General features: G+C 36.6%; 1 protein-coding gene across 4 annotated transcripts; it reads right to left on the bottom strand.

Moving 5' to 3' along the window:
• Positions 1 to 500: 500 nt before the first annotated feature.
• On the bottom strand, positions 501 to 41,131 carry PNPT1 (polyribonucleotide nucleotidyltransferase 1). Of its 4 annotated transcripts, none has more exons than XM_069583278.1 (28): positions 40,476 to 41,131; positions 36,191 to 36,251; positions 35,507 to 35,581; positions 34,757 to 34,862; positions 33,563 to 33,612; positions 32,515 to 32,578; positions 32,368 to 32,415; positions 31,335 to 31,448; positions 27,644 to 27,830; positions 26,575 to 26,626; positions 26,246 to 26,303; positions 23,717 to 23,813; positions 23,125 to 23,227; positions 18,706 to 18,776; positions 16,721 to 16,757; positions 13,984 to 14,050; positions 13,812 to 13,901; positions 12,585 to 12,638; positions 7,558 to 7,664; positions 7,020 to 7,091; positions 6,871 to 6,934; positions 6,465 to 6,548; positions 6,063 to 6,146; positions 5,173 to 5,279; positions 5,030 to 5,085; positions 3,490 to 3,568; positions 1,954 to 2,001; positions 501 to 770 (listed from the first exon to the last, which is right to left on the bottom strand). In XM_069583278.1, exons 1-28 carry the CDS (start codon positions 40,634 to 40,636, stop codon positions 612 to 614), a joined length of 2,355 nt encoding a protein of 784 aa, XP_069439379.1. In that variant the 5' UTR covers positions 40,637 to 41,131; the 3' UTR covers positions 501 to 611. The 4 variants fall into 4 exon arrangements, with proteins under 4 accessions (XP_069439379.1, XP_069439382.1, XP_069439380.1 ...); XM_069583281.1 differs by having other exon boundaries at positions 32,368 to 32,440; positions 35,507 to 35,577; positions 40,476 to 40,659; XM_069583279.1 differs by having other exon boundaries at positions 35,507 to 35,577; positions 40,476 to 40,659.
• Positions 41,132 to 60,948: the final 19,817 nt, after the last annotated feature.

Genomic DNA, 60,948 nt, shown 5'->3' with positions numbered 1-60,948 from the left:
TATGACCTTGGTTTAAGTGGAAATGGAACCCTTTAGTGGTTTGTAGTTAGTGACCTATATTTTCAGTTTGTGGCACTGATGCTGCTACAGCTAAGTCGCTTCAGTCGTGTCTGACTCTGTGGGACCCCATAGATGGCAACCCACCAGGCTCCTCCGTCCCTGGGATTCTCCAGGCAAGAATACTGGAGTGGGTTGCCATTTTCTTCTCCAAGGCATGCATGCTAAGTGGCTTCTGTTGTGTCTGACTCTGTGCGACCCTACGGACAGCAGCCTACCAGGCTCCTCTGTCCACAGGATTCTCTAGGCAAGAATACTGGAGTGGGTTGCCATTTCCTTCTCCATTTAGGTCTCTAGAGGTTAAGAACTAGTTTTATTTTTCCAAATTATTAGCAATTGGGAGTCTTATATGTATAAATGTTTTAATAATATGTATTGATTTATAATGTAAATAATAATACAGGTAACTCGGAATTTAAAAAATGGAACACCTAAAGTAAGCATTTTCATACAAATCATTAGACTATATTTATATTATATATACATCTACACGTTAGAAGATGCTACTGAAATTTTGCTCTATAGAATATCACTCTAGAATTCTTAAAAAAAAATCACCAGGAAGAATTAGATGATGACTGTGAAACAGATTCTCCCATTACAATACTACTTCTGTCATTTAAAGTTTTGACAACAGTTGTAGCTGGAGACTGGAGCACTTTACGAGAAAGCCTCATTCTTCCATCAGCTGGATCACGTCCAAAGTATTTCACCTGTGTTAAAGAAACAAGTATACTTTAAATATACTGGTGTGCTTCAGTCCATGGGGTTGCAAAGAGTTGGACATGACTGAGTGACTGAACAACAACATACTTTAAAAGTTATAGCACACTGACTGATACCCAAATTAAAAGATACTTGGTCTAAAAAGGCAATGATTAAGGTTTTTACTTGTTCACTGAAAGCATACCTCAGTGCTAATTGGAGGTATATGCTAATAAATACTTGGTTAAGGAGTGATTTTAATCTTCTTTTAGACTTATCTGTGCCTTTTTGTTTGTCCCTATTATGGAAGAACAGTAAAAACTATGGCGAATGAATCTAAACAAGAGCTTCTTGACCCTAACTGTGCTACACTCTATATAGGATTATGCTTGGGTCACTCAGACTAACACTCAAAGGACCATCTATCATGTTGAAGGTTATTTGGCTTGACCTTAGACACTGAAAGTCAGAGGGGGATGTACTAACTTTTAAGTCCCTTCTGATGTAAAAAAAAAAATCTTATACAGAGAGATTATGTTGTAGTTCTTAGCTTTCCCTGGAGGCTTTGTGAATAATGGAATGACAGATTGGGAATAAACTTATGTCTTAGTTTTTACTCAGGTCATAGGTATTAGGTACTACTGGAACAGAATGTAGTGTAGCCAAAAAAAACAAAAGCAAAACACCAGACTGGCAACCACTTCTTTCATCTATTCATAAGGACTATTACAAAGGTCAATTTGGTTATCAAAATTCCAGAACTGACATCATGGCTTTCATCAAACTCAAAAACTTTCAGCCTCAACCAGTATATACCAAAGCAGTTCAAGTCTTAACTCTCAAAGTTACCTATCATGTTCCTCATGTCCTATCTCTGAATCACTGATTATACATATCCATTGCTGAGTTGCTCATGTATTTTTTAAAGCTTTAAAGGGGGTCTGTTGTTCTAACTAACCTGTAAGCTCTTTGAGGGTAAGAACTGTATCTAAATCCCTAATGAGTCTGTTTTAAGGAAGAAGTTAAAAAAGAAGACAGCATATAAATAATAAAAGTTAAAAAAGAAGACAGCATATAAATAATATAAACCACAAATGTAGATTTGAGTCTTTCAGCTTATTTGATTAAACAAATAATTGAAACTTACAGTATAATTTACAACTTCAAGGCTAAAAGGATGAATACAAGTACCTGAATTTCTTGGCCAACTTCTAATCCTAAAGCACTGGGATGTTTAATCTGAAAGACAACATGTTAATCTATTAGTTGTCATGCATAACTACCTACTATCCATGGTAGTACACATTTTTTTCAAAGTAGAAAATAGCTTTATTGGTTTAATCTATGAATCTAGGGAAAGGTATATGAGTATTTGGTCTATTACTTTTTCAACTTTTCTGTAGGTTTAAAAATTTTCAAAATGCTGAGAAAAAATAAATCGCAGTCTTATAATGATTATATATTCATGTCTTCATCTTCTCAGAACAATGTCCTACATGTGATGGGACTTGTACCAAAGGTACCTGTACCTTTACTAGACACTCTCCAAAAAGTTTGCCCCAATTCACATTTCTGTATGTCCATTTTTATCTCTACACTCTGATGCACACTGGGAATTTTCAACTATCTGAAAAGCTGAAAAATGGGAACTTGGCTTTACTGCATTAAAAAAAATTGCTATTGATACTGAATATCTTGGTCAGCTTAAAAAAAAAATTTTCCATGTTCTTTGCTCATTTTTCCTATTGATACTCATCTTTCTTACTGGTATATGAAGTATATACCAGTATATGAAGCCTCTGTCATATGTTAAAGTATTTTTTCCCCTAAATTGCTGCTTGTCTTTCAAACTTACTATAATTTTGTCATAATTTTAAAAAGTGATGGGGTCAAATGTTATCACTTTATTTACATTTTTGGCTATGATATCATGCTGAAAAAGATTTTTCCAGTTCCAAGATTAATATCTATATTTTCATTTAGTGTCTTGCCTCAACCCTTACCCTTCCTGATGTCCAGATTTTCTTTTTCTGCCCTCACTGCCTTAAAATTTTTTTTTCTTTTTTACATTTAACTCCTTGAGCCAAATAGGACTTTGGTATAAAAAGAGGAAAGATCCAGTTTTATGAAAACAGGCTATTCCAATATGATTTGTTGAATAATCTTGGTTTCTCAACTAAAAATGCAACTTTTAGTATGTATTATATTCTACGCACATAACTGGGTTTATTTCTGATTTTTGTTGTCCATTTCTGGGCCAGTAATCCATTGTTTGATCCTGTATTGCTTTATATAAGATTTTAATATTTGGTAAAACACCTATTATTTCTCTGCCCCATAGTATTCTTGAATGGTTTCATATTCTTAAGTCTTCCAAATATAGACTATAATAAAGATTAAGGACATCTTAAGAATTATCTTTCCATGACTGGCTAGTCAGGAAAATTGGGAAAACAGGGCTATAGCTAGATATTTTTAGAAATTGCTATGTGTTAACTCTAGAACTGTTCCACCTCAAAACATTCAAGAATGTTTCTACTCCATCACTGAAGGAGAAACATTATCTGGTAAACAGAGTAAACCCTTTTGTCAAGCAGTATTTCTGTCTTTTTTGTTTTTTCTTTGTATTTAGTCTAGTAGTGGACAACGTGTATAGTCTTTATCAACCTAGGTAATTTCACTATGGTTATTTTAAGGCAGTTAATCAAATGCCTTTCTTGTTTTTACCTTTCGTTGATCAAGTTGTGTGTTGTGAAGCAGTACTGCAGTCATATTTGGGTAGAGTTTAACCATTACTCCAGTGTCTCTATAGTAAGGAAATAAGCCTGATTAGAATAATAAGAAACCTTATTATCTACAGATAATTAAACTGTGGTTATGTTTTCACAGGAGAACAAAGTAAAAAAACACATAAAAACCACTCTCCAGTACACGTTTTTTATAACCATAAAAAGTATGATTATCTAAGTGGGATACTTATTTTTCCAATGGAAAATACACCTTGTATTTAAATAGTGATGGATCAAAGGACAGAGAGAAAATAAGGGAAAAATAGGTAGGGAAAAGCTTTTGGAATATACATTCTTTTATATTTCTTTTCATAATATTTTCCAAAAACTTTTGAAATGGCATTAAATATTTTAAAGTAAGTGTAGAATGATCAACCTGTTAAATAGTGATTTAAGGAAGTGAAGTGAAGTGAGTGAAAATTGCTGTCATGTCTGACTTTTTGCAACCTCATGGACTACATAGTCCATGGAATTCTGCAGGCCAGGATACTGGAGTAGCCTTTCCCTTCTCCAGGGGATCTTCCCAACCCAGGGATCAAGCCCAGGTCTCCCACATTGCAGGTGGATTCTTTACCAGCTGAACCACAAGGGAAGCCTAAGAATACTGGAGTAGGTAGCCTATGCCTTCTCTAGTGGGTCTTTCCGGCCCAGGAATTGAACTGGGCTCTCCTGCATTGCAGGCAGATTCTTTAACAACAGAGCTGTCAGGGAAGCCTGATTTAAGGAAGTGGGTTAGAGAAAAGCGGGTACTTATTTTATTAAAAAAATATCTTTTTTCCTCTAACCTACTAAAATAAGCCAGCCCATTTCTTAGTTTTCACCTGTGATATTAAACAAACTATTCCATTGTCTTTTATGATTCATTTCAATTAGTTCTGAACATTTATGTTACATCTGATAATTTCTTCCTTTTTTTTCTTAAGTGAATTTTCTTTCTTCTGGTGGGAAGGTGGGAGGGAGGGGATGTAGGATCATAGTTCCCTGACCAGTGATTGAACCCACATCCCCTGCAGTGAAAGCCTGCAATCTTAACCACTGGACCACAAGGTAATTTTCTGATTGAGAAAATTCAGTCTTTTTAGCTACTTTCAAAAAATGAAGTTGAAACTGGCATTTAAAAAATTGTAATACTTAGGCATTTAATACTATCTTTAAAACAAGTCAACAAGAAACTACCAAAAAGAAAAAAGTACAAAGAGAAAGGAAATATGTTTATTGGAAGGTTAAAATGGTGGGAAATGTGGTTAAAGAAAACAATTCAGTCAGAAAAATCTATTAGTATAATAATCATCACAGAACCATGTTCATGAAAATCTACAAACTGGTATAGAAAATAAATTTTATCGTAAGAATAATGATTATATGGTAAATGACACTAATCTAAAAACCTTATACTTTCAAAATAAATAATGCAAATGTGAAGTTAATATTAATATAAAATCTTACAAAAAGTAGCATAGTATTTTAGTTGATATTACCTGATTTCAGTTATTGTGGCAGTGTACACTGCTCCAAATTCTAACTGCTGCTCTTGCTGTAAGTACAAAATAAACCATAAGATTCATAAAGAAAACAGTAACAAAAGGTAGGAAAAAAAAACTATCAAAAGCTCAATACTTACATCATCTTTGCAGATATCAGTAATGAAGTCTCTTGCTTCATGCATGGCACTAGGTGTTGGTGCAAAGATAGAAAATGTTTCTTCATCTACCTGGCTAATAGTGACTCCTTTTAAAAAGATAATTTTACATATTGAAGTTAACTTGCTCATTCCGTGGAGAAAAGCAAAGTTAATTTGAGAGCAGGGGGTGACCTGGAAGTAGCTGGGCAGGGTTGTCTGTTTAATCACAAGGAATCACAAAGGGATTCGTTCATCAACAAATACACATGGCACACCTGCTATGTACCCAACACTGCGCTAGGCCCTGGGGATACAATAGTGAACCAGTGTCCCTACTTTCTTAGTGGGAGAAAACATTAAGTTCTAATTTTGTTTCTGTGCTTTTAATTAGAAGAAACTATAGAACACTTTCCTCACCGTTTCTTGTTTTTCCCTCTTTTTAGAGTGGTCCTCGGATGGATGAGGGATGAAACCATGTCATTTCTCAATCTTGGGAACTGCCTGAGGTTATTTGACTTCTTATGCTCCTTCTAGAACCTCAAAGCTGGTAAGTGACTAGGTATCCCAAAGATTGATTCCAGAAAAAAAAGCAAATTAAAGCATACTACTTCTACACATTCTCTAAAGAAAATAAGAGTCTAAATAAGACTAAGTGAAAAATAGAACTCATAATAAGAAAAATTAAAGAAAACTCTCTAATGTGAAAAAGTAGTTTTTCTAAATGTCTGATTTTAAAATGTTAAAGCAAAAAGGATTAATTCTAAGTCACCCTTCTTGAATATAACTAAAGATGATCATTTCAAATGTATTTTTGGAGAGAAACAGTAGAGATGTAATGGCAAACTTACATGACCTAAATAAAAAAATCCCAAACTTCATACAACTCTTACCTGTTTCAGCCTGAAGTTTTTTTAAATGATATCCACCCGGTCCAACAAATTTTGCTCGTTTTGATAACGGAACCTGAACAGTTTCTGAAATGTAGCATAGACAAAAATAGAAATAATTCATATTCATTCATATATATATGTATGTATGAACCTAAAAATGTACTGTTCAGTCAAGTCTTGGCTAAGACACTTGTACAAATATTTTAGTATGAAACAGAAAAACAGTTTACTACGTGACTAAGAAAGTTCTTATGTTTCAGATTATCCCCTCAAGTTTAAAGTATTGTAACTATAAAAGCATTTAAATTGTTTTGTGTATAGATTTTTAAAAAGTTTTTAAATAGCAGTGTACTTCCATATAATGTTTACCTTATCATCAAATCTATAATTTTAATGTATTACCTACAACAGGTCCATTTTCTTTTCTAGATGCTCGAGGTTTTGAAATAGTTTTGTTCATTATCTGTAATATCTCCTTTTTTGCCACTAGAAGAAATAAAAACATAATAAGCAAAGTTCTTTGCATCTCAATTACCTTAAAAATTCTACTTGTATTCCCCTCTCCATAAATCCTATCTTGAGGAGTCAGTTTGTAAAAATTGAATTTTCACTGGTCATCCACTTTGGTGATAGTCATGTACCTAGAAACTTAATATTTCTTGATTTAGGTTATTACATTAAATTTCATTTTCTAAAGCAGTATTTTAGAATAAGCCTATTTTAAATAATAAGCCTAATGGGAAATATAATTCACGTTTAACACATAAACAGTGATGAAAGAAGAATCAGGCATACTGGCTTGGCATACCTGAGGCTTGCTGAATGGCCTCCATTACAATTTTTATTGGTATTCCAGGTAATTTGATGTCAGCCTAATATGGAAAAGCCAAAAAATTATATAAATATTGATTTCTGATATAATTTAAGTGTTTAAAAATAAAATAGGTTCTAAAATACCTGCAATGCAGTTATTCCTTTAGAAGTACCAGCTATTTTGAAATCCATGTCACCATGGTAATCTTCAATCCCCTTAAACAATTAAAAAAATTATGATATAGTAATAGTTGTAAACAAAAGTGAAATTCACCCATAGTCAGTACAGAGGAATTTTTAAAAATAGCTTTATAAGTAAACTATGTCCTTTAGAACATACGTATTTCACATATTAATAAAGTAAAAAACTCATGTATTATATACAAAAAAATATGGAGTTTTAAGTTACATATATTTCATTAGAAAGTCAGTTTACTTTTAGATAATGTCCCATAAATGCATAAGGACTAATTTGTAATCATCCTAAAGTGAGCCAATGTGAATACTTATACTGTAATATTTGTTTTTAACTTACATCCTATAAAATACAAGGCAGATATGAAGGAGGAAAGTTAAGAACAGAGACTTCTATTTTTCCAGCACTAGCATTCTTCTAAGCACTTTGTTTACAAAGTGTGTGTAATCTTCACCACTAAACATTTGAAAAGGTGAATATACTTGCCAGAATATCTGTCAGCAAACGATAGTCTTCTATTTCACCTTTGTCAGGATTGTTTTTGGTGACCAATCCTATTGCCACACCTGCCACAGCAGATGAAATTGGAACTCCTATAATTGAGAAAAAGAACTTGTGTACAATGTATACATATCAGCCGAACACAGGTTATTCATCGTTCTGCTGACATTTATTTTCATATAACTGGATGGTGTTCTATATTGACAGTTATCAAAACTAAGTTAGAGGAAGTCAAAGTGAAAGTCGCTCAGTCGTGTCCGATTCTTTGCGACTCTATGGACTATATAGTTCATGGAATTCTCCAGGCCAAAATACTGAAGTGGGTAGTCTTTCCCTTCTCCAGGGGATCTTCCCAACCCAGGGATTGAACCCAGGTCTCCCACATTGCAGGCAGATCCTTTACCAGCTGAGCCGCAATGGAAACCTTAATAAATCATCGGCCTGCCTCATTTCTTCTTCAATATATAATAAAAGTTCTTTAACATAATTCTTTGTTCTCAACAAAAACTCCTCTAATAATGGCAAACTTAACTTTGAAAGTAATCCATTTCTTTGTGCTTTGCTTTTGGAGCCGCCTTTTTGAAAAATAATCATGTATTTGATAAACCTTTTTAGCCTGAGTTCTTCAGTCCACTTCCCCATGACCACCATTAGATTTTGTGTATCCTCCCAAAACTTATACCCAGGAAATCTAAATGTGAGTCTAATCTTTTCTTTACCTTATTCTTTTGAATAGCTGCAGAGTACTCCCTGGATGTGTTTATAAGCTACACAGTAGAAGGGTTACTGAGTTGAAGCGGGTGTGGATTTACATTTCTTATAATGTCAAACTGTCTTCCACAATGTGTAGTATTTTATACTTTTACCAGCAGTATATGATGCTCCTTGCTATTCTACAGTCTTGTTAATTTTTGTTAAATCTTTTGACCTTTGGCATCTGGATGATAAAGATGGTAACTTACTCTTTTTAACTTGATTTCTGTTTTTATGATTGAAGTTGAACTTTTTAAAAATGTTTTTAAATCATTTATATTTCTTATCGGTGAACTGGCTCTTCATGGCCTTCAGCCTTTTTCTTACATGGTTGTTAGTCTTATTGTTATTGATTTATAAGAGTTTTTAATATGGACTGACCTTTGTTAAATATGTAGACTGTTACAATAAATAAAATACAAATGTGAAATACACGATAAAATACTATTTTCTAGTCTGTTGATTTTCTTGTGTTTTTTCCTGTATAGGATTTTCTATGTAATCATAGTTCCTGGATTTTGCTTAGAAAGGTTTTCTTATTAAAAAAATATTTTGGCTGTACTGCATGGCTTGTGGGATCTTAGTTCCCCAACCAGGGGTTGAAGCCAGGCCACAGTAGTGAAAGCACTGAGTGCTAACCAATGGATGGCCAGGGAATTCCCTGCTGCTGCTGCTAAGTCGCTTCAGTCGTGTCTGACTCTGTGCGACCCCACAGACGGCAGCCCACCAGGCTCTGCCGTCCCTGGGATTCTCCAGGCAAGAATACTGGAGTGGGTTGCCATTTCCTCCTCCAATGCATGAAAGTGAAAAGTGAAGTAAAGTTGCTCATGTCTGACTCTTCGCGACCCCATGGACTACAGCCTACCAGGCTCCTCCCTCCATGGGATTTTCCAGGGAAGAGTACTGGAGTGGGTTGCCATTGCCTTCTCCAGGGAATTCCCTAGAAATGCTTTATTTTTTTCTGTCCAAGAGTTTCATAAAATCTTGTTTAATTTTTTAAAAGGAAGTTTAAAGTTTTGATCACTTGAAATTTACTTGGCATAAAGGAATGTGGTAGAGACCTCATTTCATATTCTTTACGCCCACAGTTTTAGCTATCACCTATAATGTTGATGACTTAAAAATCTATCCCTCCTACCTAGTTCTCTCTGGTAAACCTAGATCTGTACAACCCATCTGCCTGCTGGCTATCTCCAGCTAAATGTCCCTCAGTTCAGTTCAGTTCAGTTCAGTCACTCAGTTGTGTCCGATTCTTTGCGACCCCATGAACTGCAGCACACCAGGCCTCCCTGTCCATCACCAAATGTCCCTAATGCATCTTAAATATGTAAATAAATATAAAATTTTAAATTTCAAAATTTAATCACCCTCGATAAATCCCTTTTTCTCCTGCATTCCCTGTCTTGATTGAAAGCAATGGCATGCTAGAATCAACACTTCTTTCCCCATTTCCTTCATCTTAATCAAGTCACTAATTAGAGGTACATCCTCTAAATATTTTTTTGTAGAAAATTTGTCCTTTCCTCCAAATACTGAAATATCCATTGCTACTTCTTTAGTCCAGTTCACACTATTTTTCCCCTGGCAAGAGTTTCCCTGTCCAGTTTTCAGATTTTTAGTTCCCCTACCCCTACCCCAGCTCCTATTCTCTCCCACGTCATCACCTAGGTCTATCATGTAAGCTAGGAATAACTACCCCCAAAAGAATAGCATGTTCACATCATGCTACTTTTCTCTATAAAATCCTTCAAGTTCCCCATTACTTGCTTTCAGGAACTTTTTATGTAAGTTCTGTGGTCAGAAAGTTTGGGAAATATCCTGTTCCTAGAGATTCAATGTTCACATTAACCTATTTAAGTTTATTTAAACCATATTAACAAACTTGTTTAATCCCGTGTAAACTTTTTTTTTTTCATAGTATATAATAACATCCTGTGATACTCTTTTTCATGGAATAGTGAGTTGGGAAAATTTCAAACTCCTTAGTATAATAATGATCTTTGAAATAAGGTCCCAGTGTATTACATCATCACACCTTTCAAATGTATTTCAGAAACACACTGTACTGTTTCATAACTTTGCACATGCTCCTTTCACATGAAATATGGGCCTTATTGCTAATATGCCTGGTTAACAACCACTCAACCTTTAAATTCAAATGAAATGTAGCTGGCTCTATGAAGCCAATTATGTTCAACCAGTTCTTCATCTATATTGTACATATTTGTGCCTTGTACATATTTGTGTTATCTCTTTGATGTGTTAGTATCTTTATGTTTGTTTCTGTTCCTGTAAACTTAAAAAACTGGGTATCCCTGTAGCATAGATAGTGTCTGATGTAAGACATTGCAAGCACTCATGTTATTTGAATTGAATACTATTTGTTGGCTCTTCCTTCATTCTTGTCAACTTCTTTTTCTATTTGGCTCCTTATTTTTTAATGTTAACATTTTTTTTTAAGAGATCAAAACTGTCATGTAACACATTATTCACATACTGCTTTTTATCAGTATCTTTTTTATTGGCAGACCAGTATTCTTAGTCAATTCAGTAACATTTTTAGTCAGTTTTTAAGGACAAGGTTTAGGATGGAGCATCTTGAAGCTCTAATTCAGAACTCTCTCCAACCTACTGATCAGATTATCTAGTTCTGGCTGCTCACCCTTCAACTAGTTATACACGGTATACTTATCACCCCTTATCAATTTCTGCATCCTTTTCTGCCAAGGTCACAAACTGCTAAGCTGAGCTGTAGATATACTATACAAGCCCCATCCTCCCTTTGCTCTATGGTATGGCTTGGAGTGACTCTCTTCTACCTCCTTGTTAAAATACTTATACACTAGGGTCACTGTCAAGTTCACTGGGTTATTACAACTTTACAGGAAATATATATATCTTTTGAAAGTAAGAATTCTTTGTTTCTTTGGTATACTAACCTCCATGATTTCTCCAATACTGCCAAACTGGTTCAGTTATGTTATCCTGAAATTCTCATTACTTAGGATGAATTTTTGTCTAGACCTGAAGATCTGAATTCATTTAGAGCAGATAAAGACTCTCTTGTGATCTTTTATCTTTCAGGTCACCTTTTTCAGGATTTCTTCTGTATTTTCCAATATGAGATTGTAAGAGTGATAAATGCAAGCTGCATGAGACAGAAACTTTGTTTTGTTCACCACCAAGTCCCAGGAGTTTAGATCAGTGCTTGGCACAGAGTTAGCATATAATAAAGATTTGTTGAATTAATATATGAAGGTGACAATAGAAACGGTATTTTAACCAGCTGCCTTAAATATCAAGTTGTTTTCCTTCCACTGAACAGAACTAGAAAAGTGCCTTTAATTGCCTTTAGCTTTTTTTGCTTTGCCTTGTTTTAAGCTTTTTAGATAATGGTATCATGGTGGCTCTGTGGTAAAGAATCCGCCTGCTAATGCAGGAGATGTGGGTTCAATCCCTGGGTCGGGAAAATCCCCTGGAGAAGGAAATGGCAACCCACTCCAGTATTCTTGCTGGGAAAATTCCATGGACAGAGGAGCCTGTGGGCTGCATATGATTCATGGAGTTGCAGAGTCAGACATGACTGAGTGATTGAACACACATTATACACTTACACCATTCTTTCATTTCATTCTTCATTATATCATCCTTTCTATCTTTCTCCTTTTCTGTACGGTAAATGTGAGAACTTATAGGGAACTCTGAGTGTCTTTAGGTTCCTCTTCTCTTTCTTCTTAAATAGCATCACTGGTAATTGGCAGATACTGTTTTCAGAGTCTCTTAACATGCTGCCTCTTTCCTTTTTGGTGTTTCAGATCCAGAGATTATACTGAACCACTTGCAGTCTTCCTTCCTAAAGTTCTGTGTACTCTTCTATGAGTGGTGTTCTTCCCAGGGTTTGCTTAAAACAACTGAAAGATTACATAAATTATTTTCCTTTATGGGTCCTAATACTGCTGCTTGCTAAGCCAACCTTACTTAGTGAATGGTATCAATTGCAGAGCTCTCAGAAACCTAAGGGGTCACCAAATAAATAATTTCAATTTATTACTTTTAGCCAAGAGTAAGAATTTCAGCAGATATCTGTAGTTGAAACTGTGCTTTTTAATTATCTTCCTTCTGGCCTGGTTTGGTAATCTGTAATCTGACTTCTTCAAAGTCTTGCTAAAATACAGTTTTTAAAAATCCTATATTTTATTACTGGTTAAGTCTATATTATATAAATAAGCTTTGGTAGTTTTGAGACATAATTCTTTTACCTGCATCCATTAAGGCTAAACTTCCACCACATGCGGATGCCATAGAAGATGACCCTATAAAAATAAAGGAAAATACTTGCTTTAATACTGATTTTTGTTAAATGTAGAAAATTGCTACTGTTAGTTATTTCCTTACAATTACTCATTTATAATTTAAATATTCAGTATTCTTTCCTTCTTTTTAAAAGCACTTAAGGCAAGCTCTCCTAAACCACAGACTACAGAGAGCTGCACAGACAATGTGACAGCCATTAGCAACGTGTGCCTAAATTTAAATTATCTGAAATAAATTCAGTCCCTTAGCTGAATTTAGCACAGCACAGAGATAGAGAATTTCTGTCACCACAGAAAGTTCTACTGGACAGCAGTACTAGAGATTCTGCTTCTAAGAAACTACCAGAAAAACCAGCATGCCTCTTTTGTTGCTTAACTAGGAGGCAGTTAAAAATACAGGGCTCTAGCTCTCTCACTGGGCCATAAGCTATAGCTCAATCACACCCAGTAAAGAACTCAAAGTCCTTTTCTAAATTTTGAACTTTGGTATTTTTTACAAAATATCTATAACCATTTGATCTAGGTAGGCTACATGTTTGAGAATCCTGTGCCCTTTCTGCCTTTAATGATTATGCCACCTTTCCTTGACCTGTGGACCAAGTTTCAATTTAAAGTTGACTTTTCGAAATTTCCTGGCAGTTCAGTGGTTAGGACTCTGTGCTGTCACTGCCAAGGCCTAGGTTAAATCCCTGGCTGGGGATCTAAAAGAACTAAAATCCCACAAGCTGCATGGCATGGCAAAAAAAAAAAAAATTTCTCTTGAAAAAATAAAAAAATAAATTTGACTTTTTAAACCCAGCCTCTCTGTGTGATATCTTCTTATATCTGTGATACATGACAAGTGTCCCCTGCTTAAGTTCACTATATTCCCCGCCCCCCTTCTTCTTTCCAAGCTGGCCTTGCTCTATGGTTTGCTTATAAAAATAAGGAAACAACCAAAACTTGATCTACTGTAAAACAGACACAAAGATAAACATTTTTTTATATTATATTGTTTTCAAAAACATTAGGTAAGAACAGAGATTCAGACAAGTATATGATTAAACACATTTTTCTCTTACAGTGGTTTTGGGTACTACAGTAATAAATGTAATGAAACATTACTTATGAAAAGCTAAAACTATAACAGGGAGTCCATTCTTTTTCATTAGGAAAAATGTTTCAAAACCATACCATTTGACTCTAGTACTTCCGATGTGACTCTTATGGTGAAAGGAAAATCTTTAGGAATAACGGGATACAGAGCTCTCTCAGCAAGAGCACCTAAATTAAAACAGAAAATAATGAGAAAAAAAATGCTAAGTCTCTGTAATAAAATCATGTACATACCGAGATTGGTACTTACCATGCCCAAGTTCTCTTCTATTTATACCAGTGACTTTGCCAATTTCATTAGTTGCATAGGGAGGAAACTTAAACAAACAAACAAAAAAGCACGTACATATACAATTGACATGGAAAGATATCCCATATATATAAATAAGTTACAAATATAAATAGAATCCCATATTTGTTTAAAAAAAAAGAAAAAAGTACATTCATACACACAGAAAATGTCTGGACCTCTAAGACATATACCAAACTGCTAAAAGTAGCTATTTCTAGTGTTTATATGACCTGGGGTAGGAAATGGATGGTTATGAGGATTTACAACTCAAACTTCTATAATATTTAAATTGTTAACAATAACAAAATACTATATTTTTATAATATAAGAAATATACATTTTTAAAAAATGCACATCAAGGAAACATCTTTTCCAATAAGGGTATTACTTAGCCAAGAGTTGCAAACTATTTCATTTGACTGATATACCGTCTTAAAAGAATGTAAACTAGATGTAGTTGTTTAAAAAACAAAAATTTCCTGTAAAAATCTGGAATTCCACTTACTTTAACTAAATATTTTTAAAAAGAGAGATGGAACATGAATCTGATAAAGTCTCTAGATCTAGTGGTCAATTTGCAGGAGATAGACCATTGAACTGTACCATGAGTGCAATTAGCACCCAGGCTGTGGGGAATACTATAGGTCAGATGGCTCTGGGAGTTCAACAGAAAGACTGTAAAGAAAAGAATATGATGGAGGAGAGACCTATAGATTAAAAGAGACTTAAAGAATATCAAATTTAAAAAAAATACGGACAAGACTACACTGTTGTATCTAGGGATGTGTGACAGAAACCCAAGGGTGTGATTACTATTAATATAAAACTTAGAAGAGTAGTTACTTTTAGGGAAAGAAGGTTTTTAAGACTGGGATGAAAAACATGGAAGGACTGACTGGACACGTTCTATTCTACGACTTTGGTGGTAGTTATAAGGATGTCTGTCTTATGAAAACTCATTAAGTCATCCTTTGTTTTATATTGATTTTAGTATCTGTATTTTATGATAAAAAAATTTTTTTAAAAAATGAAATAAAATAGCAATACAGCCTGTATCTTTCTCCTGCCTCTGCCCTCACCTATTTTCCCAATTATCAGCTAGAGCTGTATATTTTGCAGGTGCCCTTTTTAAAGACTTTATAAAAGATTTTTTTTAAAGATTGCCATGTGCTCTTCACTTCCTGATCTAAGATTTACCTTATCAATTATAATTCCTCTCTGGCTTCTCTAGCATCTGTATATATCCCAAACAGGATATTAGGGATTTAAAACCTGTGAGAATCTCCAGGTTTAGATATTCTCTAGCATATATTTTCTACATGAAAGATTCTCTATTAGCTATAGCAGATTCAACAAAATTGAGATGCTGGGATTCTGGGCAGCCAACAGCAGCCACTCAAAAGGCCTGCTGCTGTACACTAGTCTCCCAAACTGTGTGCTTCAAATACTAAAATTAGAGTGTTGTATGGCTGTGTCACGTCTGGTCCTGAGAGGGTAACAGGCAGGAAGGCCAGGGGTCTCCAAACGGAAGAAATAGCCTGCAAGTGTCAGACATTTTTATCTCTTAAGCGGCAGGAGGAAACAAACTAGTGATATTTTTTCCTTCTCTATACAAATTTAAAAGGAGGTTTCTCTTAAAATTCTGTGTTGCCATAATGACACCTGGTTTCACCTGAAGTTAACCAATGCCTTTTTCTTATAAAAATGTTTATCTTAAGCTATGCTAATGTACTATGCATTTACCCCAAACTCTGTCTTCAAGTCGGTTCTGCCTTTTGGGCTCAGAACCTACTTGATAAACCAGTATGTTATACTCCGATATTGTTCCTCTAATCTATGTAAATGAAACTATTTGTATGGTGATCTGCCCTTCTTCAAGATTCAAGTTAATCATTTTATGGCCCAAGATAAACCATCTGGTGCCAAGATTATCCCAAAATACATCTTATGGGTGAGGGGCCTGGTGTCATTCTGAGTTCTGAGACATTCCTTTCTTTCATTAACCAGCTGCTTTTGACTATATAACATCCAGCTGAAGACTAACAGGGGGGTACTCTTTCTGCCCCCTTCTGATGCCTATGTCAGAAGCTTTCTCTATCTCCTTTATACTTTAATAAAACTTTATTACACAAAAGCTCTGAGCGATCAAGCCTCGTCTTTGGCCCCGGATTAATTCTCCTCTGGGGGCCCAAAATCCCGGTGTTGTAATTCAACAACAACCTTTCAGTCCCTTAGAAAAGCTAATCAAAAACTCAATTACATGTACTGATATCATACATAAAATAATTTAACATTAAATACCTCAGTTCTTTTGCTGCTAATCAACTGAGTAAAAATATGAACATTTAAATGAACTAAAGGGAGATGGTGATTTGCCAGTCGAAGTATTTGAAAAGCCCCACTTGTTGGACATACGTGTGAACAGTTACAACTCTTTGACTAATACACTATTGTCTACTATACTTTAGCCTTTATCTATTGACTCAGAACAGGATGTTGTTGGTTGGAAAGGTATTACTTGTCTCTCTACTCCTAAATACCTCTGCAAGCATTAAAATAAGTGCCCAAACCTTAACAGATATATGATAAAACTGGCATAGTAAAATGTTAATGGCAGGAACCTAGGTAGTGGATATACAGGTTATCTACTGTAAAAATCTTTAAAAATAAAATACTGGGAAAAAATTCACCTTACCTCATAGTGTAGCATGAAATTTTTATCTTTTATCCCACTACAAACAAAAAGCATAATATTAAAGACACCATGCAGATATAAATTTATTTAATAAACAATGAAAAAAGATGTAAGGGAATTTAAAAAACAACTGGTTATTAAGGAAAATTGGTCTGAAACTGAATACCAGAAGAATTAGAAGGATGAATGTCAGAGACAGTTGTGTCCCCTGACCAGGGTCGGGGCTTTTGAAGGAATTCTATACAGATTTAAGAAAACAGTTTTGCTTCAAATAAAGACTTATTTGATATAGATATCCAAACTTAAATACTAAGACAATAGACACATTTTAAAGCATTAATAACTAGTGAGAATCCTAAATGTTATAAACATATCATTTAAATCTCAGTTATGATCTTCTAAGTCAAACATGAAATGAAAATCAATAACTGAAATGATATAACTGAGAACAATCAGAGGATATGACAGGCAAAGATTTTTTTCAGGGTTTGAAAAGATTGAAAAGAGAACTGTTACTGAATATACAACACTGGGAATAAAGATGAGAAGAAAAAATTCCTGGAAGCAGGAAACCAAATTTTTTTTAACTGAGGAAAAGACAGGCATACACAGGTTCTTGGCACAAACAGTGTTCTCTTTGAGTGGGATTACAAAAGGCACCTCTCTGTACAGAGGCTTTAGAAAGTCTTGAGCCAGGGCTGGATCTATACAACCATAAATTACAGCCTTTTGGAAGGAAATTTGAAAACAAGATACCTCCAGAAGACTAAAGCAATCATAGATTCAGGGGGCTAGAGAGGAGCCTAGGGATCATTAGCCAAGTACCTGCACTTTATAAGGTGAGAAGACAAAAGACCAGCATAGATGTGTGATATGTACCACCTCACTTACAGAGGTTAGAGACCTGGGACTAGAATGTAGAGAGGTACCCTGGCCAAACCCAGTACACACACTTATGAAGCTGTGTTGCCTCCTAGAAGAAAGGAGTCAGCATGAAGAAAAGGGCAATCAAGTTTTGGCCTAGGTGGGAATTTAAAATACAGAAGTTTAAGAGCTCCCCTGCCACAGAGAATCATCATTATGATGAACAGTCAAGTCTTATACATGCAGCTGCGTTGTTATTTTTGTTAGGTACATGAAAAATAATTAGTGATGCTGTCTTGAAGATGGGCATCCCTGGTAGCTCAGTGGTAAAAAAAAATCTTCCTGCCAACACAGGAGACACAAAGACATTTGGGTTCGATCCCTGGGTCAAGAAAATGCCCTGGAGAAGGAAATAGCAACCTACTCCAATATTCTTGCCTGGGAAATCCCATGGACAAAGGAGCCTACTGGGCTACAGTTCACGGGATCACCAAAGAGTTGGACACAACATGGTGACTAAGCAACAACAATCTTGAAGGTACTGGGGATTATCTTCATCAGTTGGGAAGCAGGAAATGGGAGGTGGTCCTTTGGTCATTTGAGACCCTTAATAAAGGAAAGGGAAGCAACCCTGTTAGGCACTGAGGAAAATCTGAGGCTGTGAGTTCAGAACTCTGCTGCAAAAATATTGGTGAGGACTGTAATTCTGATCATGTAAAATTGATCAACATGATTTTACTGCTGACTTTTTTGGAACAGAGGAGGAGAATCAAGTATTGTTTAAAACACAAGTTCAAATATACCTTAGAAATAGGTAAAGTTTTTTCATTTAACAACTTCCAGATTCTTTTTGGGAACTGGGATTCTTGCTTATTATTAATAGAAAAATCTATCCAGAGTAATGATCTAGAGATAAGAGAATAAACTAAATGTATCCATGCTAGAGAATTAAATGCTTTGTTTGAATAAGTAAATCAGGAGACAAATATAGCACAAAAAAACCCTTGCAATCACTATTACATAAACAGAAAAATTAGGTAGAGAGATACAGGCTTTAAGAAATAATGATAATATGCCACATGAATTATATATTGTGACATCATAACCAGGAAACAACTTACTTTATAGCTGTTATAATTCGGTCTGACTTAAAATTGGATTCTAATGAATCAAACGTAACAGTACAAAGCACCTAAAAAAGAAAAAAAATAAAATTCTTCAGGCTTTAATTTACTAACAACAAAGATGAAAACAAAAAACGTGAAAAACTCATTTAGCTTCTAAAGAAATACGTACATTCTATTCAAAGCTTGCCAAAGTACAATAAACATTTATTCAAGGTACAGTAAACATTAGAAATTATATAATTTACATGTAAATAATATATGTAAATCTCAATAATCCAGATGTCTAATATCACATAGACTACATATGAAAGGTATTAGGAGTGCTGGGAGAGGAGAAGAAAAGGAGTATTTATAAACCTGCCCATAAAGGAATCCTCAATAAAAGTTCAGCCAATAAAACTTCCTGCTTAAAACTGGAAAAAATTTTAAAAAGTCAATCTAAGAAGACTGGAGGGACATAATATAATCCAGAGACCCTACACTGTATCATTCACAACATCCAGGATACAACCTACAAGAAAACAGAAAACAGGGGCCCATTCTTGAAAGAAAAGACAATGAATAGAGACAGATCCTGAGCGGATTCAGATGCTGGATTAAAAGACAAAAGATTTTCAACAGCTAGTATTCAAGGACATAAAAAAGAACCAACAAATTCTAGAACTGAAAAATAAGATAATGCAAATAAGATAATGCAGCAGTCAGTGAATATGAACAAGGATTGGAAGAAACTGCCCAACCTATAGAACAAAAAGCGGGGAAAAAAGAACACAGCCTCCAGGACCTATGGGACAATATCAAAAGGCCTAAATATATATACTGGCAATCCCAGAAAGAGAAAAGTGAGAATGAGATAGAAAAAAATATTTGAAGAAATCACAGCTGAAATTTCTCAAGTTTGATGAAAGATACAAATTTACAGGTTTAAGCTCAGGAAACTCTTAGTAGGATAAATAAAAGAAAACCACACTTGTCATAGTCATGCTGCTGAAAACCAAAGACAAGGAAAACCTTGAAAGCACCCAGATAAAACAATGAATTACAGGGACAACGATAAATGAATGAGTCCTGACTTCTGAGAAAAAGGAAAACAAAAAGGAATAGGCCATTTCTTTGAGTGCTAAAAGATATCAACCCAGAATCTATATTCTGGCAAAAATATTCTTTGTAAAAAGATAAAGACATTTTCAGATAAATGAAAAATAGTAATTTGTTATCATAAGATCCAAAGGACAATACTAAAGTAAGTCTTTTCAGATTGAAGGAAAATAACACCAAATGGAAACTTGGATCTTCAGGAAGAAATAAAAACCATCAGAAATGTCAAATATGCAGGTCAATGTAAAAGTCTATCTTTTTTTCTTTAAATAGAAAATTGTTTAAAATAAAGGTCATAATGTTGCCTTGTCGAGTTGTTAACACATATAACTCGTGAAGTAAATACAGCATAAAGGATAGAATGAGGGGCAAATATACCGAAATGGTTGCACTTTACTCACTTTGTGTGAAGTGGGAAAAATTAACTGTAAGAAGACTATGAAAAGTTAAGGATGTATACCATATTCTCTAACAGTAACCATATAAAATAATATAGAAGTATAGCTAAAAAGCAAATACACAAATTAAACTGGAGATCTTAAAAACTATTCAATTAATCCAAAAAGAAGGCAGAAGGAATAGGAAAAAAACAAAAAAAAGTGGGGCTAGACAAAAAACAAATAATAAAATGACAGACTAAATTCAATTAATAATTAAACTGAACCTTAATGAACAAAACACTCCAGTTAAAAGGCAGAGATTGTCAGAATGGTTAACAAAAGTATACAAAATATCTTAATGGAGCCATTTATTTTAATTTTTGGGAATTCCCTGGTGTCCAGTGGATAGGACACCATACTCTCATAGTGAGGGCCCACATTCAATCCCTAGGTGGGGAACTAAGATCCCACAAGTGACTCAGCATGGCCAAAAAAATAAAAATAATAAACTTTTACTAAAAGGCATAAAAGAAAACACAAAGAAGACAGGTTATATTTATTGAAAGACTGATTGAAATTGTAAAAATACCATTTTTTTACTCATTCCATAAAGTCAGTGCAAAGCCAAATCTAAATCACTGATTTAAATGAAGAAACAAAGGTACCAGAATAGCTAAGACAATTTTGAGGGGGAGGGAAGGAAGAATAAAAAGGGAGGTTTTATCCCTCAGGTATTAAAATATATCCCCCAACTATAATAATTAAAGGAGTTTGACACTGGTCCAGGGAACTCAAGCAATGGAACAGAGTATATAGTTCAAAAATGTACATTTTTCAATATGATAAGGTGACTACAAATTAATGGGAAAAAATGAATTTTTAGTAAACACTGTTGCAAAACTTATTCAATCTGGAGGGTTTTGCCTCACACCATGTATAGGAATAAACTCCAAGACAGATATAGCTAAAACTAGAAAGTTAATAGTAGGTGCATAATTCTATGCCTTTGGAGTAAGGATTTCTTAAAGAAGATCTCAAAATTAAAGATTTTAGGCTCACTGTAGACATATATAGGCATGCCTCATTTTACTGTACTTCACTGTATTATGTTTAACTTTTTAGTTATTTGCCAATAATGATTTTTTTTAAAGCAAGCTGAAGGTTGCTTGACCCAGGCAAACCTGGGTCAAGGAGGTATATCAGCACCATTTTTCCGACAGCATTTACTCCCTTCTTGTCTTTGTGTCACATTGTAGTTAGTTCTTGAAATTTTCAAAACCTCCACCAGCAAAAAGATTATGACTTGCTAAAGGCTCAGATGATGGTTAGTGTTTTTTTAGCAGTATTTTTAAATTAAGGTTTGTACAGTTATTTAAGACATATGCTATCATACTATGTACTACAGATTACAGATAGTTTAAAACGTAAGTTTTATATGTGCTGGGAAACCAAAAAATTTGTGTGATTTGCTTTGCTGTGATATTTATCGTGCTGCTTTGAAACTGAACTTGCAGTATATCCGAGGTATGCCTCTAGTAGACTACCACAGACAAAGCTAGAAGGCTTATGGCAAAGAGGGAGATGATACATACAAATTATGGTGGCTGAAAAGGATTCATATTTAAAACACATAAGAATTCACTAAAAAATAGCATGAAAAAGACAGTAAACTATATTTAAAAAAAAGAAAAATTAGTCAAAGGATATAAGCAGGTAATTCATGAAAAAGCAAAACTAAAACTAGGGCTACCACTTTGTTGAACTCTAGGGACACTATCTATAGGAGTGCCTTGGAGGTATGCACCCCACAAGGTATGGTTTATACCATTATCATGTTAATTGGGTATCATATGAAGAGAGATCCATTCCTCATCAGGAAATATAAATGACATACCACTTTGTACCCATTGCTAATTGCTAAGTCACTTCAGTTGTGTCTGACTCTGTGCAACCCCATAGATGGCAGCCCACTAGGCTCCCCCATCCCTGGGATTCTCAAGGCAAGAACACTGGAGTGGGTTGCCATTTCCTTCTCCAACTGTACCCATCAGGTGGGCAAAATTAGTGATTTACATAATTAAAGCATTTTACCATACATGAAACAGTGCATACAAATATATGTTAAATATAAGAGAACAGGTGCCTATGTAAAGGAAAAGAATAGGACTGATGTTCAGGCTAAATGGAGAAAACAAGTGAGAGCCTCAAATAGACCAACAGTGACAATGTCATAAACTGAGGAGTAAACTGAGTAACTTGGGACTTCTCTGGTGGTCCAGTGGTTAAGACTCCACACTGCCAATGAAGGGGACAGGGGCTCAATCCAAGATCCTACACGCCATGTGGTACAGCCAAAAAAAATGTGGGGCTTCCCTCATAGCTCAGTTGGTAAAGAATCTGCCTGCAGTGCAGGAGACCTGGGTTCAATCCCTGGGTCCGGAAGATCCCCTGCGGAAGGAAATGGCAACCCGCTCCAGTACTCTTGCCTGGAGAATCCCACAGAGGAGCCTGGCAGGCTACAGTCCATGGGGTCGCAAGAGTTGGACATGACTTAGTGACTTGACTAAAGAGGAAAAGAGAGAGATGAGTGACTGACTTAGTGACTAAAGAGAGAGATGAGTGACTTAATTTCTTATACCTAAGATTAAAAGAAAAATGTAATAAAACCACAGGTAATTCTAGAAAATGCAGCTAATTCGTAGTGATGAAAGTTGCCTAAGGAAAGGGAGGGGAGCAGGAAGAAGAGACCAGACAGCAATGAGGAAATTCTTGGGGGCAACTGATATGTTCATTATCTTTAAACATTTTTAAAAAATCAGATCTTCTCAATAGATAATATATTCTATATGCTAAAAACCTACATAAATGTACCTCTATTAGGACTATCTAAACAATCATGTATTAGCAAATAATTGTAGCTTTTTACATATATTACCTGTGTCTGTCCCCTCTGAAATAATGACGATCCGTGAAGAATTTTAAACATATCTACCTCACAATTTATATTCCTAAGTGAAGTCAAATCTCGACCGTCACACCTAGAGTAATAAAGGAAATGATTATTTACAGCAGTGTTGTAAGTCAGAAAAATCACATATTATCTCTTGATCACTACCACAAAATTCTCTAACTGAACTGCATATCATAATCACCTGCAGAACTTTAAAAAATAATATAGATACCTGGGCCCCATCCTAGGTCCCACTGAATTAGAATCTCAGAGGTTGTGACCCATACACCTGTTAAAAAGCTCTGCAGGTAATTCTGACATGCAGTAATGGCTTTGAAGCAATGCTCTACACATGAAGCCTAGAGAGAGATAGTCAAAACATATCAACAGAATCCACATGCTTGTCAACAGGTATCCATGTATAAAATAAACATTATATAATCATTTCCTGTTATTTGAAGGAAAAAATCCTAGTTTCTAGCTTTCAGCTAGTTGTCACTTTCAAGGAAACTTGCAGAGAGTACATGCTTCAATTCCATCAAAAAAGGATATGTAAAAAAAAAAAGGATATGTTTACCTTTTGTACTCATTCAAAATAATACTTCTAAAAACATCCTTTGTAGCAACATTGAAGGATTCTATTATTTCACAGGAATCAACCTCTGGAAATTTTTCTATAGAAGAAAGACAAACCAAAACAAAGATTTTCTCATTTTGGAAGATAAAATTTCTCTTTAAGTTCACAGTGTCAAATCAATTAACTATGGAATTGAGCCAAAGGAGCTGACTGAACATTAGTCCTCTAAGCAAAAGTGTTTAAGTAGGAGAGACACAACTATTATACCTCAAATGTACCATTAATGGGAACCTAGTTTGCTTTCTACCAGAACAACAGTGCTTTAAAATCAACTATTTCATCGTTATCTGACATATCCAGCCAACCATTTTATGAGAAGATTTAACTGATGTTTTTAACAGTAGTCTCCTTCACTGTTTTGCTTTAGAAACTTTTATTTTAGTCCACAAATACAGGAATAATTTTCTTTATACATTACAAATCCCTACTTTTTTTTTTTTTAATAGACTTTCTTTTCTGTCTTTATTTTTGGCTGTGCTTGGTCTTTGTTGCTGCATGAGCTTTTCTCCAGTTGTGGCGAGCAGGGGCTACTCTTTAGTTGCGGTGCGCAGGCTTCTCATTGTGGTGGTTTCTCTTGCTGTGAAGCATGGGCTCTAGGGCGTGACTGCTTCAGCAGTTGAGGTACATGGGGCTAGTTGCCTCACAGTACATGGGCTCTTCCCCGCTCAGGGATTGAACCCACGTGTCCTGCATGGCAGGCAGATTCTTTTATCAGTGAGGAAAGCCCCCTGCTGACTAGTTTTTAGTTAACATTTATCAAGTTCTTTCATAACCCAGGTATTTTACATGTTTTTATTTAAATACCTTTAATCTTTATAGGAATCTGTGAGATAAATGCTATTACTGTTATCTCTGTTTTACAGAAGAAAAAACAGGCCTGAAGAGAAGCAAGTTGCCCGAGATCACCCAGGTAGTAACTGACAGCTGTGACCTGAATAAAGATGTCTGCCTAGGCTTATGCTTTTCAATGTTAAGCTACTTTATCTTATTATCTTAATGTAGTTGATTCATGCCAAGTTCTAAGCACTGTTCTCTTAAGCATTTGGTTTATTAAATATAACTTGAAAGTGGGCAGAACATAAGAAATGGCCACAGAGAGAGAGATATTGTGGCTTTGTCAGACAGGAATAATTTTTAATACGAATTTTTATGGTTTAACTAGGTTGCACTTAGAAAAATAATTAGTAACAAAACATACGTCTCCCATTTTGGCAGGCAGGTTCTTTACCAACAGTATCACCTGCGAAGCCCCACGACTATGTATTATTAAAATCACTTTCTTTTTAAATAAGGCAGCAGGTGTTATACAACTTTTTTTTTTGCATCCCCCCCCCCCAACTTTTTATTTTGTATTGGGGTATAGCTGGTTAACAATGTTGTGATAGTTTCAGGTGAACAGTGAAGGGACTCAGCTATGCATATACATGTATCCATTCTGCCCCAAACTCCCCTCCCATCCAGGCTGCTACATAACTTTGAGCTGAGTTCCATGTGCTATTCAGTAGGTCCTTGTTGGTTATCCATTTTAAATACAACAGTGTGTACATGTCCAAACCAAACTCCCTAACTATCCCTTCCCTCCTTTCTTCCCCCACTGGCAACCATAAATTCATTCTCTAAGTCTGTGAGTCTCCTTCTGTTTTACAAGTAAGTTCATTTGTATCATTTCTTTTCAGATTCCACATATAAGGGATGTCGTATGTTATTTCTCCTTCTCTATCTGACTTACTTCTAATCCTTAATAGGATGAAATATAGTGAGAAAAGACCAAACTTTTTCAACGGCAATTACACATATAGATAATGGATATAGATAATTATAGAAATATGTAATGGCCTTAATATTGATGTTAGCAGCAAAATTTTTGTCTTGAGATATGCAGGTGAGAGGATATTTGTCTATTAGCAGAAAAATTAACAAGAACTATATGTCATGCGTGGTACCTCAGTTTGTGTGACTACTATTAAGCAATAGAATCCTTTTGTTTAATAATTTGTAGAAAGAGTCTCTAAAATCTAAATTTTATAATTCCATATGTTAATAACATCAATTAACATTTACTGAAAACCTGCTATGTGTCAGGCACAGATGTAAATGATTTATTCATTCAGTCCTCACAAACTGTATTAGAATTGCAATTTTATAAATTAAACTCAAGAACTTTAAAGAGTATCTTTTAGGTTTTCATAGGAAATGATACAAGGATACCCATTTTGGAGTATGAGAGTTTGATCTAGAAAAGATTAGGAACACCTCATACTCAGCATTTATTGGTGCTCACTTTGGGTCAGGTGCAGTTCTTACCTATTCACAGAAGTCAGTTTAACAGTAACTTCGGGATGTATCATTATCACAAGTTTACTAAAGATGAAACTAAGGAGTAATAAGAATAACTGATCTCTTAACAACTGAAATTTTAAAATCTATTATTTCCTTTATTTTTTTATACTAGAAAAAACTAAAATTTACCTTTTAGTTGTTCCTCTGTATCTAATCTAATCTTATTAATAGCTTCATCTCTGGAAATCTAAAAGAAAGTTGAAGTTCAGTTGTTATATATGGCTTTTGTATTTAACATTTCTATTTTTAAAATTACTATACAGTTAACACTTTGTAATAGTAATCAGATTTCCCTAATGGTAATTTGTAAGAAATAGTACCTGTTTAATTCATTTAAATGTATTCACACACTGCCCTTTTCATAAAAATATGACAAATATTCATAAACAAAATTGTATGAGCTATGACAAAAAAGAATTCCCAGAACAATTATATAAACAAAATTCAGGTATACCTACTTTATCATGTTCATGATCTGTAAAAACTGTGTAGAGTTTTTCCATGGCGAGTCTATTTTAAGCAAAAAGTAAAGGTCAGCATAATATGTAGAAACATTAGGCAGTGTTCATTATAAACAAGACTGAAATATTTAACAGGCTAAAATACTTAACATTTCATAATTAAAAATATGTATTTATTGCTCTGTAACACTGCTAATCTGTTTACTATTTATGATGAAGTGAAAGTTGCTCAGTTATGTCCAACTCTTTGCGACCCCATGGACTATACAGTCCATGGGAATTCTCCAGACCAAATACTGGAGTGGATAGCTGTTCCCTTCTCCAGGGGATCTTCCCAGCCCAGGGTTCAAACCCAGGTCTCCTGCATTGCAGGCAGATTCTTTACCAGCTGAGCCACAAGGGAAGGAGAACACAAATTTCTTTCTCCTCACGTATTAGGGGAATCACTCACACATACCTTCCCTTAACTGTTCAATTAATTTCATCTTAGATTTTTCTCTCTTCACTCACTTTCATGGAACCAGCTGCCTTTTTTTTTTTTTCCCTATGCATTTTGGCTGTTATTGCAGATAACCCTGTGATTGGGTAGTGTTAATCTCTAATCTCTAAGTAATGGCTGTGAGACTCATACTAAGAGAAGTATGAACTTTTTCAGTTTATTTCAAATGAAATAATTCTCTGGTCATTCATTCATAATTTATGAGTACTTTATGTACAGGCACTAATATAAGGACTGGGCATATAGTGGTGGCTGTATTTGAGAACCTCAACAGTTTCCTTAGATATTCAAATATCTTTTGCTTTATACTCTTCTTCCTTGACAGAGAGAGAGGAGAATTATCTTAATTTTGACAAGTACACTCACTCTCCCCTTTCCTTTAAGATTTAAACTTAGGTCCTTGAAGAGAGATGTAGGTTTATCCTTCTAAAAGCATTAGACTGCTATTTATGGCAATGACTATTAAAATAGAAAGCTGGTATTTAGGAAGTACGTATGGACAGTGCTTCTATGAGAAGTTATTTCTGAGAGGAAATTAAATTTGGTGATACGTTCATATTTTCTTACTTATGAGCGTGTTTGACAATCTCTGGCGAAGGGACGAATAACTTCTGAGGTGTCCTCTTGGTAACACCATTTTCTTTTACCAACTGCTGGATGCCCTGAATTATTTGTTGTGTATGTTTTACTCCCACTTTGATAGCATGGCAAAAGTCCTGCTGTAAAATATTCTCTGCAGAGGCTTCCAACATGACTAAAAAGAAAAAAAAAAACAACAACAAGACTGCCACTGAACCTTTTACCAATTTTCAAATGTTTCAGATTTGAATTTTCAAATATCAATTTTACCATTTTCAAAGACCATGACATAACAAATACTACAGATCAATTTTCTACCTTTTTGATTTCTCTCCTCAGAATTAACACAATTCTAAAATATAAACAGTAGTAAATGAATAAAGAAACCTTGATATTTGAAGTTAAGTATATATTCTTCATAAATTTACTGAGGAATTTCTCATTAAAAAAATGAAACAGAAAATGAAATGTGCACACAATTTTTTGTAACAGCTCTATAAGATATAATTAAAATATCATAAAATTCCATCCTTTAACATATACAACTGCATCTATTTTAAAAATGTATTTAAATTGAAAATTTTAAATATTAGCACAGTAGGTGTCCAATAACATTTCCTGTTTAACAGTTATTTGATGTGACCTCTCTCTTAATTTGGTCCTTGTCACATTTTCTAATTCTTGCCTGGGTCAGGAAATCTTTGCAGTGATATTGTTTCAAGTTAGCAAACTAGAGGACCCAAGCTACTACCATAAAATGGTTGTTTTTAGTTTTGTAAAGTATAACTCCTGTGGAAAGCAGGCAAGCTCCAAAGTAAGGCTTCTAGCATTTTAGCTTTGGTTTCTATAAGGCTGAATATGTGTGCCATTTCTGGCAGGTATCTCTCAACTTGTCCAAAGTCTAAGATCATGTAATGCATAGCTACCATCAAACTAGTGTGTTTAACCACATCATGTCATTAAGATTTATTATGGCTAAAAAGTCATAATGACTCACTTCTAAAAAGTCACTTCTAAGGCTTCTAAGCATAATCAAGAATGGAAAAAAAAAATCTTATATGCTTTACATGTTGGAATTACATCAGTCAGCTGAAGCAGATCTGTAAAACTATAACGGAAGATCTAACATTTCTGTCACTGCTGTCTTGGAAAGAGGAGAAAGATGGCAGGGCTGAAAAGTACTGGGGGAAAAATAGCTGGAAATTTCCCCAATTTGGTAGAAACATAAACCTGCATATTCAAGAAGCTGAATAAACCCTACATAGAATAACCCAAGAAAAGACATATCATAATTAAACTTCTGATAACCAAAGACAAAGGAAAAAAAATCTTGAAACCAGCTAGAGAAAAATGACACCATACCAATGTGGGAAAAGCAATTCAAACAACAGCAAATTTATCATCAGAAACCATGGAGGCCAGAAGGAAGAGGCATAATATCTTTCAGGTGTTGAAAGAGAAGAACGGTCAACCTAGAATCCTATTCCCAGTGAAAATATTTAAGAGTGAAGGAGAAATCAAAACTCTTAGATATAGGAGAAAGAAGAAAATGTGTCACCCTGAAATGGCTAAAGAAAGGTCTCTAAACAGAAAGAAAACAATAAAGGAAGAAACCATGTTAAGAACGTATTAAGCAGAAATATGGGTAAATACAACACACTGGAATACTTGTCTGCAATTTTCTAAACTGTCTGATGGTTAAAGCAGAAATTGTAACACTTCCCTGTTGTGGTTCTAAATGTAGAGAAATATTAAACAAATATACATGGAGGAGGATGAAGGGAGGTTAGGTTTCAGTTGTTCACTTGAGGCACAAAGAAGCTTCCTCTGATACCATGATATGGAGATGGTTATAGCCTTTCTCTTATCTGTGTTCCCATGACATCTCCTCTCCCTTTCACAGAATTGGAGATTTCAAAACATGCATTTAATGTATGTAAACTGTACCTCAGCAAATTAATTTTAAAAAGAGCATAGGAACAGGTCAGAACAACAGTTGGAAGGCTGCCTATTGGGTTTCTGCATGCTGCAGATACAGTAAAGATCCTTGGTTCATTCCTCCAGTATCTCTTTAAAATTAGAGTGGTTCAGACACAAAGGCAGATAAAGGTATATGACCATTTAGAAGACGGTTTATTTTGCATCTTAACAGTAATATTAACCACTTGCTTACTAGGTTCTAGGTACTATGTGGGGTACTCTACAAACCTTGACTCTAATCTTCATAATGGTCCTATAAAGTAGCCAAATCAATTCACTAAAAAATTAGTAAATTTCTTTTCTTACTAATTTTGCTGAAAGTTACTAACTTTCAGCAGAAAAATTTCAGATATAGACCAAGTGAACTTCAAATAGCAAACCAACACTCTACTCAGGGCCCTTTTTGAGATGCTCAAATATAATGTAGGGGTCATTCATTATTCACAGCCTCCCCAAATCTTTAGAATCTTCTCTATATGGTGATAGTTCCCCACCTTCTCAGTGGGCACACATCTTTTTACTATTCCTCCTGGTCTCTTGTCCCTGCCTCTTTTTTCCCCTCCTGCCTGTAAGTAAGTTAAGTTGGCTAGAGTTCTGTTAGCTAGAGTTCTGGAATCCCATGATCAGACAAGCCTGGCAGGCTGCAATCCATGGGTTGCAAGAGTTGTACTCAACGACTATACCACCACTGGTAGCCAGTACATAACCATGAAGATGTGGGCAACACCCTAAGCACAGCAGAGTGGAAAAGCTATAAAACGATCTAGATTTCTTAAGACATTAGGGGAGCTGCTGTAACTGTCCTGGACTCATTATCTCTGAATTTTTGTTACTTGAGAAGAAATAAGTTCCCATCTTGTTTAAGCCTTGTTATTTAGTTTCACCACACAATTCCTAACTACCATGTAGATAATACACAATTCCTCTTTCATGTATTTTGTCTATCATCTGGTTCTAAGTCATTATGAACATTCCAAAAGCAGCAGCTGGAAATGAGGTATTTTACATGTTAACTGAACAAAAAAAGCACTAAAAGTTTAATACATTTACATTTCATCAAAATGTTCACACATCAGAAGATTCTGTGTCAAAAAGTTCCAGACAACAAATATCAGGTAGCAGGATAAACTAAGAGACCTTAATTTATTTGTCCAAGGTTGCATGGTTAACTATGGCAGATTCTCGGTTTCAAACCCAAGTCATTTTGACTGTTAAAGGCTATTCCCCTTCAATAGAATTAGCCTCTGATTTTTGTTTATGTTGATTATGGCATTTTAGTTGGAAGGAGTAAAGGTGACCCATGGTCCAGTGCATATCTTTATCATGAGTTTCCTATGAGGAAATATGATACCTCTTTCTCAGAGGACAACAGGCTTCGAATGACTGCATTAACTAAATTAACATATTTAATAAAACAATTAATTTACTACCAGATTTAAAACTTCAAATTTTAGACTAGCTTATCAGTCTAAAAATAATTACTAAAATTATCTTAATAAAGATTTTTGCATTTCAATTAGTTATATAACATTCTATAATTCTAGGTATTGTTTGACATGATGCAAGAGCACTACCAAAATGGGGCAGCAATAAAACAAAACAAAAACTTTTATGGCTAATTAACAAAATACACATACATTTTTAGAAGCCAAAACCTGTACATAAAATCCAGAACAAATCTACCACATAAACTACTTACCAATCTGACTTTTAGGTGCTCCAGTAACCACTAAATTTAAAGTACTGTTAGCCATTTCTTTTCGTGTTGGGTTAACTACACATTCTCCATCAATCATTCCTATTCGTACTGCCCCTAAAATATATTAAAATATTGGCAATTGTTTAATAAAAACTCAGTTTTCAAGACATTCCAGTAATGGCTTCAATCCGTATCTTCAATTGTGACCATCTTCTGGCCTCACTGGGTGACTCAAGTTCAGCATTCATCTCAGTGGTCTTTTCCTAGTCTTGACTGTATTTTCTCTTAAGACAAGTGCTTACCTTCTGATCCTACTAAGGTACAGCATAAATATCAGTGACCCCTGAGAAACCCTCTCTGACACCTAACTACACAAATATAAACCTGCCCTTCTCTATCATTTTCTTAACACTCTGACTATACTTTTATAGTATTGTTTATAAAAAATTGTTTCACTCATGCTGAAACCAAGAACTGTCTCATTCATCTTTGTACTACTGATACCTAGTCTGCCTTAGTTTTTTCATTGCTAAGTCCAATATTGGGCATTTAGGACACAATAATTATTTACCTGAGAAATCATTTGTATATTGCATGAATACAACTTACATGAGCTATAAGTTACAAACAAGTTTATATTTCAATATTATCTTGAGAGAGTGTGTTTCCTGACAATTTCTCAGTCCAAAAATAGAGAAATTCTTCAAACAGAAGAGGCAACTAAGAAGTCACAGAATCTGAGAACATAAAATAATCTCTAACACATAACATATTGCTATAAGAAACAAAACCCAAAGCAAAGAGAAAAGTTTCTTAAAAGATCTGAAAGGACTCTTCTTAGAATGTCATCTAATCAGACTCCCCAAGAAACAGTAAATCAAAGTTAACAAATCTATGTCCTTGCTATAGCATGCTCACTCCAATTTTTTGAAAAAAAAAAAAAAAAAAAAAAAAAAAAGTTTCTTCAGTGCTCTTAGCCAAAAAGCTGAGAAGTGATAGAAAAAATGTTTTTTATTTTCAAATCCTAACTTACCAATAGGTCCATTCCAAGGAATATCTGATAATGAGAGGGCTACAGAAGCTTTAAAAAAGAAAGAAAATAACAGCTGAAATAAAAATATTTCATTGCTTAAAAAAGAAAATTAATAGTAATAATTTTAATCTTTATTTTTATACTTACCACCATTAATTGCCAGGACATCAGGTTCATTAACACCATCTACTGCTAACAGATTACAAAGGATCTAATGCAAGGGAAAAAAATGCAAAGCACTAAAAAAAAAATCTACTTGATGTGGGAGGATTATCATTTGGAATAACATTTTGGCCTAAAATATAGGAAAACTATATGATATGGTTCAAAGCAAAAGCTTTGTAGTCAAACCCCTTATTTCTATCACTTAACTACATGCTTGACTACAGAAAAAATTACTTAAATTAAGCCTCAACAGTTTCCTCATCTTTAAAAGGGAAAAATAATGGTATCTTCCTTAAAAGTTCTTAGGAAAATTATAGGAAATACTGTGTATAAATTATTTACAGTACTGAGCAGTAAATGTTAGTTAGCTATGTTAGTAAATGTTACATAAAAATATTGTTGTCTTCTGTTTGTTAAGCACAGACAAATTACATTGTAATAATATGCTTATGTCATGTACTTAGGAAAATAACTTCTTGAAGTAGTGACATTCTAACAAAGGAATATTTGCAAGGCATATTTATTTTTTTCACACATAAAATAGTTAATTAAAGTATATAAATGGGTCATTATTACAAAAGAAGGTATTATTCAGAAAGTAACAAAATATAACAAAGTAGAGGTTTAGAGAACCCAATGATAAAAAACAGGTAATAAAGACTAGTTGACAGTCCTTGTCTGTTACTAATATGACCTTCGGGGCCCAGTCTGAACTGTCCCCACCCACCTCAATTACTCTAACCTTTTTTCAAATTTACCAATTTCTTTCCTGCCCAAGGATTTTGTGCTTCCTGTTCCATCTTCCTCTACTCCTACATTGGTTAATTCCTACTCATAATTCAGGTATCAGCTCATATTGATACCAAATAAATGTTAGGTTTTAAAAACTAATGTAAACTGCAGCAGCATCACCAAAAATTCTTATTTTATACTGTTAAAATGTTGGGCCTAGGAAGTATTAAATAGAGATTACATCTTTTTTTTTTTTCTTTACTGACCTGGAAACAAATAAACCTAAAACAGAACATACCTGTGTATCATAAAAGTAGCCAGCTGGAAAGAGAGGTCTAATTGAACGATCTGCCAAAAGAAAAAAAAAAAAAGAGATTAAATTGTTACTAGCAGAAGTTGCTTCACAATTCAAAACTTTTCCCCCATTAAAGACCAAGCTAAAAAGTAATGTAACTAGCCATTTAATAAAGCAAAACAATAACAACAAAAACAAAACCCTTGGACTAATTTACTCACAGGGACACAGATAAATATTAATATACACCAGATCCTAAAGATGAAAAACTAGCAGGACAGGAGCACCCAATTGTAAAATTGGGGAGCAACTTTTCATTCTGGTTCCACAGACATCAGAATTCATTGCTTGCTGCTGCTGCTGCTAAGTCGCTTCAGTCGTGTCTAACTCTGTGCGACCCCATAGATGGCAGCCCACCAGGCTCCCCCGTCCCTGGGAGTCTCCAGGCAAGAACACTGGAGTCGGTTGCCATTTCCTTCTCCAATGCATGAAAGTGAAAAATGAAAGTAAAGTCGCTCAGTCGTGCCCGACTCTTGGCGACCGCATGGACTGCAGCCTACCAGGCTCCTTCGTCCATGGGATTTTCCAGGCAAGAGTACTGGAGTGGGTTGCCATTGCCTTCTCCAACTGTTATTTATTTATTTAAGCAGAAGAAAGAGGCTTCAGACCAACAGCACACCAAAATAAAACCCTTCCTTGGAATTCTGTGTCTGATGAGTGCGTATAAATATACATAAAGTAGAACTTTTGGTTAGAAGAACTATAAACTACAAATGATCCCATGATATTTAAGGATATCAAAGATTTGAAAAATCATAAACATATTTCAGTAGTTGATGAATACAACGCTTTCAGGAATTACTACGATGAACATACAAATGAAAAATACTTAGGTTCAACAGAGTAGAGGTGTGGGCCACAGAATTTATATGATTAATAGAGATTCATTCATTTGGTCAACAATATTGGTTGCAATATTTGCCTATTTTGTTCCAGGGAGTATGCTAGGTATAGGGGATTCAGTATTAAACAAAAATTTTTTTCTCATGAAGCCCACATTTGAATCGGGGATACAAAAAGTAAATAATCTTAGGTTGTGTTAATGTAATGAAGAAAATTTAAGACAGATTATAGAACACAGATGGAAGAGAAGAGATACTAACACAGGTATATATATCAGAGGCCATAATATCTTACCTATTACTCGACTTGTAAGAATTTCTTTATCAGAAGATCCAATCTCTCTTCTGAGATAGTTTGTGGGAATCCTACCTGCTGCAGCAGCCTTCTGTCTATAGTCAACCTGAAAGAGCGAAGGAAAAAAAAATGCTGTTCATTTGACTGACTTTTGTAGTGGCAGATTTTCCCCAAGAAATTACTATAGAGATACAATTGTCCTGAGGTTGCCAACAACATATTCCAGACTAAGAGTGAATATCTTGCTTACTTTTAGTGTTTTGTATCTCTTAGAGAAAGGAGAGGTGACAGAAATAGTCAGTAAATTGATTTTTTTAAAAGCCTTCCACTACCCAGTTAGATGACTGTGTAGACTCAATACTTCCCACAGTAGCTTATCCTGGTCAAGTTTAACACTGCCTTTTTTTGTGTCAACTCTGTAACTGCATTCCCCTTATCATAAGAAAAGAAGCCATAAAATACTATTTTCACCAAAAATATACTTGTAGACTCATACAAAGGGAAATCTACAAAAGCAATGAATTCACTGCTTACTAAACATCAAAGTACTTGTGCACTTCCACTGTTTCTGTCAACTTGATAAACCTGGATCTTATGATGACCACTGATATAATGACTGAATATCAAACAATTAAGGAAAATCCTTTATTGTGCAAAGTTTACAATTTGTACTCACTAGACATTGGACAAAAATATTACAATTCTATATTTATTCTATATTACAGTTCAGAAAAATCAGCAAATACTTACCACCAAAGGCATGAATTGGGAAGGTGAAGGTTTTGTTTTACTGACTGCTGTGACCATCACTGCAGTGTCACCTGACTTAAACATAAACAACAACACTGGTAAATTCCTTTAAAATTAGATATTAACATATAAGCAGTTATTCATATAAGACTGAATCCTCCCTCAGTTAAACCCAAGGAAAGAGAATTGTTATTCTGTGACACTGTGACTATGAACATAATTATTCACAAGCCGTCCAATCTTAATCACTTCTGCATAATCATGATCTATATTAGAACAGTCACTAAGTTTTTCAAAAGTAACAGAACTAAAAGGGAAAAGGCTCACTGATAGCTTAGTCACATCCAATCATATTTTCTACTTCTTATTAGGAAATTTAGGCTATAAATAAAGAAAAAATTATTACTATTGAAGAAACCAGTAAAATTACTTTCTCTAAAAGAGCATTATAGAATTTATTAACAGAATAAATTAGAACCCCAAGTTTGGAAGAGACCTTAAAGGTCATTTAGTATACTTAGTCCTCTGACTCCCTGCTTGTCTGGAATGATTCTGACACTCCAAATGGTCTGAATTAATTTCCAGTACCAGAATTCTAAGAAGTTACATGATGTTATGAAGATATTCAGTACCAGTCTCTATAAACATTTTTAGGGTGAAAATTTAACAATTTGGACTTTTTACCTGTACTACAGCAGAGCCATCTGCAAATCTGGCCAGTTTTCCAGAGGATATTTCTAATTTTCTGTTCAAAATAAAAATCCAATACAAAAGGACTTAGGTCATTAATACAATTCCTAACTTAGAATAAATCAATCAAAGATTTAAAGAACCAAAGGTCCCATAGGCCCCCAACTACCAACAAACAAACAAACAAACAAAAAAGGGACAGAGCTCACTATCATTACCAAAGATTCAAGGGGAGGTTAAGATCTCCTTTAGAAAAAATACAGAAACCGAGGCACAGAAGTAATCTGAATGACAGTATTTCTGAAGGGAAGAAGCTCCTTTCTTAAGGTTAATTTCCCATTTATCACATCTTTTCTCTCCTGTCTTACCACTCTTGCCTTACCACTCTTGCCTTGTTGACTAAAGTAGCCTTTTAACACACAAACTTTATCATTTCTCTCCTTAATTCCTTTAAAATCTCCCTCATTGCCTTTAAAATATAAACTCCAAAACTTCCAACAGAAACTTGCATGTTCTACAACAGTGCCAAGATAACTCAGTGGGGGAAAGAAACAGTCTTTTCAACCAATAGTGCTGGGACAACTGGATATCCATATGCAAAGAAGTTAATAAACGTTGGACCCTTTCCTCATATTATAAATAAAAATTAACTCAAAATGGATTATTGACATAAATGTAAAAATTAAGACTGTAATACTCTAAGAAAAAAATACAGGAGTAAATCTTCATAAACCTGGGTTACACCACATCTTCCTATAGATGACATCAAAAGCACAAATAAAAAAGAAAAAAAATAGATAAATCTGACAATCAAAATTAAAAACTTTCATGCTACAAAGGACATCATCAACAAAGTGAAAGAAAATCTACAGAATAGCAGAAAGTATTTGGAAATCATATACCTGATAAGGGACTTGTATCTAGAATATGTAAAGAATGCTTACAACTCAAAAATAAAAAGAAACCCAATTTTATAAACTGGTAAAGGATTTCAATCAATGTTTCTTCAAGGAAGATCAACAGTACTGCATGAAAATACGTTCAACATCATTAGCCGCTAAGGAAATACAAATCAAAACCACAATGAGATACTATTCACATCTAGTAGGATGGTTATGATGGGTATGTGTTGATGGGCATGTGGAGAAATTGGCAGTCTCATACACTGCTGACTAAAATGTAAAATGGTGCACCTGCTTTGGGAAATAATCTGGCAATTCCTCAAAAGATAAAACACAGAAGTACCCCAGATGTTCTCAAACACAGGCTTGGATTAACAGTCAAATACCAAATCCTCCCACTTTCTTTGTTCTTTCTGTTGATCTACACAATGTCTCCTTTAGGTGTCCCAGACCACCCACCAGATAGTTCTGCCTTGGTGACTGACCTAATTTAAACTTTTTTCCCGCTAGGTGGTTACTTTCCATTATGTCTCATGATTTCAGCTGGTGTCTGACAGACACGTAATTTTTTCCTGTATTTCATGGTGATTTTACCTCTTATCAATTTGCTTGCCAATATTTTAATGTATAAAATACCTCCAAATATAAGATTGTTAACATATCAGTGGCTTCTGGAATTGGAACTGGATGGCTATGAACCGTATGAGAAGATTTTTGAGCTTTTAAAATATTGAACGATGTCAGTGAATACCTAAATCAAAATATACTTTTGAAAAAAATAGTAAAAAGGATAAGAAGAGAAAGGAGGTTCTACTGGTGGGCACAAGAGTAGGACGAGATAGCTTAGGAAGAGAGAAGGGAAAAGAGGAGCTATCTGCCACAGGAAGTAGAACTCCAGGGAGAGAGAGATGCAAGTATTTTTGGAGACACTTGCAAAATGGTATAGCTTCCTCTAAGAAAAATTCAGTAGTTCAAAACTCACGCTACTCCACCCCTACTCCAGCAAAAACAAAACAAACACCCACCTTTATGATTTAGCCTTGCCTTTGCTGCCAAACTCATACTTCACTTTTCACTCCATCCACAGTGAGTTATTTGTAGCTAGTCAATACACTCTCTCACTTCTCTGCAATTGCACTTGCCATTTTCTCTGCTACTTTCTCCTTGCTAATTCCTTTTTGCGTTTCAGGATTCACCTTCAACAGCAAGCTTTACAGTGGGATAAACACCCCTTTGTGCTCCTTCAGCACGCTATTCATACCTTTCCCACAAACTGATTTTCTTAGCACTGAATCTGTGTTCTTCCTCATCAGACTATCTCTAGTTGCCTTGGAACTCAATATAGTAAATGCTCAATAACTTGCTGAAATGAAAATTACTACAAAGTTTATTGTGTGTAGTAAAGACGTTTACCACAATAGTATACAACCTTCTAGGACATTGTAAAGGATACACATAGCAAGTATCAAGTTGGTGGTACAAAGCAGTCACCCAAAAAAGTTTGTTGCAAACTTATGACAAAGAAAATAATTGACCCAGCAGGTATGATATTTATGAATCTCACTGCTACAACACATGACACAGGTTTAAAAAGAGGTTACAAAAAAAAAATCCCAGTTGACTAATAAATGAGATTCAAAGTAGACTATTATGAAAAATTTGGAGGGCAAACCTAACCTTGTTGTTTTGAGTCCCTGCTGCTGCTGCTAAGTCACTTCAGTCGTGTCCTACTCTGTGCAACCCCACAGACGGCAGCCCACCAGGCTCCCCTGTCCCTGGGAGTCTCCAGGCAAGAACACTGGAGTGGGTTGCCATTTCCTTCTCCAATGCATGAAAGTGAAAAGTGAAAGTGAAGTCGCTCAGTCATGTCTGCCTTAGTGACCCCATGGACTGCAGCCATCCATGGGATTTTCCAGGCAAGAGTACTGGAGTGGGGTGCCACTGCCTTCTCCTTTGAGTACCTAGTGCCTAACAGTAGCTGTCTGTGTATTGAAATGTTCTGGGACACTTCTTCATAGAAGAATAAAATTTCAGTCCTTGAAGAATGGAAGAGATATCTTTCCCCTCAAAATCAGAATCAAAGAATGCAAGAGGTGGAAAGAAAGACCTTAGAGATCATCTAGTCTCACAGTCTCTACAGCTCTTTTCTTTTTATAGTCTTTAACCTAACAACTTTTTTTTTTCCTACATTTTTAGAGGGTATGTAAATGCATATGATTATGTGACTGACACACAGTAGGCAAAACCAAAACACCCAGCTTTATGATTCGGTCTAAAATATTTATTATCTGACCCATTACAGAAAAAGTTTGCTGACTCTTGATCTAATAAAAGTCTCCTCATTCAGGGGAGTGGAAGGAGTGGTGACATGGTGACATAGCTTGTTCAAAGATCATTCAGTAAGTCAGGGAGGAAGTGTTGGATTCAAAGCCAGATTTTCTGATTTTTGTATGAATTAGGGTCAGCGTTTTTTAAAAAATACACGTGAAAAGTATATATAAAGTATTAGCAGTTTCATTTTTTAAAATGAATCCCATACTACTTTTATAAAAGTCGTTTTAGAAATGAATTCTGGGAAACAGACCCCAAGAGAAAGTATCAATCTGAAACACAAATTTAAAATCCACCTAGTCTCACAGGAGTAGCTTTGACCCTGAGAAAGTTACCTAAGCTTCTCTGAGCCTCTGTTGCTTTAACTATAAAATGAAAGTAATAGTACATTTACTACAGGCTTCCCAAGTGGCTCAGACCATAAAGAATTTGCCTGCAATTCAGGAGACCTGGGTTCCATCCCTGGGTTAGGAAGATCCCCTGCAGAAGGGAATGGCAACCCACTCCAGCAATCTTGCCTGGAGAATCCCATGGACAGAGGAGCCTGGTTGGGGTCGCAAAGAGTAGGACAGGACTAAGTGACTAACACTTGCACAGGCTTTAACAGAGTATCATATAACCAGCGTCAACAAACCGACTTTGTCCTTTCTTTCCTACCCAGAGTCATACGGGCCAAGCTTCTTAGCCAGTAAACTGGATTGAAGGACGTAAGCATCAATTGTTAACGCGTTATCTTTTTCATTTCATAGCGGAGGAATCACCAAAAGTAAAGAGAATGGAAATCAGGTGGGCAAACTCGGTTGGGGAAAAGAAGCTCGGAACAGGGAGAGAGGGAGGAAGAAGCAGCAAAGGGCACGGTACTGAGACAGCAAGAGAAGTAGGGGGATGGGGCTGGGGGTGCCAAGAAACAGGTTCCAAACGCGGAAAGGGAAATTTGTAACTTAGGTTTAGGGTAAAGAGACTTGGGTTGCCGGATTCGTACTCTAGGAAGTGAATGTACTCGGACCCGCCTTATTAAAGGACAGAGAACACACACAGTTCCTTACCTGCTGCCTAAATCCACGGCCACGGATCGCGGCCCGATGCCACCCCATAGTGCTCGCACCTGTAACTGGGTGAGTGTCCTATCCCGCCCTGGCAGACGGAGGGGACCATCGCCCAGAGGCCGCAGCCGGAGGCACGAGCAGCAATGCCTGCAGGCCGCCATGACACCTGGCACGCGATCAACCCGGGCCGCGCCCTGATTGGCTTAATCTGCAGATAGTGGGGCGGAGCCTGATGCAGTTTCGTTTCCGCGGTACCGAGGGGAACGCCGGGGAAGCGGATACCTGGCCGCTTTCTACGAAGCGTAGAGAGGGTCAAAACTATCTGAACGCAATTGAGACAACTCATCCTTTATTAGCCAATCAACAACAATTAGTAAAATGATGTGAGTTTTTGGTTTGTTTTTCATTTTTCTATCGTAGTTTAAAAGAGAATCTAAAATAGCACAAGTATTTAAAAGAGTATTGCAGTAATAGCAGTAATCAGAAAACACCTTGTTGTTATCTGGCTTCTGCCAGCTGAGAATTAGGAGAATTTGCGTAGTGGGCCATGGAAAGAGAACTTTCTGTCTTCCATCGTACCCCCTGGCTTTTATTTTATAAATTTCAAGCAACAAATATATTACTACTTTACCAAGGGAGTACCAAGTACCACCATAGGAGCCCAATTTATTTCTAGTAAGTTAATTTCACCTCTGGTTGACCTGTGTTATCATTTTATATATTATTATGCTCATTTTGGGTTCATTTCCATTTTAATATTTAGCAATTAATTTCTCTGTCTATTTTTGTCAAGTGTTAATACTTTCTAAACCAACTTGCCACTATTTTTTAAAAGTTTTGGATAATGAAAAAAAAGTTTTTGGAATTTGATTTGGTAAATTTCTAGGGGGTGGATAAATTTCTCCCACCCCTCTTAATCCAGTCTGTTGGAGAAATCTTTATATGGTTCATGGAATGAATCAAATGATTATTCTTCTGAGGATCATATTTCTCTTTTAAGGTCATAACCCTGTTCTCCAAAGAAATCCGAACAACAAATTGCTCTCAAGAGCAATTTCAATCACTGATTTGGAATTTCCATGTCAATAAAGGGATTACAGATAACTCTGTTTATAGGTATTTAATGTTAAAGTAGTTTTTGCTTCTTTTCTACCTTTTTCTTTACCTTGTGTTGCCAGTGTTTTCAAGACCAATCCACTGAAACCTGTCATAAGGACAAATCTATCAGAATCTACCTGCCACAATTCAACATGATTTTAGTTTTATAAATTAAGAATATTAAATCACCTTTTAGTAAAGGACCTAAATACTGTATAATACTTTTCATTTAGGCCTAACAGTTTAGAGCATAGAATTGAAGTTGTTGTTGCTGCTGCTGCTGCTGTTGCTAAGTCGCTTCAGTCGTGTCCAACTCTGTGCAACCCCATAGACGGCAGCCCACCAGGCTCCCCCATCCCTGGGATTCTCCAGCAAGAATACTGGAGTGGGTTGCCATTTTCTTCTCCAATGCATGAAAGTGAAAAGTGAAAGTGAAGTCACTCAGTCATGTCCAACTCCTAGTGACCCCATGGACTGCAGCCTACCAGGCTCCTCTGTCCATGGGATTTTCCAGGCAAGAGTACTGGAGTGGGGTGCCATTGAAGTTGTTACCAATCCCCAAAGAGTCAGTGACCCCTCAATTGGTCCTTTGCCTGGAGTTGCAAATGCCACTCAAATGAAGCCAAGTTTGGTATAGTACAGCAGAAGTTTTATTTATAGATTAAGGAATGGAGAAAGGAGAACTCATACTTTAAAAACAACTTCTCCCCAAAGGGAGGAGGAATAAAGAAATTTTAAGGGGTAGGAGGCAGATAAGTCATCAGGGCTCTAGGAAAGGAGTGGAGATTGCCAGCAGCTGGGACATATGTAGTCATTCACACTTCTTTGCAGAAGGCAGGCAGTATGCCTAGTATGCATAGCCTAGTACAAATCATCCCCTCCCCACCCCTTCCTTAGGCAGAGATAGTAGCACAATAATGAAGCAAAAGTAACTTTTAGATACTTCCATAGTAGCACAATAATGAAGCAAAAGTAACTTTTAGATACTTCCAAGTCTTGTCTGTGTAGGTGAGTTCCTGTGGTAAAGTTAGGAGTTCAGGGCAGTTGACCACTACATATCTCTCAGCACAGCAGCAAAACAACTCTGTTAAATACCAGATGATTTCTAAACCAACAGAGATAAATGAAGGCAAGGATCTGTTAGTTCTCAGGGGCTGGTATGGGTGACAAAACATCTCCTTTCTCCATTCCTTGATGAATGAATAAAGTTTCTGCTCTACTACAAGGAACCTGGTTTCATTTGGTTGACATTTTCAACTCCAAGCAAAAGACCCATTGACCCATTGAGGGATCTCCAACCCATTGGGGATCGGTAACAAAGTTAGTCTTGAGTGGTCCTAGTCTTGGCTTTGCCATTTCCTAGTTGTCTGACCCTATCTCTCTGAGCCTTAGTTTTCTCATCTATACAAATGGATAATAATACAAATCTCACAGGACTTTTTTTTTTTTAAGATTAAATGTGACAGAGGGTGTAAGGTGTTTACAGTACCTGGCACACTGTCAGTTTAGTTCAATTCAGTCTCTCAGTTGTGTCTGACTCTTTGTGACCCCATGGACTGCAGCACACCAGGCTGTCCTGTCCATCACCAACTCCAGGAGCTTGCTCAAACTCACATCCATCGAGTTGGTGATGCTGTCCAACCATCTCATTCTCTGTTGTCCCCTTCTGCTCCTGCTTTCAGTCATTCCCAGCATCAGGGTTGTTTCCAAAGAGTAAGTTCTTCACATCAGGTGACTAAAGTATTGGAGTTCAGCTTCAGCATCACTCCCTCCAATGAATATTCAGGACTGATCTCCTTTAGGATTGTCTGGTTTGATCTCCTTGCAGCCCAAGGGACTCTCAAGAGTCTTCTCCCCAATACCACAGTTCAAAAGCATCAGTTCTTTGGCACTCAGCCTTCTTTATAGTCCAACTCTCACAGCTATACATGACTACTGGAAAAACCATAGCTTTGACCAGATGGACCTTTGTTGGCAAAGTAATGTCTCTGTTTTTTAATATGCTGTCTAGGTTGATCATAACTTTTCTTCCAAGAAGCAAGCGTCTTTTAATTTCATGGCTGCAGTCGCCATCTGCAGTGATTTTGGAGCCCCAAAAAATAAAGTCTGACACTGTTTCCACTGTTTCCCCATCTATTTCCCATGAAGTGATGGGACCAGATGCCATGATCTTTGTTTTTTGAGTGTTGAGTTTTAAGCCAACTTTTTCACTCTCCCCTTTCACCTTCATCAAGAGGCTCTTTAGTTCTTCTTCACTTTCTGCCATAAGGGTGGTGTCATCTGCACATCTGAGGTTGTTGATATTTCTCCTGGCAATCTTGATTCCAGCTTGTGCTTCATCCAGACCATCATTTCGCATGGTATACTCTGCATACAGCAACTCAATAAATGGTAGATTCAGCTTTGATCCAGTCTTTTCATAATTTTTCCTCTAGTTTTCTCTGTTTGAAATATCGAACGACCTTCTTTTCCTCAGAAAAGAAGAAAAATTTCTTTACAGTCATAAAGAAACCATGAGTCAGTTACTTTTCATCCAGTTGGAAATGCTAGAAAGCAGTAATCGCACATTGAACCCATCTATTTCCTCCCACCAATCCAAAATAATTGAAATGGAAGTAATTGGATCATAAACTGAAAGGCAAATGTAGATGCTGAGATATTGTGGCAGAGCTTTGTTATGAAGTAGTCATCCAGACTGAGAGACTTCACTTTCACTTTTCACTTTCATTCATTGGAGAAGGAAATGGCAACCCACTCCAGTGTTCTTGCCCAGAGAATCCCAGGGACGGGGGAGCCTGGTGGGCTGCCATTTATGGGGTCGCACAGAATTGGACATGACTGAAGAGACTTAGCGGCAGCAGCAGCAGCAGTCATCCAGATGATCCAGACTATGTTCATATTAAGCATTTTAAGATTGACTTAGAAACACATGAGGTTTACATTCTTGTGGTTGCAGCTACCAAAGCTGTGATCCACAAGGTTCAATCTGAAATGTCACATTCTAGAAGTACAGTTCTGCCAAGTCTAGTTCAACAGGCAAAATATAATTTAAAATCAACTTCTTTACCTTGAAGCACATTAAAGGTGATTGAATTTAAATCCACCAGCAATGTTTCTCAATGTTTCTCTGTTCCTTCTCTTCTTTTCTTCAAACTCCAGTGAACCTGCATCAAAACAGTTAAGACCCTCTGAGTAGCAATCTCATTTAAGTAAAACACCATTGCATTAAATGATTGCTAATTAAAATTTAATTTGGTTTGTAGCTTGGTTTAAACCATATATATATATATATATATACACATATATACAAATTTGTTGTTGTTTAGTTTCTAAGTTGTGTTCTACTCTTTGTGACCCCATGAACTGTGGCCTGCCAGGCTTCTCTGTTCATAGGATTTCTCAGGCAAGAATACTGGAGTGGATTGCCATTTCCTTTTCCAGAGGATTCTCCCGAGCCAAGGATCAAACCCATGTCTGCAACATTGGCAGGTGGATTCTTTGCTACAAAGCCACCAGGGAAATCAATATATAAATATATGTGTATATATACATACTTATGTATTTATTTAGTTTAGTTTATGACTAAGATATCAGAATAAGGAGCTTATGGTTTGTTATATATATATATATATAGTATATATATATATATATGTGCCTATTTAAGCAACATAATAAAAAGTGTCTTCAGATACTGAAGGAATTGATGAAAAAAGTTTTTTTCTTGAAAGAATGTAGCCTATTCAACTTTAAGAAAGTCTGCTCAACACCATTGCCAGAGGAATCTTTCTAAATCACAAATCTAACTGTGTCTGCACCTTGATTAAACTTCTTCAGTGCCTTTCTAAGTCCTTAATCTACACAATAAAATTTCAACTGCTTTGTGTGGACTATGAATTTTTCCTATTCAGCCTTATAATTTTTTTTGAAATAAATTTATTTATTTTAATTGGAGGTTAATTACTTTACAACATTGTATTAGTTTTGCCATACATCAACATGAATCTGCCACAGGTATACTCGTGTTCCCCATCCTGAACCCCCCTCGCTCCTTCCTCTCTGTACCATCCCTCTGGGTCATCCCAGTGCACCAGCCACAAGCATCCTGTATCCTGCATCGAACCTGGACTGGCGATTCGTTTCATAGATGATATACATGTTTCAATGCCATTTCCCCAAATCATCCCACCCTCTCCCTCTCCCACAGAGTCCAAAAGACTGTTCTATACATCTGTGTCTCTTTTGCTGTCTCACATAAAGGGTTATCATTACCATCTTTCTAAATTCCATATGTATGCATTAGTATACTGTATTGGTGTTTTTCTTTCTGGCTTACTTCACTCTGTATAATAGGCTCTAGTTTCATCCACCTCATTAGAACTGATTCAAATGTATTCTTTTTAATGGCTGAGTAATACTCCATTGTGTATATGTACCACTGCTTTCTTATCCATTTGTCGGCTGATGGATATCTAGGTTGCTTTCATGTCCTGGCTATTATAAACAGTGCTGCGATGAACATTGGGGTACACGTGTCTCTTTCAATTCTGGTTTCCTCGGTGTGTATGCCCAGCAGTGGGATTGCTGAGTCATAAGCCAGTTCTATTTCCAGTTTTTTAAGGAATCTCCACACTTTTCTCCACAGTGGCTGTACTAGTTTGCATTCCCACCAACAGTGTAAGAGAGTTCCCTTTTCTCCACACCCTCTACAGCATTTATTACTTGTAGACTTTTGGATCGCAGCCATTCTGACTGGCATGAAATGGTATCTCATTGTGGTTTTGATTTGATTTGCATTTCTCTGATAATGAGTGATGTTGAGCATCTTTTCATGTGTTTGCTAGCCATCTGTATGTCTTCTTTGGAGAAATGTCTATTTAGTTCATTGGCCCATTTTTTGATTGGGTCGTTTATTTTTCTGGTATTGAGCTGCAGGAGTTGCTCATATATTTTTGAGATTAGTTGTTTGTCAGTTGCTTCATTTGCTATTATTTTCTCCCATTCTGAAGGCTGTCTTTTCACCTTGCTTATAGTTTCCTTTGTTGTGCAGAAGCTTTTAAGTTTAATTAGGTCTCATTTGTTTATTTTTGCTTTTATTTCCAATATTCTGGGAAGTGGGTCATAGAGGATCCTGCTGTGATTTATGTCAGAGAGTGTTTTGCCTATGTTCTCCTCTAGGAATTTTATTCTGGTCTTACATTTAGATGTTTAATCCATTTTGAGTTTATTTTTGTGTATGGTGTTAGAAAGTGTTCTAGTTTCATTCTTTTACAAGTGGTTGACCAGTTTTCCCAGCACCCCTTGTTATGTCTTTTCTCCATTGTATATTCTTGCCTCCTTTGTCAAAGATAAGGTGTCCATAAGTGCGTGGATTTATCTCTGGGCTTTCTATTTCAATGGTTTTCTTGAGCTCCCATTGCTTAGTTTGATTGAGGTGGGAAGGGCAGGGAAGACTCTGTCTTCCTCCACGGAAAGGGCAGAAAAATGCCATATCATTCCTTATTAGGCTAGCAAACCTTTACCTACATGCATGCATGCATGCTAAGTCACTTCAGTCATGTTCGACTCTGTGTGACCCCTTAGATAGCTGGGGTCCTTTGTCCACCAGGCTCCTTTGTCCACAGGATTCTCTAGGCAAGAATACTGGAGTGGGTTGCCATTTCCTTCTCCTTTACCTACATGGCTCTTCTTAATTCGAGTTCCAAATTGTTAGTGTTCTCTGTTTTGGCTGGAATGGCTGTTGGGAGTTGACAGTTATGGACTGGTTCTGCTGTCTTGTATCTTGTATAATGTTGGGGTAATTATCACTAATTATTTTTATTTTGGGAACCTTAACCCAAAGTGTGGTACAGTAGGAAAAGTCCTCATTTAATACCCTGTTTTACACATACTGGGAGGAAATTTTCCTTCACAGAAATAAGGGAGAAGGTAGAGAGAGACGCAAATGCAGGTGAGTTTGAAGATTTGCCTAAAGGAGAATTAAGGAAATTTGTTTTACTTTAGTATCTTTAACGAAGTTTGAGATAAAACCAGTAGCTGAGAGTTGAGGGTAGAAGGTTGTGGGGGAGAGAAGACATATAAAGTTTAGGAAGGACGTTATTTTGGGGGATAGAAAATTCAATCTTCTCAGGAAGTATGATGGGATTGCCAGACACTGGGGTTGCATGGCTGTGTGCCCTTAGAGATTTGTGATCATGTATTTCAAGGGAAACCAATCTATTCATTTGGGTGAATTTTTTTTCTAGCAAAGTCAGCTGTTTGGGGAATAAGGTTTATTTTGAGCTGAATGAAATTAAGAACCAACAAATATAAGAAAGATTCTCTGCTCTCCCCTTATCTGCCCAGAAATAGGGCATACATTTCCCTTTGCGAAGGTGGCATAAATTCCCCTCTACCCCTTGTTGTGTATCAGATTGAGGAGAATGGATTTTATCACTGGAAATGGAAGGCTGGAACTGAGATGAATCTGAATAAACAAAACCTTCCTAAAATAGCTCTCATTTTCCACTGGTTTCCCTCAATTGATTACTTTAGAAGCTTAACTGCCCCGCCCCTTCCTTTTGTCTAGTTGCTTTTCTGCAATTTATCACACTTTGTTAAAATGGTACAGCCCCTGGGTCTAAATGCTTTGGGTTTTCACTTGTTTCCTTTGAAGCCTCTGTTTATGTGTCAATATTAGCATAAGTAAAATTTATATACATTTTCTTTTATGAATATATCTTTTGTCAGTTTAATTTATAGACCTCACTTAACCTAAGAGGGTAGAGGAAAACTTTGAAAAGCATCTGTTCCTCCTTGTCATGGATTATTAAGAAAGCTGTGACTGGATATCACCACTGTCCCACATTTTCTGCTGTGAGGAAAGCAATAATGGGGATTAGGAAATTTTCCTTCTATGGAATAGTCACCCAGCCTTTCTGATACATGAGATAGCAGATATCTCTTTGGTATCTTCCCCAGGAACCAAGTGAACTGAGCAGTTTTAGGGCTTTGAATCATTTAGATAACTAAAAATTTCCACCTTATGGTGGAGGGTAGGAGCTAGTAAAGAAACACAGAGATAATACTTGCTGCTATTTTTGGGAGGAGAATGGGTGCTAAATCACTTCAGTCGTGCCCAACTCAATCGTGCGATCCTGTGGACTGTATCCTGCCAAGCTTCTCTGTCCATGGGATTCTCCAGGCAAGAATAATCAAGTGGGTTGTCATGCCCTCCGCCAAGGAATCTTCCAAACCCAGGGATCAAACTAGTCATTGGCAGGTGGGTTCTTTACCACTAGCACCACATGGAAGGAGAATAACGGATAGTAAAAATCCCTTCCACTTCTCTTTATTTTGGTGTACTGAAATTTCCCTCCATCCCAATAAAAGAAGAATCAGAAAGAGGTCTGTCCCAATGAAGGTATCATCCTAATTTTTCCATACCTTAAAACAGCTTAGGTTCTATATCCAGATCTTCAGTCTCAGGGGTGTTCCTCTGTGTCCTGATACCGTCAATCACCATTATGGTTATTTGTTACTCATACTACCACTAGTCATTGTCACTTTTCCTAATGGATGGGTTTTCCTATACTGATCACATTCCTGATGCATTCACTCATTGTTGAAGGTGAAGGTGAAGGTGAAGTCGCTCAGTTGTGTCCGACTCTTTGTGACCCCGTGGACTGTAGCCTGCCAGGCTCCTCTGTCCATGGGATTCTCCAGGCAAGAATACTGGAGTGGGTTGCCATTTCCTTCTCCAGGGGATCTTCCCGACCCAGGGATCGAACCCAGGTCTCCCACGTTGAAGGCAGATGCTTTAACCTCTGAGCCACCAGGGAAACACTCATTGTTACTGTCTAGGAAAAAGTTTTATAGAATTTTAATGAACAAAACCAATTTACAAATAGGTTTTTGCATATGTTTGTGTGTCTTTTGAATTCTAACTAATTGCATCCTCCACTGGATTGTTATTTAAATTTTATGTTAGTTATTCTTTGGATAGTGGAATCATTGTTCCTTCTCACAATACAGTTTCTTTGAAGTCCACATGAAGGAACAATAATTGAGCACAAAAGCCTGACCTTGCCAACACTGCATTGCATACTCAGTTAAATTAGTTCAGGCCACGAGGGCTTATAGTAACTGTGTTTGTCATTTTTAATTAACATAGATTAAAATTTGGAGATTTTTGGGAGCTATTTTTTGGTAATGCTAGTGGAAATTTCAGACCATATTAAAATTTTCTCTTGCTTCTTAAATTTGTTCTGTGTATTAACAGAATAATTATAACTTTAATCTGATTTTGGAATAGGCTGACATTAATGTTTGGTCAGGAACAACACAGAGCCATCTTTTGCACAATTTTCTCCTCTTCCCTTTGACAATTCACACAGAAGTCTGATCAGGAGAGAAGCAATCCACACATTGGAGTTTTGGCTATTGGGTAAGATGATAATGTTGATACAAATTTGGAATGTCTTGGAGAAACTTAAGGTTTTGTATTAAAATACACTTACTGTGTCTTGGATATGAAATAGGTGACTGCAAAAAGGTATGAGCTGTTGCTAATAAGTGGACTGTAGTATGCAAAGTAGCTTTATATTATCATCGTTAACCCTCATTAAAATCACAAGCCTTTAGCCTCTCACAGCTTGTTCTTTTTTAAAGAGATGATGTCTAAGGTCACACACTATTCCTTGAAATGCTTACATTTAAAATAAAGCTTCTCTTGTGGTTGTACACATGCATCAGTCTTATGAGAGAAGAAGCTTTGAAGTTGAGTAGCAATATTAGCTTTCATATTTTGTTGTCCTTTTCAGTCTTTCATATAGCTTTCAAAAATCAGTAGGCATGTAAGAATTCCATCTGTGCATCTTTATTTTCTCTTCCTTTAAACAATTGGTATGTCTTTTTTCCTATTTCAAATATTCATCCTTCTTATTTCCACTAAACATTTATGAAGCCCACACAATTACATGAGAAACCAGAGCAATTTTTGTAGCAAATGCCTGCACATTTTTGTTTCTTAAATACAGACTCTCATGGACTCCAAACAAGGCAATTCCAGGGTGAAGAGGGCAAATGAGATTTCTTTCAGCCTGCTGCCTAGTTCTCATTAAGCCTCCTTTAATTTGGTTTTGGCATTAGATACATAGCTTAGTTTAATTTTCCATGGATGGCTTCCCATCAAAGTTTCATTCCTCGCCTCCCATATTTTCTTATGGAAAACTTTAATTTTTATCTTTCATAAAGTTTGATTGCTTTGACTGTTAAGAAAGTATACTTCATTCAAACCTTGATTTCAGTATGTTGCTGCTGCTGCTGCTAAGTCGCTTCAGTCGTGTCCAACTCTGTGCGACCCCATAGATGGCAGCCCACCAGGCTCCCCGTCCCTGGGATTTACCAGGCAAGAACACTGGAGTGGGTTGCCATTTCCTTCTCCAATGCATGAAAGTGAAAAGTGAAAGTGAAGCCGCTCAGTTGTGTCCGACTCTCAGCAACCCCATGGACTGCAGCCTACCAGGCTCCTCCATCCATGGGATTTTTCAGGTGAGAGTACTGGAGTGGCTTGCCATTGCCTTTTCCATGATTTCAGTATACATTTCAATTATTTTTCCTTTTGATGAAGAGGGAAATTTGGAAAAGGTACTTAAATTATTAGGGATTCCCAGGTGGCTCAGTGTTAAAGAATCTGCCTGCCAATGCAGGAGATTCAGGAAACCTGAGTGTGATCCCTGGGTTAAGAAGATCCCATAGAGTAGAAATGGCAACCCACTCCAGTATTCTTTCTGGGAAAACCCCATTGACAGAGCAGTCTGTGAGGGAGGAAAGAGTGAAAGGTGACTGAGTGACTGAGCATGCGCACACACACACACACACACACACACACACACACACAATATTAGAGTTTAGTTTCAACAATAATTTATTGAGTATGTTGGATATAGGCACTATACTGTTTTCACATTTATTATTTTACATAAATTTGGAAAAGGTACTTAAAAAAGTATTAGGGTTCAGTTTCAACAGTAATTTATTATTTTATCTAATTTTAGAGAAATAGGGGAGCATAGCCATGCAGACTTGGCTTAGTATAAATTCACGAGCTACAGGGAATTCAAATGATGCAGAAGATTGTTCCTCTTGAGACATTTGCAAGGAGACATACATGTATAGGAAAATTATATTTTCAGATACTTATTCATCTTTTCTAGTATTTTTTGCTGTCTTGCCATTTTCCCTCACTTAGGAGGTAACTTGGGTATAATATTCTCACTGTCTCTGGGAAAGGTTATACAAAAGAGAAGATGATAGATACTTAGTTTATGAGTTTGAAAATAGATGCAGAGAATACTTTGAAATAAATTATCTGTGAGACTTCGGGCAAAAATTTCTGCATACCATAAAACATAGATTAGAAAGAATACAATATGATGTAATAATAATTTTTCCAGTTTGTGAAAAGATCTCTAGTGAGTGGATAAATACAGGTGGGGAAAGAGTGGCAATAGAAACATCATGGAAGCTTGAGGATCTGTAAGTAGAGGTGACTTCATCCATGAGAGCTACTTTCATTCCCTTAAAGAACCATGCTCACTTATGCCTTGATGATTTTGTTCTTACTTATACGTTTGCTTTCTCATCTGTATTTGTAGCTGATTCCTTTCTTTCAATATACAGCTCAAATGTTCTATGTATTAAGAGGTCCTCCTTAGCCCATTTCAGTCTACTGAGTTTCTGTAAATTGAGAGGGATTAACTCAGCAGGCCTGGGTTGCCCAAACCCTACACATTCTGAAAGTCTTGAGGATGGGCCCTTGACGAATGACCTCCTGGCATATAACCTCTGAGCCCTTGAAATAATCCTTATTGACAAGAGTATATAACTGAGACTTTATACTGTGCCAGATACAGTTATCCTAGGACATTCCAGAGTTCTCTTTACACCACTTCACTTTCACAAAAGACCTGTGTTAGTTCTTGTGTTTGCTAACCGAAAGAAATCTGAAGAGGATTTTCACTTTTATGAGAAAAGAGAAAATAGTGTTCAGCGTTTGTTCTGAGTGAGCAGTTATAGAGGTAGGGGCACTCCCTGCAGCGGGAATGGCACCCTTAGCTCCTTCCCCAGAGAACGGCACTCAGCACCTCAGCATCCAGCAGCCATAGTTTTGAACTGGATTTATTTTGATTTATTTTGTACATCTGTTAGCAAGGTGTTTCCTAAGGTGATTGCTGCTTCACTTTACACCATTTGACTTATGAATGTTTTCATAGACATACTTTATTTTTGCCTATCTGGGGAAAACAATGTTTTATACTAACAGTATGATTTGTGGTGAATGCCTTTTTTTCATTCCTATCTTTAGGCTGGGAACAGGATACTGAATAACTAAACTCAGTCATACAGGTACTGTATGCCTTTGTGACTGACGGCCCCAGTAAAAATTCTGGAATCAAAGCTCAGGTGGGTTTCCCTGGTTGGCAACACTTTGCATGTGTTCTCACACATCTTTGTTGGGAGAATTAAGTGCTGTCAGTGAGACTCCTCTGAGAGAGGACACTTAGAAGCTTGTATTTAGTTTCTCCTGGACTCTGTTTTATGCACTCTATTTCCTTGCTGATTTTAATCTTTATTCTTCTGTAACAAATCATAACACACATTCGGTGAGTATATTCTGTGAGTATAACACACGTTGTGTCTTGTGAGTCCTTCTAGTGAATCATGGAACCTGAAGGTGGTCTTAATACCTATGATAATTTTATGATAAATATATAACACTTATTATATAGTCTATTCATTAGTTCATTTATTCTTCCATCCATCCATTTGACCAATTAACTACTGAATTGTACTACCATGTACTGAGTATTGTGTTAAGCCCAGAGATTTGGGGGTGAATGTTATAGGCAAAATCTCTACCTTCAGTGAGTTTATAGTCTGCTGGGAAAATAGACAATTAAACAGACAAGCACAATTTAGTAAGGTAGCACTGATGATGGGTATAATACAGGGAGTTTAGAATCCAACATAAACTGGTTATGGAGGAGGAGGTATCAGATGAGCTTCTAGATAGGTAGAAAAGTGGCCAAGAGATAGAAAAGGTGGTTAATGCGAATGCAACATACATATGGAAGCCAGAAGTGAGACAGGAATGAAATAAATTCATTGTGTCTGGATAAGGATGTCTGAGGGGGAAAGTGGCAAGAGATGAGGCTGGAGAAGGGGCCAGAAAATGCAGCATTCTTTTAGCTATCTTAAGGGGTGTGCCCTTTATTCTACTGCAAATGGGGAGCCATTGAAAAGTTATAAACAGGAGAATGAACTTATTAGATTTGTTTTTTAGAAAACTGGTTGTGGTTTGTAAGAATGAATTGGAAAAGCATAAGGGGGCATGGAGGGATACCCATGGCAAAGCTATTTCAGAAGTCCAGATATGAGATGATAGAGGTCTAAATTGGGATGTTGGAAGTTCACTGGAGAAAAGTGGACAGATTCACAAGATACTTAGGAGGTAGCATCTATAAAACTAGGTGATACCTTGGATGTTGGGGAGAAGGCATGAAAAGAGTCAAATGTGTCAGGTATGCCTGTCTTAGAGAGGTATGAGAAAACATGTCTCTCTTAGAGAAGTGGGAATAAGGCCAGATTTGGGGAAAAATATGAGTTCCAGTTTTGTCATGTTGGTGTTTAATGATTTTTTTTTTCTTCTTTAGTCTGTAAGCTCCATTTGATAAGCCAGTTGTCCCAATGCCCTTTCCTTTCTGCTATAACTGAATAGTATCATTCCTGAGATACTTCTCACTATGTAAGTATGTTATCAAAACAATTGTTTCAGTAGAAAAAGGAAATTAGGGGTTAGAGAGTTTTAGATTGGCAATAACCAAGTTATTTTTTGCTGTAGGGATTTCAATAATAAAGGAATTTTGAATAAAAGTATATTGAGTTATTAAACACTAAAATAATAAATTATATTAAAATAGAAAAAACAAAGCAATCTGCTTCATTTTCTTTACATTCCACTCACTCCAGAGCCTCATACCACTTTAATCTTAAGCCTTGACCTGGCAATTTTTCTTGTAGCATTACTCACAAACACCAAAAGTAAATATAATAGCAAATGTTATGCCCAGGTAAATAAATATTGGACATGCCAACAGAGAGGTTAGCCTTCCTCTGTTGTCCTATGCTTTATACACATTTTCTATACTTAGTGTTATCTCCCTATCACAATTAAATGATTAAACTATTGATCACAGAATATCTTATGGATATGATAAAAATTAGCACTATTGGAGAAATAATTGCTATCCTTCCCCTCACCCCCCAGTACTATGAAAGGTCACCTTTGTAATATACTCCTTTCTCAGAAGCTGTACTTAAAACTCTTCAGATTCTGATAGCTTTGTGTATGATGAATATAGAGAATGGAAAGATATGTACCAGAAGCCAGAATTCCTCCTCTCTAGGAAACCACAATCCTGACAGCAAAATGGCATGAATATAACATTTCAGTTTAACCAGTATTTATTGACTGTATGAAACACTGGGTTGGAGCTACAAAGATGAGTAAATCATGGTCTTCACCTTCAAGTCTTTTTGCCTCTTCAAGTCTGAGAGGCAAACACATAACCAGATGATTAAAAATAAATATGGCAACATGCTATACTAGAAGCCATGTGCACAGACTACTGAAGAATTCCAGAGAAACTTCTGGGAAAGATGAATTTCAAACTGAACCACAATAACAGATCTGAATTCATCAGGTACAGAAGTGGGGCTGGGGATGCCAGGGGCTACTGCTGGCACAGCTAATTGTTCAGTTGCGAAGTCATGTCGGATTCCTCGTGACCCCATGGATTGCTGCATGCCAGGCTTCCCTGTTCTTTTCTTTCCCTCAGAGTTTGCTCAGATTCATGTCCATTGAGTTGGTGATGCTATCTATACCATCTCATCCTCTGTCAATCCCTTCTCCTTTTGCCTTCAGTCATTCCCAGCATCAGAGTCTTTTCCAGTGCGTTAGTTCTTCACATAAGATGGCCAAAGTATTGGAGTTCAGCTTCAGCATCAGTCCTTCCAATGAATTTTCAGAGTTGATTTCCTTTAGGGTTGACTGATTTGATCTCTTTGCAGTCCAAGAGACTCTCAAGAGTCTTCTCTAGAACCACAATTTGAAAGCACTAATTCTTCCCTTCTTCATGGTCCAACTCTCATAACTGTACATGACTGTTGGAAAAACCATAGCTTTGACTATAAGCAGCTTTGTCGGCAAAGTGATCTCTGCTTTTTTATATGCTGCCTAGGTTGGTCATAGCTTTCTTTCCAAGAAGCAAGCATCTTTTAATTTTATGGCTGCAGTCACTGTTTGTAGTGATTTTGAAGTCCAATAAATTCAAATCTGTCACTGCTTCCACTTTCTCCTCTTCTGTTTGCCATGAAGGTTTTTGAATGTTGGAACTAGATGCCATGATTCTAGTTTTTTGAATGCTGAGTTTTAAGCCAGCTTTCCCACTCCCCTCCTTTACGCTTATCAGAGGCTCTTTAGTTCTTCTTCACTTTCTGCCATAAGGGTGGTATCATCTGCATATCTGAGGTTGTTGATATTTCTCCTGGCAATCTTGAGTCCAGCATGTGATTCATCCAGTCCAGCATTTCTCATGATGTACTCTGCATAGAAGTTAAATAAACAAGGTGACAATATACAGCTTTGTTGTTCTCATGTCCAAATTTGGAACCAGTCTGTTGTTTCATGTCCAGTTCTAACTGTTGCTTCTTGACCTGCATACAGGTTTCTCAGGAGACAGGTAAGGTTGTCTGGTATTCCCATCTCTTTAGGAATTTTCCATGGTTTTTTGTGATCCAATTAAAGGTTTTACCATAATCAATGAAGCAGAAGTAGATGTTTTTCTAGAATTCCTTTGTTTTCCCCATGATCCAACAAATATTGACGATTTGATCTCTGGTTCCTCTGCTTTTTCTAAATCCAACTTGTACATCTGGAAGTTCTCAGTTCATGTACTGCTGAAGCCTAGCTTGAAGGATTTTGAACATAACCTTGCTAGTGCAATTGTATGGTAGTCCCACCACAGCACTCCAGGCCTCCCTGTCCATCACCAACTCCCGGAGTCCACCCAAACCCATGTCCATCGAGTTGGTGATGCCATCCAACCATCTCATCCTCTGTCATCCCCTTCTCCTCCTGCCCTCAATCTTTCCCAGCATCAGGGTCTTTTCCAATGAGTCAGCTCTTCACATCAGGTGGCCAAAGTATTGGAGTTTCAGCTTCAACATCACTCCTTCCAATGAACATCCAGGACTGATCTTTAGGATGGACCGGTTGAATCTCCTTGCAGTCCAAGGGACTCTCAAGAGTCTTCTCCAACACCGCAGTTCAAAAGCATCAATGCTTTTGAACTTCTATAGAAAGAAAGGAATCTAATAGAGCAACAGGTTTATGGAGGTAATATGTGCTAGAAGTACTAGGGGGCACCTTCAAATAGAAGACTACCTATGTCCTCGCTTGTCTTTTTCTTTCTTAAAAGCAAAGAGATAAAAATAAAACAAAAAGGGAGATAGTGTGCCACACTGCTAAGAGTATAGTTAAGGCTTCTTGGGTTTAAATCTCTGTTCTGCTCTTAATGAGCTATACTTGGGTGAGTGCTCCAACCACTGTAAATCTGAGTTTCCTGATCTGTAACATGGAAACAGCAAGAGTGCTCATCACGTAAAGTTGCAGTGAATAGCTATGGTAGTTATTAAGTGCTAAGTGTTATTATTAAAATCCTAAAAGGAAGGAAATACTGCTAAATATGTCAGTTTCTATGTTAAAAATATAGTTCATTCAAAATTTTCATCAGCTCTTCTAGATGGATTGAAGGTTGGTAGGAAGATATCAATATCATGTAATAATATTCCAACTGGTGGTTACTAGCAACTGAGCAAGTGCTAGAGATTACCTCTTAGACTTTATTACTAATTTAAAGATGTTCTGAGCTGAATCCCTTCGGCCTGATTCCGAACCTGTAGGTGTGTGCTGTGAATTCAAAGAGATTTATACAGCCAGTCAGTATGCTTTACAAAACACAAAAGAGGGCTTTTCAAAATGTCAAGTAAATGGAAGCAAGCCTGGTGACTTAAACAAAAGACATGGGCATTTTCAAGTGAGACCAGCAGAATATTTATAACTTGAGATAATTTCAAGAGTTTACTAGAATCCTAGGTTTGTAAACTCCTAGGACTTCCCTGGTGGCTCAGACGGTAAAGCATCTGTCTAGAATGCGGGAGACCCTTGGGAAGATCCCCTGGAGAAGGAAATGGCAATCCACTCCAGTGCTATTGCCTGGAAAATCCCATGGACAGAGGAGCCTGGTAGGCTACAGTCCATGGGGTCGCAAAGAGTCGGACACAACTGAGTGACTTCACTTCATACTTCAGGTTTGTAAATTAACTATTGTTCAAGTGCTTTGGAATGTATAATATAAATAAAAATATTTTTCTGTCATCATCATAGTAATTGATTCAGGCAAGAATCATCAGTGAAGCTAAGACTAGTGGGTAAAAATTTGAAGAGGAACAGATTTGATTTAGATCCATATGTTAGATATAAAATTTAGCTATTTTCATAACAGTGCTCTCCAAAATCTCTCTTCCCCAGTAATCTTTTCCTTTATATTTGTTCTCAGAAAACATTCTCCAATTTCAAAGGGTTGGAAAAGAAATGAAAGTTTCTCTAATGGTTGCTTAGCACAGGAACCCTTTCGCTTGGGCAGTGGAGAATTCACTTCCCACCAGAGGGCGCTCGGGTGTTACTTAAGTTATCTCTCTCTTTCCAGACCTTGTAACTCAAAATGTAAAATGGAATTTTTATTGTTTTGTACTTGTGTAAGTAAGTAAGTGTTAGTCGCTCAGTCGTGCCCGACTCTGCGACCCCATGAACCGCAGCCCTCCAGGCTCCTCTGTCCATGAGATTTTCCAGGCAAGGATATAGGAGTAGGTTGCCATTTCCTTCTCCAGGGATTTGGGTCTCCTGCACTGCAGGCAGATTCTTTACCAAATGAGCTACAACTTAGTTTGAGATTTTGGGATAAATGTAACTCCAGTGTTTTGCAACTGGACTATATCTTTTTTTCCCATCAGATTAAAATAATTACCCAAATGACACATTAATCAGAACCTATTACTATCACCACAAAAGAATAAAAAGAAAAAAAAATCAAATTCCCACTACCTAAAAATCCATTGCTTTTGTTTTTCAACAAACACTTTCAACGCTGGTTCCTTGCTGGTTTGAGAGCAGATTTCCTTCTCCACCTTAGCCACCTTCTGTGGAACCAGATTGTGAGAGTTAGAGCAGGTTGAAAGGAACTCTCAGTTTCAAGAGTTCTGGTGTCAGAACTCTGATGACATTCCTATGAATCCTGCTTCCCAGGATTGTCATGCTTTCTATTAGGCTATGCCAATGGTTCTCCACCCTTCACCCTCCTCCTGCCGGATCTACTAAATCAGAACTTCTGGGTTAGGCCCCAGGAATATATGTTTTAACAAGTTCTCTAGGTGATTCTGATGTATACTACCATTTGAGAACCGCTAGGCTAGACACCCCAGTACTCTTGCCTGGAAAATCCCATGGACGGAGGAGCCTGGTGGGCTGCAATCCATGGGGTCGCGAAGAGTCGGACACGACTGAGCGACTTCACTTTCACTTTTCACTTTCATGCATTGGAGAAGGAAATGGCAACCCACTCCAGTGTTCTTGCCTGGAGAATCCCAGGGACGGGGGAGCCTGGCGGGCTGCCGTCTATGGGGTCGCATAGAGTCGGACACGACTGAAGCGACTTAGCAGCAGCAGCAGCAGCAGCAGCAGCAGCAGCCTAGACACTGTTTTCACAAGGTGTGCTGCATTTAGGCAGTCAGAGCTTCAGTATTATTGTGTAGCCCTACTCTGAGAATCAGAAGCAGACTTCCTTCCAGGCTAGGTCTCAGACTCTTAGGCAAATGGTAGTCAGCATCAAGTGGTTTTCTAACAGCTTCAAACTTCTAAAGGAACTTGTTTTTACTGATCTAAGCAGGGATACCATGGAAGGAAAGTTTGGAAGTAGATGTCTCATGTATAAAGGGGGCCAATAGAGTCAGTTGAAAGTCTAGAAATAATATAAAGCTTGGTGGTTAGGTCTACAGATTCTGGATCCATTTTGCCTGCTTCAAATAACAGCTCTGTATAATATTGGACAAGTTATTTTACCTCTCTGTAATTCAGTTTCCTTATCTGCAAACTGAAGATAATAATAGTACTTATAGGATTATTATGAGGATTAAATTAGATAAGATTTCTAATTCACTTAGTCAGTCCCTAGTATTATTTAAGAGTTTAAAAATATTGCATTTTGCAGAAGTCACCTACCATCCTGACAATACAATCCTATCATCTTTGGTCTGCCAAAAAGCAGCATAGTCCCCACATCCCCAATTTTTACAGGAAAATCTTATATAAGCAATATTTATCACATCTACATTGGTGACAGTGACATAGGCTGGGATCTAGTACCTTTTGCTGTAATGCTTACACAGAGACAAATGGCTCCCTGAGCAACAAAATACAGAGAAATTTTAAGAGACGAAAAACAACTGTGTGCATGCACAGTTGGGGCAAGTTCTAGACAAGATACAAAAGACCAGAAAAACTCAACTATCCTTCTGAAGATCTGGGAGCAAAAAGCTGGGTGTTGGAAGAAAAAGCAGGTTACTGCGCATGCCCCCTGCGCTCAACACCATCAAAGAGGTGGGCAAACCACCTAAGCCACCCCTCCAGCCTGACCTGTGGACATACCACTTACCCTCACTCCATATAGGAACCAGCTTGCCCCTACCCCACCAAGGGAGTCAGCAAGGGAAACTGTTTTCCCTTGTTTTCATTCCCTCTTGCTGCAGCAGGAGCCCCAATAAAGGCTTACCTGAATTTCTTGACTGGCTTCTTATCAATTTCTATTGATTGGGGAAGGCTAAGAACCCTGGTCAATATCAACGGGAGTCCTAGGATCTTCTTTGGAATCAGACAGACCCATTTGTTTAATCCCAGCTCTTCCATCTAATAGATGTCTGATTTTGCATAACTTACTTGACCTGTCTTTAAATCTCACTTTCTTTTTAAAAAATGGGGAATATAATACCCATCTGGTAGAACTAGTATAGAGAAAGGAACACAGTCAGAGGGTAAACTGTGGAAATAAAGCACATTATCTGTATACTACTGTTCCAGGAAATTCTATAGTGTAGAATAGTGCTTGGTACATAATAGGGCTCAATATACATTAGTTCCTTTTCATTCACAGCTTTATACATTTTAAGTACTCAAGGATCTTTTAACTCACCAAAGCTAATTATGTTTTTATACTGCTAACTT

The sequence above is a fragment of the Ovis canadensis genome, chromosome 3 (assembly GCF_042477335.2).
Source record: "Ovis canadensis isolate MfBH-ARS-UI-01 breed Bighorn chromosome 3, ARS-UI_OviCan_v2, whole genome shotgun sequence".
Lineage (NCBI taxonomy): Eukaryota > Metazoa > Chordata > Mammalia > Artiodactyla > Bovidae > Ovis > Ovis canadensis.
The sequence above is the reverse complement of the archived record's forward strand: the minus strand, read 5'-3'. Positions and strand labels throughout refer to the sequence as shown.

What these genes read in the sequence shown, in the direction of transcription:
- PNPT1 (XM_069583278.1), bottom strand. Translation starts at nt 40,636, where the DNA reads ATGGCGGCCTGCAGGCATTGCTGCTCGTGCCTCCGGCTGCGGCCTCTG. An exon ending in GGAAGTACTAGAGTCAAATG is followed by an intron (nt 12,639 to 13,811) that starts GTATGGTTTTGA and finishes TTATTTTTATAG; the next exon opens with GGTCATCTTCTATGGCATCC. An exon ending in GTTTGCTGACAGATATTCTG is followed by an intron (nt 7,092 to 7,557) that starts GCAAGTATATTC and finishes TAATTGTTTAAG; the next exon opens with GGGATTGAAGATTACCATGG.